Consider the following 70,823-nt stretch of genomic DNA (forward strand, 5'->3'; position numbering starts at 1 on the left):
TGCAGGCGCAGAGAAAGCCTTCATGGGGTGGCTTAACCCCGTGCTGCGTTTGCCCTGACAATCATTTGGACCCTTAATCTTAGCAACAAGGATGATGGGCTGGAAATTCAATAAACCCACTCAGAAACGCAGTCCTTTGGGCTGGCTAGCTAATAAAAACTGGTTTAGCCATTCCAATGCACCTGAATGATATAAATGGATAGTGACGTGAGCTCTGGAAACATATCCCGGGGTCTGCCTCCGCTGCTGCTCTTAACCCTTTGGTGCTAAGGGTGGGCAATTTGGGCTTCTACCCACACACACTTTAACCAATATTTCAATCCAGTCTCCTGTAACCTCACAGCAGTCCATCAGGCTGAAGGAGCAGCTTGTTAAAGAGCTGCTAAAGCAGGGCTGCAGCACTAGTCTGGCTCACGGGTCCTAGCTGTGATAAGAAATATTTGGTGATGTTTATTCTGTGTACCTAACCCGATATGATTCAGGCTCGTGTGACCACGTTTCGCTGTAATTCTGGTCAATCTCACCCAGCATATTAAAACTTGTAGCAAAGCTCAGCCTTCTTCTTTGCTCTGCCTTCAGTATTAATGCAGGAACTGTTTCCTGCAGCATGCCCTCAGCACGCTCATGCCATCCCAACCCACATCATCCCGTGCTCTCATCCAGCAACGTCACCAAAGGTGACTCATGAGGAGCCCTGGCGCCAAAGGCTTTTGGACAGGCATCTCACAGCCTGTCCCATCCCCACCTTCTGGACGGAGAGGCAGAAGGGACTGCTCACAGCACTCACACCTGCAGTCGATTTTGCTGACAGCAGCCTGCATTTAACTTGTTTTGAGACCATCAACGGGTCGCACTTTCGGAGGGATTAGCAGCCTCCTTCTGGGCAGGGCTCTGGAAAGGCACAAAGAGGGGTTTTAGCCCTGTTTGTGCCCTCAGAGCCTGCAAAGCTCCCCAAGCCCCTTCCCAAGAGAGCCACCTTGGTGGGATCTGGGCAGGCGGAGGCGATGGTGATCAGCTCAGACACCGAGAGCATCACTGATCACATCGTATTTCAGCTGCTCGCTTGGAAGAGAGCAGCCGCTCGCCATCCCTGAGCTGCTGAAAGGGGGTTGATTTTCATCACTGACAGCTCTGGATATTAAGAGGCTAACCGAATATAAAGTTCTGGGCAGGGAAAGCTTATAAAGGGTAAAAGGAGAACAAACATCAGCAGTGAGAGTACCCCAGCATGCAGGGGAGTACACGCTCCTAGCTTGAGGTGGAAGGAAAACGCTGGGGCTAAATATATGGCTTATAGCGTAGTAGTCCTAAAAAAATGCAATTGTGTTGTGCAGGATTTACTAGTACATGGGATTTTTTATAGTAAGAAAGTGGCTGAGATGCAGTCCAGAGCCGTCGTTTCCAGCGCACGGCACTGCAGCCCGGGCTCCGCTGCGGTGGCCACACAGTGACAAAGCAACACCAGGAAATCTGCGCTTAATCGGGTCTGCGCGTGCTGCCCCGGAGGTTACCCAACGGGAAACCTAAAAATATCCCACTCTGGGGAAAACTGTGAACCTTGAAGTCCTTCATGCAGGACTATCCCAATCCCTCTTTGATTTCCTGTTGTAAAGGGCTTCCAAATGTTATAAGCCTTTAGTTTTCCTCCAAATGAAAAACAGTTCAAAACCATTAAAGGACTTGATCTGAGATGCGGACCTTCATCTCCCCGCAACATTAAGACTTGCCTGGTTGGGATCGGCCGTTTCCATCCTATTACCCCGCTCTAGGACAATCATGAATGCCTTTGGCTTCACCTGATGTAGTGGCACGGTCACAGCACATAAAAACCACCCCAAATTATCGCATTTTGGCTTTAGCTGTGGGCTTAGGAAGCTCCTGATCCTCTTTGCAGCTCTGCTCTTGGAGAACGGGGCTCATATTAGTCACAGTAACGGGTGTCGCTCTTCCCCTGCTGACTTCACACGAGATCAGAATCTGGCCCTGCTTTTCCAAAAAGTCATCTTCAAAACAATGACGGCAATGACGGCGCGGTGTTGTCCCCACTATAATTACGCCGCTGCCGCTGTTTTTATTTTTATCGATTTTCTGGCACCTCCAGCGCAGCAGTTGCGAGAGCAAACATCGTGCAGCTTGACACGCTGCCAAGGCATCTCTGTGACGGTGAAACCACCGCACTCTCCTTTCTCCGTCTGCTTTTCCCTCCATTGTTTTCATTTGAACTGCCGGTGTCACCGGCGAGGGTCTCCGCTGACATGTAGGATTTCCTCGCGGCGGCCCCGTCTCAATGCCTCCCCACACAATGCGGCAGTATTGAGATGTCAGAGTCTCCCTGCCCCTGATAAAGGTGTCAGGACGGATCCCGGTCTCGGCAACAACAGCGCCAACCCCAAACCTCTCCACGGCGCTGGGAGCGAAACCTCCCCGCTCCCCTGGATTTCAGCACAGCGCTGGGACCCAAAAAACCCTGGCTCAGCTCTAACATGAGCTCTCAGTCTTTTTGGGCCCCTGATGCCAAGCGTTTTCAGCTCTGATAATATTTGCATCTATTTTTGGTGAACGAGCTGCTACTTCAAGGGGATTAAAGCAGAGCTGTGACTTCTCGGCGCGAAGCAGCTCGGGTGGCTCGCTGGCAGTGGCTGGTGCGCGTCGCTGTGGCTGGGGGTGCCTGAGATGACCGCAGCACCCGAAATCACAGCTGCTCAGATACAGGAGACATTGAACCAGGTTTTACTGGAGTAGCTGGTTGGGTTAGCGACAGCAGGCACGCAGAGCCCAAGGGGGATGCGATTACTCCCATCCACACGAAACCAGCGATGCTGGGTGTTTGGAGGGAGTCCCTGGGAGCGTGGGCAGCACACCGGGGGCTTCGCCATGGGGCGCAGCAGGACAGCCCTGTGGGCACGGTGCCTTTCCCCAGCACCCATCCCGGGGCTGAACCAAAGCCCCGTCCCACCTGGACCCCCCCCCCCCCGCTACCACCACCCCCGTTCACCCAAACTGCAGCAGCTCCCAAAACGCCACTCTTGCCTCTCCAGGAGAAAATCCCCAAATAATAAAAATTTAAAATAAATAAATAAATAAGCGTGCCGCGACACAGCGCCGGGTCCCACACGCACCCCACTGCCCTCCCCACGTTAACAAATCCCCCTTCCCTAAGAGACGACCTCCCCCAGCCTCACATCCCAGAGCGGTGGGGGACGGGGAAGGGGGGGTGGAGAGGGGGGAAGCATCGTTTTGGGGCCGGACTCCCTTCTTTTTGGGGCCGGGCTCCCTTTTGGGGCCGGGCTGCTTTCTGGGGCAGGGCTCCTTTTTGGGGCCGGGCTCCCTTCTGGGGCCGGGCTCCCTTTTGGGGCTGGGCCCCCCCCTCTCTCTCCCTCTCCCTCTCCCTCTCCCTTTTTGGGGCCGGGCTCGGAGGGAGGGGAGCGCGGGCGGCGGGCGCGGCCCCCCGCGGCTGCGGGGCGGAGCGGGGGCGGCCGGGGGCGGGCGGCGGGGCCCGGCGGGCGGGGACAGCGCGGCCGCCCCGCTCCGCGCCCGAGCAGCGGCGGGCAGACGCCGGAGCGCCGCGGCGGAGGAGGGAGGGAGGGAGGGCGGCCGGCACCGCGGCCGGGACCCGGAGGACGAGAAGGAGGAGGAGGAGGAAGGGGGAGGAAGAGGAGGAGAAGGCAGCAGCGGCTCCATGCGCGGTGCGCGGCCGGCCGCGGGGCTTGCGCAGGTAGGCGCCGCTCCGTGCTGCCCAACGCCGCTGCGGGAGCGGTGCTTCGCGATCCCCCGATGCTTTGTCTTAGGGTCCCGCATTTTGTCACTATTCGTCTTTCTTATCGCTTATTCTGGCGTTATTTCTTTTACTGTTTATTGCATCCTTACTTTGTTATTCTTACATACTTCGTTAGTTATTTTCTTACTCTTATTTCATTATTCTCACTTTATCACTTATTTATTTCATTATTCTTATTTATTTTCTTGCGCTTAGTTCATTATTCTTATTTATTTACTCTTGTATACTTCATATACTCTTAGTTACTCTCACTCTGACATACTTCATATACTCTTACATACTTCATATGCTCTTGCACGCTTCATATACTCTTACACACTTTATATACTCTTATTTATTTCATCATCCTTATTTATTTCATTACTTATTCCATTATTATTTATTTCATTATTATTTATTCCATTATTATTTATTTCATTACTTACTTCATTTTTACTTACTTCATTACTCTCGTTCCACTCTCCTCCTTTATTTCATTGCTCTTATTTCATCATTCTCATTTATTTCATTACCCAAACTATCCCATTACTCTCATTACTTTTACTTACCCCATTCCCCCTACTTATTCCATTCCTACTTATTTCACTATTTTACCTCCCCCCACCCCTTTTCTCCCCTAGGGGGGTGGCGTGTCGGGGTGTGCATGCCCGGAGGGGGTTATGCATCGGGGTGTGCGTGCACTGGGGTGCGTGTGCCCGGGGCTGGGGCTGTTGGGGTGTGCATATTGGGGTGCGTGTGCCGGGGGGGGTCCCGTGCCCCCCCTGAGCTCCCTCCCTGCCTGTCCCCGCAGCGCGGCGGCGGAGCGGAGCGCTGAGCGGCGCCCAGCATGCGGCCGGGGGATGTCTGAGACGGGAGGCGGCCGAGGGGAGGCAGCGGCGGCCCCGCTCCCCCGGCGCCGTGCCGGAGGCATGGGGGCGGCCTGGGGCTCCGTCTGGTGCCTCTGCCTGGCGGCGGCCGTCGGAGGGCTGCCATCGGCTCGGCGGAGAGGCGGAGGAGCGGCGGAGAGGAGCGGCGGGCAGCCGGCAGGTAAGGGCTTCGCCTCCTTTGGTCGGTGGGCAGGGGTTGGATAAGGGGGCTGAGGGAGGCGAGGAGGTGGCTCAAGGGGTGGTTGTCCCCCCCCCACCCCGTCGAGTGGCCTAAAAGGAGGGAAAAAAAGTCACCGAGTCTTAAAAAAAATGTATACGCATCACCCCCGGTTTGAAACGCCGCCTCTCGCTGATCCGCCTCAGCTGCTACCTGAGTCGCTGTTTATTTTTCGAAGCTGTTTAATGGACGGGAGCCCCCTCGCAGCCCCCCGTCTTCCAGCTTGCATGTACCCGGCAGAAAAGTTTCCATTGTTCACGAAAGGGTCTGAAGCCTGGTTGCCAAAAAAGTGACAGGGGAATAAATGGGCTTCGTGGAGGCTGGGGGTGGGGGCATTACTTTCATACCCCTTTTGGTTAAAGCTATAAATCACACCGGGGGTTGGTTTTGTTTTCAAGAAAGTCCTAATAAAACACCAGATTCTTAGTGTAACTCGTTTGGCTCATTTTTCACAGCCAAAAGAACTGATTTACGGGGCAAACATCGCCGCCGCCGTGTCAGGGCGGCTGAGGTGGGTGCGGGCAGCCAGCAGCAGCCCCGTGTCAGCACCCAGGTGTCACAGCCTGCTGCGGGACTCAGCACTGGGGCTGTACCAGGGGACCAGGGGGATGACATCCCATTTGGGACAGCGGGGAGCTCGGCCATGCATTGGGATTTCCCGCGGAAATCCTTCTGATGAGGCTCGCTCGCTGCAGAGTCGCTGGCAAAGCCCCCCCAGGAGCCAGGATCGGGCCCCCGAGCGGAGGGCTCCAGGGTCCCCATGCCACCTAGCGATGTCCCAAGGCTGTCCCATCAACCTGAAGCACTGGGGGCTTGCAACGGGGGCTGTGAGGGCAGGCACTGCGATGCCACGTGCGCGGGGAAGCAGCAGCCGAGCATCGCCCGGCGCCTCAGCCGGGCAGCGGCACCCGACCCGGGGTGGGAGAGAGGTTGTGCAAAAGCAACTGTAAAGGATATAAACCTTCCGCGCCGAGCAAAAACACGTTTTGCTTTTCAGCCTTTGAACGGCATGGTAAAAAAGCAAATTCTTTCTCCTGGTCAAATGGGCCATGGGGTATTGGCTCATTACTGAGGGTTGTTGTTCGCTGGGCTTTGCATTTACAGTCTAAGGCCTTATTTTCCATAAAGGGGCTTGGAAGGATTTTTCCCCAGTGATCTAATTCTCCACACGGGGCTGTGAAGGCTATAACAGCTACTGCTTTGTGCCTATACTCAGCTACATAAAACACACATTGAAGGGAGGCATTCTGGAGGTATGTGTATGTTTGCTAATATGAATACTCGCTATTAGCGGAGGTGGAGGGGGTGCAGGTTTTAACATCTCCGCAGGGAGGTGTTCGGCTGTTGGCAGGAAGGAGGCAGATGGCGGGGCTGTTGCTGAATAGAAGCTAAACTAAAAACACCAGGGGCCTCATCTGGGCCGAGTTTCTCTTCTCTCCCTTTCTCGGGGCTGCTGCAGGAAGAACAATGTCAATTTTTTTCCACCCCCCCCTTCTTTTTTTATGAATGAAAGTAGAGAGGCGAGGCAGGATTGAATGTGTATGTCATTCAGGGGCTATGACAGAGATGATTAGGGAGGTCAGTGAACTCCTTTGCAGCCTTGAGCATGCGGTCACTCTATTCAGCAGCCACAGAATAGACATCAATATAAAAAAGCCCGTCCAATTTGCATTAGTATTCAGATAAAGATATTACTCCGTACGATTTGTGAATGTCAAGTAACGCTGGCTGTTTTCTTAGAGAGCAGACCGACTGAAACGGCAGCGTTTCGCTTTTAAAAGCTCCTGATAACTGGCCTGTCTCCTGTAGCTGGTTTGTAAGTGTCTGTCTGCCTACAATATACGTGAAAAAAGGGGAATTTCGGGGCTCCTTAGCATTCGGGAGTTAGCAACCGGAGATGTGTACGCGCATTGAAAGAGTTGTACAGAGAGCCAAAAGGGTGGAAAAGGTGCCAATACGGGGTTTAGCCGAGCTGGGGCACGTATGGATTCCTGTCACTTCTCTGCTTGGAAATGGCAGGAGATGCTCTGGGTTTGGACAGTTTGCTTTATGCAGCCAGCTTGTGCCCGGCAGTGGGTGCGAGGTGCACGCTGCAGACGGCCTGGCTCTGTGTACCTAAATGTTCCAAAGGTCACCCTGAAATTGCCCTCGCCACACGGCACTGGAGCAGGGCTCGGGGTTCACGTGGTCCCTTCAGGGAAGTGTTTTTAAACCCTCTAAAAGGAGCCCCTTATAAATTGGTGGTGCTTCTGACTTTGTGTCCGAGACCTGAAACCCTTTAGATTCAGTGGGCAGCTATGAGATAAAAAGTTGTCCTCTAATAATAGCAGCTAAAAAAGGCAATTAAGCCTTTAAAGTTGAGAGTAGCATGTTTTATTGAGTAATAAACTAAGAGGACACGAGTGAAGGATGATGAAATATGGCTTTTTTTGGTTGTCTATCCCTTACCTAGCAAAAAAAAGTCTGTTCCAGGGCAGAGGCTGACTCACCAACGTGCTCGCCAGTGGCTGTGTAACCCCACATCTTCTACACGTATTGGCAAGGGTCACTCCAATTAAATCCGAGGGTGTTTTTTTTCTTTTAATTAAGGCTTCATTAACAACCAAGGGGTAGGGAACGTGATGAAAGTAAATCTGAAGATTGTGTTAGCGAAGTGTTGATCTGCTAATTAAATCATGCAATTAAACTAAGCCACTCTGACCAGCACGTTAACTTTTATGACTCTCTCCAACAAATCTTCAGGGCTGTTGGGGAAAGCGTACCTGTCCAGCAGCCTGCTCCAGCGTGGGTTTTGAAGTTTTGGTGCATCATGACCACTGCACCAGGACCGTTCCCATCCAGAGGGACCCAGTCCTGCAGCCTGGACAAAGCGAAATTTCACGTTAAATTTTGGGGAGGGCTTTTTCCGCCTCTGTAAGGCTGGGAAACATTTTTTTGCCCTTTGTGTATAGTCAGTAAAAGTGAACTTTGATTCTGGACTGTGTGCTCAGAGAGCTGTCCTCAGCACGCTCACTGCGTGTGTCTGCTCTTTCAGTCAGGGACCCAAAAAGGCAGGGGGGTGACGCTGGTTTCTGACCAGTTAACAAATTTTCCAGTTCACAGCAGCGTTAGACCAACACCTTCCTGACAGTGCCCTGTCAGCTGGCAGGCAGAGCCATGGCAGGGCTGTAGCTTGGTGTCCGTGCTGGCCGGGACGTTTTTGGAGGGGGCAGGATGCGGTGCCGGAGCTTGGGCATGAGCCCTGAGGCTTCAGAAGAGGTGAAGAAGTGGTCATGTTGTCCCCAAGAGTTTAGCTTTTGGCAGTTTTTAGTGTACGTGGATGCTAATTGGGAATGCTGCGAGTTCAGATATTTCTAGAAGGAAGGCAGGTGAAATTCCCTTCCTAGCTGGGCGACTTTTTCCCAGCTGGGCTGGACCTGATGCACAGGGATCGATTAAACCGATGTTAATTTCATTCTGTTTCCTCATCTGAAAGGACTTACCTCTTGTTTGTAGCATTCTACATGCTTGTAACTTTCCCTGTGCCCCAGGAGTCGGTTTGTCTGGCTCTGCATACCTTTTTCTGCTTTTTTCAGAAAAGAAAAGCAGCCTGAAACAGCCTGCTGACTCAGCACCCTGCGAGCCGTTCGGCAGCGCGGTTTGGTGGATGGCTTTCAGCGTTTGCTGTTTCATCCCTCTGAACACTGTTTGGTTTATAAACTTAATTCCCCTCCACGTACCAGGCCGGGTGCCAGGGGACAGTGGCTCGTTACAAATTCTCCATACACCCACCTTTTTTCTTTTTTTTTTTTCAGCAAACGGGGCTGGAGCTGGGCAAAGCTATGCCTGGTCCCTGCAAGCGGGCAGCCTGGGCTGCTGGAAGAGTAAATCCCATAGCACCCCCTGGGCAAAATGCAGGCTAAAACCGTGTCTGAAGACACATTCGATGCTGAAAGCACCTTAAATTACCTTGTGATACCTGGGCTTTTTTACCTAGGCCTCCTACGTAGCTTATCATAGCTAAACATAGTTTGCTGTCTGCCCCTCTTTGGCATGTTTATCTGGTGACCTCGTAAAAAAATGTGCTTTTTCCCTGAATTGGAGCTGACAGCCCCAGCGCCCCCTTCCCGATAGCTCGCAGCTCAGGTTGCCAAGTGCCGTAGATATGATTTAAAGCTCTGGATGTGTGAAGAAGGGCTTTTATTCCTGTGGCAAATGCGGTATTCCTGATGTTGCTTCCCCCTAAAGTATCAGCTCCTTGGCTTGAATGACCAGGAAGTTTCTGTAATATCAAAAGCAAACAAGAACTGTGAGATACGAGCAGAGTAAAACCTTTGGTAAACTTCGTAGTTAAAATGTGAAAGGTAATCAGACGTAAACCTGCCCTATCATTCTGATAGGCTATCTGGGGGGGGTTGCAGCGTTCAGGTGGATAGGGACAAGCCCAGCAGTTAAATTGTTTTTTTTTCCTTGTTTCTTTTTTTTTTTTTTTTTTTTTTTTGCTGTGACGCTCAGGTTACACAACTTAGCGAAGCTTTTATTTTTGAAGAATTGCAGCGCAGCAAAGCGAGAAAGCACTTCTCCAGTAACCGCTTCAGTTTCAGATGTATTCATCTAAAAAAGGTGTGGTATTTGTAGCAGAGGGGGAGCTAGCTTCACTGAGCTGGCCTTGCTTCCTCAAAGCCCAGAGAGGAGGGGAAGATAAAGACTCGGTTCAATAGGAAGGTTATATTAAACCTTGGAAGCGCGCTGTAGTCTCTTTATCGCGCCGAGCCGTATGCAAAACAATTACCATGTGCTTACACGTCGAGCATCTGTGGGATTTTGGGGCCGTGCCATCTCTGCAGGTTGCGAGGGGTTAAAAGTATTAATGACTCAGAAGGGAGAAGCCTTCCAAGTTCTCGGGTGAGGGAAGGACGCAGTCTGGGGCTGCGATCTGCAGCTGGAAAACCGCGCAGGCTGCCCTGCGTGCCCGAGGCAGCGTGCCCTGAGAGCACCACGCCACCAGGACCAGCGGTGGTCATCCCACGAGCTGCTGGAGTGCCTTAAAACATCAGGCTGCTCCGTGGCAATGTGCTGATTTGTGTGGGTTTTGGAGGGAGATGGGTGTTTTCCCAGGGGAAAGTAAAATAGACACCTATCCAGGCTTTTCTTTTGAGGGCAAGGGGGTACGGGAGATGCTCCTGGGTCCAGATGATGCGACCAGCCCTCGTCAACCTCCTGCTCTTCCTGTCAAACAACTGAAATTTCCCGAGAATTGGGATTTTTCACTTTATCTGGATGCTTGGCAGAGTTTGTAAAGGCCCTTCAGGGGTGACTTTGGCTCCCGGTTCAGAGGGTTTGTTGCTTTGTTTCGGGGGTTTCACCGTTCGCTGCTGCTTGTAGTCCTGTAAAAATCATAATGAGGTCCTGATCCTGCGCCTATTGAATCCTGAGCAAAAAAGCCCCCATTGATTTCCAAGGGAGCAGGCTGGAGCCCTGAACAGATCGTGGTGGGAGCGACTGTTTAGCATAAGCGGGGATTGTTCGCAAAGTTTTCTAATGACCCAAACATTTTAACAAGCAGAGGAAACTTTAGGGAGGTGGGGAGGTGCCTGCCTCTGCTGCTTTAGGGCCATCCCCAGACCTCCCGTCCCCCTGGGAACAAGCTGTTCCGGGATCTTATTTTTCCATCTCACTTTTGGCCAGCAGCTGCCTTTGCACCGAGCCATTGCAGGTTTTTATGCCCCCTATCCAGCCTGGATGCAAATTGGTGGCATCTGAGCGACCAACACTGCCCGGACCCCTCTGCATGGTGCTCTGGGGTGTCACCGTGCTGTCCCCACCAAGAGTTGGCATGATGTGGGTTACAGCAGCAGCACTCGGCGAGGAACCACCATGGCACAGCACAGAAACCCTGGAGGAGCTTCCCCAGCACTTTGCAAGCATGGAAAAATGGTTTTCTCAGAGAACTGCGTTGTATTTTTTTCCTATTCCCTGCTTTCATGTGCAAGACTCAAATGCAAGAAATTCCCTCCCAGCAAAATATTTCAGCAGCTTATTAGGAGACTGTAGGTCTTGAAGTAAACAGTGATTTGATTTTTTTTTTTCCCTCCTAAATTTTTTAACTTCTCTGTATAGATCCCCAGGGCAAGCGTTTTATTTGTGGCCGATAGCAGGGTCTGTGCAAGATTAGCACACTGGTTCCCCGAGATGTGCTCAGGGTATCGGAGCTAAAAAAGAGGGGGGGGGGAACATTTGCAGTGGGAAGATTAGGGAGTTTGGAGTGTGCACTGACGACTAGCATGTGCAACCAAAGATAAATCCTCCATAAGCCAATCTTTAATTAAAAGAATGATCGGAATTAAACATAGCGTTATCTCTGCTGATCTGTATCACGTGGAGCCCACACGAATAAAGCATTTTTGGGGAGGGAGAAGAGAAAAACACCAGATTTTAATCTTCTTTTGGTAGCCGATATGTCTGCCTTTTGAAAGGGCATATTTCTCCCTGTCTTGGAGTACCCAGGCTTGTTGACAGTAAACAACTGTCACTTGGCAGTTTATGAAAGAGGAGGAATGTTTAAGAAAACATGTCCAGTTTAAATAGTTATGTTAATAGCTGGGGATTCGTGCAGAAGTAGGGGGGGGGGCAGTAAATGGAGGTGCATAAATTAGCTGGTATTTCCTGCGCAAGGCACGAACGAGTGCATTTGGAACAGGGGGGAACACTTGCAAAATAAAATAAAAAGTATATTCATTTTACAGCCAGCGTGTTACGCACGCTCCTGCAGCTTTACATGAAAGAGTTTTTTTGTTGTTGTTTTTTCAGGGAAAACTCAGAGAGCCTCTTTCTTGCAGCGTGCGGTGGGTTGGGTGCCTGGTGAGCGGGCAGCCCAGAGCTCCCCCTGCCCATCGCGCCCCTCGTCCTTGCCTCTCCTTTGCAGGGATGGGGGAAGAGGAGCCTCAGCCTCCCAGTCCGCGAACTGATAAATTGCAGAAAGGAAGGCAAAAAAAGTAAGAAAGAGCAGATGGTGTCCTCTCTGCATCCTTTCCTGAAATTGCTACAAATCCATCAGCCACCTTCTTCTGCGTTAAACGCTTGCAAATGTAGTGAGTGATGGCCGAGCGTGAAGCGTTCCTTCCCCGTGAGCCCAAAGGCATCAGTGTCAAAAGCGTAATGAGTGAGTGCCTGGTGTCAAGCACTCAAGAACTGTAATTAAGCATAAAAATAAGTTTCAGGCTTTCCAGGCTCCTGATTTCCCTGCCTAGGGAGCAAGAGTATAAAATGCTATTGGGGCGTGCTGATGTTTGCTTTGGAGATCCCCAGTAAAACCATGTTCTTGTCCTCACACAGCTGCATCCTCAGCTCCCAGCCTAGCTGAAATACCGTATAAATACAGTAAATACCATAGAATTTCAGTGTAGATACTACGTTACAAATCCTAGATCTTTCATTCAGCCTTGGGTATCTCAGAGAGAGGCACCTTGACTGTGGCACCTTCTCTTGCCATCATTTCTTCTACCCCTTGTTAGAGGAGAGCAAGAGGCTCCAGCAAATGGGAGCCCCCAGAGTGTGGGCGAAAGGGTCGCATCTCAATTTCTTTTGGCCAGTGGTTCGATTAGTGTTGCTGTCATTTAGACACAGAGGCAAAGAAAACCCAAATCTGAAGCATCCTGCCCCAGAAATGCTTTGGGATCTGCCCCTGATTTAACCACCTGCTTGCAGCCCAGAAAAAAAAGAAAAAAAAAAAAAGGGAAAACCAGTCTTTGCACGTGTTTGTTGAGTTGTACAGGGACTCCAACCTGTGTGATATTTAGTGGAGAAATGAGATTTCTCCCTCATTGCTGGCAGTGGGGGATTTGAGAAAGCAGTGGGCATCTTCCTTGGGATGTATTCATGGAGGGAGAGGAACCACACAGGCAGCTGGGGGGCACAATTCCCCTGTACCCTTCTCTCCCTTGGTGCAGGAAAAAGGGACAGCTTTGTCCCCGCTGCTCCAATTTCTTTGGTGGGTTGCAGCCCTGCAAACTGGTCTGCCAGCCTGATTCTGGTTATCACAACCCCACACACAAGGCAAATGCTTCCTGCCAGGAGCCCTCTGGATAAGGTAATCGTGTCGGTGGAATGTGCTAGTCCTGGCAGAAGGCGCCTGAAGCCTTCTCAGGTGCTTTCAAAATATGCGTAAATGTTTGAAGTGGAGGTTTTCGTCCCCTCCGCCCCCCTGCTCCCAGTGCATAGCAAATGAGGCACGGACAAGCAGTGCAGTCTTTGCAGGAATGACACCCGCCGCTGCTTGAGCCTGACTGGTTTTGGGGTGAGGAGGAGCTGTAGGAGCAGCACACGGTGTCTCGGGGTCGGGAGGAAGAGGAGATGATGATGAGTTAGATGCCGGTCCTCCGAGAGGGAGTGAAGGGACCAGAGCCCAGGTTTTGGGTCACTTGTGGGTCTGAACTGCTCAATGGTCTCACTGCTATGAGCAACTCTCACTCTTTGTATGGATACATACATCTTCGTGAAGAAATAGGTATAAATATGTGGGGAGGGTCCGACTTCATGTCTTGGCTTGTGTTGCTGGGTTGTGGTAGTTCGTCCACCCATCCCACCCAAGGGAGCCCCACTGGAGCTTGCCATCAGTGCCTGACTTTCAGACAAATCCAGCCCGTGTGTGGCCACTGGCCTCAGATTTATGTCCCACGATGTCTGTCTGCAGAAGAGAAATGGCTCTTTGCTTCCTCCTTCCTCTTTCCCATTGCAATGACCAACCCTGCTGTCGCAATGGCATCTGTCGCACAGGGATGTTTGGGAGCTCTCTTGCAGAAAGAAGAGATTTTAGACATGTTTTTTTGCGGGGGAAGGAAGGGAAAAGCTGAGAAGCTCAGACCACAGAGGATGGGGCAGGTGCCTGAGAGAGCCTGTGGAAGGTCCCAGGCTCCTGCAGGCAGGACCAGCTGTGTCCTGCTGCAGGATGCTCTGCAGAGAGTGCCTTTCCGTATGGATGCATTAAAATAGCTGCGCGTGGAGCTGTCTAACCTGCTGCTGGCATTTCTGGAGCCTACCGTGGTTCAGTTCCTAGCGGATGATTATTTGGGAGCATTAAAGCAGTTTGTAGGGAGTGGGAACTGAGACACGCATGACTTCCTTGAACTCTCTCTTAATTTATTACGTGCAGTCAGAAACCCGCTGTAATAGATACGGTTGCACGAGACCATTAAAAGGTCCGTGCTGCTGAACCCGATGCCCTGCTGTTGCTGCTGGAAATGATAAAACGCCGCGTTCGGGTAGGATGGTATGCGGCGCTCCGTGTGTGTGCGCCTAGGCATGTATGCCGGTAAGTCCTGCTAATTTAGGGATTGTTTTCCAAGTCTGTTTTCTATAACTCCGTAGACTTAATACAAATAAAGAGCTGACCAAGTTTCCTGTGAGAAGCCCAGAACAAACGCTAGCATGGGATTTGAATGCAGAAAGGTGAAAACACAAAATGTATACAGAAACAGCAAGTCAAACAAGCTGAAAAAATACTGTAAGGTTGATTTAACAGAGCAGTGAACTCCAAGCTGTCTAATCCCTTCAGCAGCCTTCTTTAAAGAGGAGAAATAAAAGAATTCTCTACAACCGCTTTTCTTTTGCCATCTCTCAAAACTCTTTCTCGTAACGCTGAAGGCAGTAAGTGTTGAGTTTAGCAGAAGGGCAAAGTGTTGCAGATTTAGTGAGATGTGCTTTCTAACTAATAAAATCTTGGTTTGTCATTCGCGACTTTAGATTACAACGGCTCAGCCTTCACGAAAAGGAGATTAGACTTCTGCAATTTGGGTACCTGGCACCTCCATCTCGCTTGAGGCATTGAAATAACAGGCTTGGTTTTGAAAGATGCTGAGCCAGGTCAGGCTCTGCATTTAAAGCACTTAAGCACTCTTAAAATCTGGCTATTCATTTTGATGCCTAGATATGGATTTCTGGGCTTAATCACTGACCTTTGCATTTCAAATGTTTGGCCTTTGTTTTCTTTGCTAAGAATGCAGACAGAGTGGCCCCCAAATTATTTTTTTTTCCCTTTTACACAGCTGAAAACAGCGAGCAGAGAGGCCTTGAAGTTCTGTGTCTTATTACTGAGAAATAGGGATCTTTGAAAAATGCCATTTTATGTAGCTCAAGGGAAGCTTGCAAAGAGGGGAATATTTACTTATTTTCATTCATTGTAAACGTGATCAGTAATATATCTAAAACCCACAATCAGTTGAAAAAAAAAAAAAAGAAACTACCCTAAACCTTTGCCCTCTCTTAATCCGTGTGTACCAGAGGTTTTTTTTTTTTCAGATGTGCTTTTTCCCCCCCTGAAATAGAGGCAATTGATAGGCTCATAAACAAATACCAAACATTAAGCCCTAATCTCCATATAGAGGGGCCTGACCCTTTTTATGGAGAGAGAGGGTAGAGGGAGGAAACAGGGCCAGGAGTTTGAGGTTTAATGCTTATTAAAGTTTTAGTGGGTGGGAAAATGCAATCAATAAATTTTGTTTAATGCCTTGAAACTGGTGTTGGTTTTCACTAGCTATGCTGGAGAGTAGTTTTCATTTTGAAACTAGGACACTCGTAGTTGGAATGACAATTAATGTGGAGTGAATATGGTCCCAGTTGGAAGCCGGGTTTTGAATAGCATGAAAACTCCCCCCACCTCCCATCGCTGGCTCCAGAGTATGGTCGCTTCCGTTTTTAATTAGCGGGCCAGGCAAAATTTAGCTCATTGTGCCTTTCTGCTCTTTTGGCCCAGTGGCTAGCCTGGATTTCTCCATCTTGCTGTCATGAGGCTGTTCTTTTTATTTTTTGTCAGTTTTGGCGCAGGGAGGAAGGGGGGCTCCAGGATACTTAGGATTAAAGTCATTGTTCTGGGGTATTTACAGCCAGCTGCCTGCATTAAATGAAGATTAGAGGAGCGCACATGAGAAGTGCAAGGGAAACGCAGAGGCGCTGGGATTTGGTGGCTGCATAGCTGTGAACCGAAGGGGAAAGGTTGGGGCCTTATGGCAAATTTTTTCTAGCACCGTGTGATCTCAAAACCCACTTCAGGAAGGCATCACAGGCACCCGCCTGGACCAGCCTGGGAATTGTATTCCCACTATTCCAGGTCTGCATCTCATAGAAACTTCCTCTGAGGTGAACCTCAACTGTTGGGCCTGGTGACTACGTCTTGTAAAAAAAACGTCTGCAAGGGCACTGAAAAGGTGCTGCATGTTCTGCTAGCATGCACCAGATCGCTGAAAACCTGCCCTGAGGTCGAGAACTCTCAACATGATGAGTTTTTGAAGGATTTTAGGAAGGAAATGAGTGTAGAGGAGGACCCAGACGAGCGGTCTGGTCCAGGAAGGCCAACATGGTGTGCTGATGCCTGAAGAGCTTGGGTTTGCTCAGGACCTCTCTGTGTTGGGTTTTGTGCATTTTGGCATGGTTCTGGGACCCAGTCCTCCTTGAGTGGAGGCTGGGGATGAGCTTTGCTCAGGCCTTTGGGAAGCTGGGAAGCCTCAGTCTAAGCCTCAGTTTCCATAACTGCCTCCACTGGTTTCAGCCAGTTGTGGTTGTCATTTACACACTACAGTGATGATTTTTTTTTTTAATTTCCTTGGGCACGAGGAGCACAAATATAAAACCTCAACCATTTTGTGACAGGATCGGCCTATTGACACCAAGCCAGGACACTGCTGCTACTCTGTGCAGCCAGTGATTTTGGTCTCACTTCTCCCAAACCAGCTTGTCACCCTATGGATCCGAAAGTTGGGGCTGAGTTGGCCACCACTCTTGAGGCAACAGGAGGCAGACACCAAACGGACAACCCATGGTTGTGCTTCCCCTAGGATCAGCCCATCAAGTGTCCCATCCCTCTGCCATGTGTAGGAAGAGGTCCAAGTTGACCGTGTTTGGCCACCACGGTTGGGTGAGGTGGGCTGGGTATGACTGAGTGTGGGCTGCCGAGAGCTCATTGCTGGCCTCCTCTTGAGTAAAGCAGGACCAACACGAAGCCTTTGGCACCCGGGAGAACAGGAACCATCTGTGTAGGCATCCTTGAGGTGCTTCAGCACAATCAAGGAGCTCCCACAGGATGTCTGGGGACATCAGCATCCCCACTCCCCGTCTTCAGGAACCACTGATGTTGAAGTGGAGGACATTTCATTAGGTTGTTTTTCTCTACTTCAGAAAAAAAAAAAAAAAAAAAAAAAAAAGCAGAACTGTGAGACAGATATGGATGGTAGTTGCTTTTTGTTCTTCTTTTTTTTTTTTTTTTCATTAGAGGAACAAATGAAAATCTGGCCAAACTTTAAGGAAAATACCCATCAGTGTCTGTTCCTTTAAGCCAGCAAACTCCCAGCTGAAGGCTGTCCTTGGGACAGGCACTCTGCTCTCAGCAGCAACCAAAGCTTTGTGTTCCTGGGGTTTTGCATTCCCATTTTTCCTGGGTGTAGCCAGGAGACCTCTTTGATTTGTTCCCCTTTTTTTTTTTTTTTTTACTCCTTAGGGCTTTCCAAGTGCCACAGGGAAATCCTCCCAGCCAAAGTGTTTTTGTAACTATTTTAGCTTTGTGACGATTTATTTCTTCTTCTAACTCTCAGCATCTGAATTGGGTGATTTGAGAAAACAGTCCATTAAAAGGAGGATACTGTAGAGTCCTGACGAATCCTGTTTTCTACTTGGCCGGTGGAACAGAAAGCTAATTGCCAGTAGTAAATCCATTCAAAGGAGGGCTGGAGGGAGGGAGAAAAGCTAATATTCCTTCTTGAATGCCATTTAATCTCTGAAACCTTTCATGCAGATGTAAATTAGGATTTGCACAACAGAGTCAACAGTTGCTCCGTAGATAAGGCAGATTTGCAACATCTGCTTTTCCATTTGAGAAGCCCTTCCAAAGTCGCTGTTGGGGATAGCCAAGCTAAACACTAGAGGTTTTTTTTCCCATAATCTCTTGTTTATGAAAAAAATGCATATGACTTGAGAATTAAACCTGGTTATCATTCTGGAGATTCTCTAGGAAGAAAGTTTGCTTTCCTCCTAATACACAAATCTAAAAAAAATAATAAAAAAATAAAAAATAAATCCCTGGGTGGTAGTAGAACATAGCACACTTGTTAAGGCTGTCTGGTAGCAGTCACACAGGCACTGCAGTGGTAATACTGTATAAACAGTTTACCTTTCTTTATTATTAGGAAAGCTATTTTAAGCTTTTCCAGAACCCCCCCACACACACCCTGGAGCAAAGACAGCAGGTGAAAGATAAAGCAGCCCCTTGAAATGGCTGAAGCAAACTGCTTTCAGGCATCGTTTCCTAAAGGCAAATATCTAAGTAACAGGTTAGGCTTCTACGGAAGTGACCAAGTCATTTCGCGTAGAGAAGTGAACAGGGTTTGGGGTTTTGCAGAGGTGTGAACACTCAGGAGCCTTGTTGAGTGGAGGAGATAACTTGGCTGTGCCTCACTGCTGGATATGATGTTGTTTCAGCCAGGCATCCCTTGGGGATGTGCTCACTGGTGCCCCTTCTGCTCAGGTTGGTGGGGCTGTGGCAGGGAAGGGATTCTCCACTGACACCGCCACACGTGCTGCAGAAAAAGGGAAAGCTTTACCTTGCATAAAACGTTGCCAAAAACAATAATATATTATTAAATATAAATATATAACAATTGATATATACTGCGGTGCTGTAAGGGTGACCAGAGATGGGCTCAGTTTCCTACCGCTCCACCAATCTTTTCTGCCTGTATGAGGCAGGGATGGGGTGAGCAGGCAGCCCCACCATCTTACCATGCCCCTGCTCCTTGTTGCTCCCTGTGGTCTCACTCTGAGGACTAGTCTTTGGGGGCTGCTTGGTGGCAGGTTTGGGGCTTTTTGGGTGGGTTTCAATGTTCCCTGGGGCCTGTGTGCCTCTCTGGGAAGGGGGTGGCACATCCTGGTTTGGGAACATTGCAGGATGCTGGCACAGGGGTTGGCACAGTGGCTGCTTGTCACTGCTTGCCAGCCCTCCTGGCTGCCCTTATAAATGATGGCACATCCCAAAGGAACAACATGCAGCCAGAAAAGAGAGGTTTATTCCCGTTTTCATCCATGGGGCTTGCTCTTTCCGTGACAGAAGCCCCTAACGAGAGGATATACATATATTGGGGGACACAGCGTAGCTAGCAACCTGGAGCCCTATTCAGAGGGATCAGGCTGCTGAAGCTTCATACTAGGACTTACTGGGCTGCAGCCGGAGGAAACTGGGCTCAACACAGCTGGCTTCTTGCCGTGGTGCAGACTGGCCAGCCTGCGTGGAGGGAAAGGGAAAAACATGGTGTAGGTTTTGGGAAAAAAGAAAAAATAAAGGATTCTTTGCTCAGATTTTACTGTGGGACAGTTGAAAGCAGAAAGTGCTTTATTTTATTCCTGCATTTTTCCATCAGACAGTTGGGGGGGATGATAATAATACCATGGCCTCCAGTAACAGCACAGGACAGTTTAGTAGAGACCAGGACTGACCCCACAAGGAGGAGACAGCAGTGGTCTGAGCCTGGGGATAACCGGTGTCCTCTCTGGCACTGTGGCCTCATTCATCCCAGCGATGCAGGGCATGGGGAGGTTTCTGTGTCCCTACAGCAGTGAGCCACAGGCTTGGTGGCTGCAATCAGTTTTCCCTGGGAACAGGACACCAGCCTCTGCAGGAGAAAGCTCGGTGTGGTTGTTACCCCGTGATCCTATAATATATCCTGTCACGGTGGATTTAGAGCAATAAAATACATAGAACAAGAAAAGAGTTTTGAATTAACCAACAGGGGAAACAAGTGGAGTGCTGCTATCTTTCTGCTTGTTAACATGGCAAATATGGCTTGAACAGAGGAAAATGCTCTCCACTTACACGTGAGCCACTGGAGCCGCTTGGTTGATGTCACTGCTGAGCTGTGAAACGATCACGGAAGAACCTCCCTGGGATTTTCAGGGCTCTGGATTGGGGTGAGGAATATTTGGCCTCAAGCCTGTCCAAGGTCCCGGGGCTATCCCACCCCACTGAGCATCCCCCAGGCACCATCGTCCAGAGCAGCCGTGGTGCCTTGTGTCACAGCACCTGGAAATAGTCCCCAAAACCAGGGAGGGCACCAGCCAGGATGCAGGATGGCTTGAAGATTTTGGGGAGCTATAGGCAGTCCAGGAATATCAATCAGCCCAGGAGAAGTAAATCCCCATATACCCTCCTGCAGCTCTTGAGAGCTGCCTGCATTCAAACCCAAATAAAACACTTCCAGACTCAGCCCGAAACAAGTATTGATGTCTAAGAGGAGCAGACATCTGATGGAAATACTGACACGCTTAAGTACGCGGAGCTCTGAACCACACAGAAAGTGAATTATCGCTGGGATGAGCCAAGCAGCTACAGAGATGAAGTATCTTATCCTTATAAGTGAATCCACACAAAAGCATTTTGGTACAGCTGGGCCAGCTGCTTCTCGTTGTGGAAGATGGTTGTGGAAGGTGCTTCCCAGCGAGTCACTCACTGCCTTTTTGCTCTGCTGAAAGGTCCAAAAATTGCCTCTTCCTCTGCAGCCTGCATGCTACGGGCAGCAGCAGTAACGCTGCAAGTGCAGATCTTCCTCGGAAGTGTCTCTTGGTAATTCTCGACTCATTACAGCTTCAGCTAAACTAATAAATGGTTGAATTTGAATCATATCTTGGGAGCCCACAGCCTAAATTGCCTCCTTCTCACTACGAACCCATTAAAGCTGCAAACTCATTAAACCTGGCACTGCTAGCAAGAGGCAGAGCAGCCTCCCGTAGTCCTCACATGAGCTGATCCCGTCGTTCCTACCTGGGGAAGCCCGTGCTTACAGCTCTCTGCTGCAGGGTTTGAAAAGATGCTCTTAAGGTTGGCTTAATCCCAGTAGGAGTTTGCTTTGGGAGGGTGGCGTGGGGGGACCTTCATAACCTGACTGGCAGCAGAAACGCTTTGGGTTCAAAGGGGATAGCTGTTTGCCAGCAGTGAGGATGGTTTTCTTAGGATGCAGGACTGATACTCGGGTGATGGGAGTTGTAACCCCATCTGAAGTCTGAAAGCTTCTTCCCAGCAGCGCTGCTTTGCAGCGGGACGTTTTGTGAGTGCCTACGTCAGGTGCGTGTTCAGATGCAAGAAGCAGCTGTGTCGGGAGAGCTCGGTGCCCGTTCCCCCTGCTGGTTTCTTTATCAGCTAGCAGTGGGAGATGGAGCGTGAAGAAGGAAGCCAAACCCTCCCCAGGTCCCCAGGAGGACTCTGTGTTAAACCCTGTACCAAGATGTGGTTGGAGATGCAGACTTTTGCACTCATGGCCAGTTGAGGAATAATAACAGTAAAACATCACTGTCCAAGATCCCAGTTGGGCAAAGGGCTCAGGCACTTCAGTGCATGTTGGAGTACTTTGTAGAGGTCCTCAGTTTAGGTCCTGTTTATTGTTTAGCCATGGGTATATAAATTGAAACTTGAAAAGCTGTTTAAAGAATCAAGATTGAAACCATCAGTAACGTTCTCCTTTTAAGTCGCCACTCCTTCGAATTTCCAGCTATTGCACGCAGTCGATGGGAATAAAGTCAGGAGGACTGAAGTGTGTATTTAACAGGCATCAGATATCTGCTGGAGACCAGCTGGGGAGATTGAGGGCAGAGATGTCAAAATGAAGGTGTCAGGAACAAGAGATGAGGCTCCTTTCCACAGGAAGCTACCTTGTCACTTTGTCATTAACACGGGTTCGTTATGGTTTTAAGAAAAGAATGACTTCCTTTTAAATGGCTGAATGGTACAGTTTGGTTTGGGCTTGTTCCTGTTTGATAGGTTTACAATACAAAAGCCAAAATATACAAGTCTTGATCATTTGGCAAACAGCTCAGGTAAAACTGTGTGTTTTGTATGGAGGAATGGTGCAGCTGCATGGGGTTTGTTTTCCAGTAGATTAAATTAGCAACAGCTTCCATCCGAGTCAACAAAGAAAGATCAGTAGCCAGCCATGCAAGTGCAGAGCTGTATACGGGGCTTTTTTATCAGAAGCCAAAGTTGATACCAATGAAAAAGTCCAGAGAAGGGAGGCAAAACCCTGAAATGAACATTTAAAATAGGACATTCCTGTTTACCTGATGATGAACGTTTCTTTTTCTCAACCGTATTTCCCCAAGGATCTTCCCCCAGCCGGGAAGAGACCACGGGCAAGCACTTGGCATCATAGCAGGAGTGATGGGGATGCTGGTGCTTCTTCGTCTTTCTCTTTTTACTAAAAGTGTATATTTCCAAGGGAAAATTTTCTCATTAAAAATAATATATATTAAAAAGAAACCCTTAACTGTATGAAGACCACAGCATTCTGGCCAAAACCAAAAATATTTGAGTTGGAATTGCTGCCAGGGAATTAGGGAAAGGTGCTTTGTGACCCCAATGTGTGTGGGCTTTGCCTACTGCGGGATCACAGAATGATACCTCCCATGAAATACTACATTTTTAGGCCCCTAGAATTCATCGATTTTACCATGTAAGACTATCAACTGAAGCATTTTTGTATATTTAAATTTCAACAAGTACGAAAACTTGCATGACAAGAGGAGAAAAGTAATATATTTTTATTGTATAATCTGTTCCAATTCTTTCACTTAATAGCAAAGAGCAAGTTGAAGACAGTGCCCCATAATCAGGTGTGCTGAGCTGCTGAAATGGTGGTTTCACAGTTAAATTCTAATTATGCACGTGCTTGAGCTGCAGAATTAGGATCTCTATCCATATCTGATTACTATCAGAGGTAAAGTTGGGCCACCTGTGGGCTGCCTGGATTTAGATCATGGGAGTAGGTTCAGACTGGTCTGTTTTGCATTACTTCTTATTTGTTAATTGTGTAATCTTAGCACCAATCTTAGCACTAATCTTAGCAGTCTTCTCTGCGGATTAGGATCCTGTGCAATACATCGTGTACAAAACCAAGAAGACTTGTGTGTGGTGGAACACATCTCAGAGCTGGTAGAAGCCAGAAAGAAACAGATGGAGCACTGCAAAGTGAAATGTTGGTTAGCATAGACAAGGCAGGGAAACTATGCTCATGCTGTTCATATAGGGGGGTTGAGGGCAGCTGGGGAGGGATGAGTCTTCTTTTTCTAAGTGGTGTAAAAGAGGAAGAAATTATTACATGTCTAAAGTGAGTTTACATGTCACTGCAAAATGAGTCAGAGGACCATGAGACCAAGGAATCACACTTCTAGCATGTCTCGTGTTCCTTCTTGGAAAGACTTCTGAGTCTGAACCTTTCCTTTTGTTGTAACCCTAAAAAACTCCCCAGCCCACAGCAGGATTCCCTGTCTTCACTGGTGTAACAGGCCTCTGCAGCTGGTAGGTGGACTGATCTGAGGAATTTCACCTTTCATGTTTGGTCTTTGGTTCTGCACACCTTCGTTGCACAGAGCAGAGAGCTAGTAAGTGGGAACATTTTAGCTATTCCAGCCTGTCTGCTGTCCAGCCTTCTTCCTTGTTTCCTTCAGCCCGTAGAGGCTGCCTTTGGGCCACCCAGAGTCACTTGAAAAATTGGGTTAATCCCTATTCCTGCTCCTTGCTGAGTCCTACAGCACTTGTGGACAGCCTCGTAGGAATAAAGAAGTCGAGATCCAGAGACCCAACTATTCTTCTCGCACACTTACTTCTGCCAGACCACCACCCACATGCAACGTTGTGTGTTGCAATGACCCTGCAAAGAGATCTGTGCTGTATTTTGTGATGCACCTGGTGGCTTGTTCATGTTCTGGTCCCTCCAGCATTGAAGCAATCTCTACAGATCAGCCAGAGACCTGGCTGTTCTGTGCAGAGCTGCATTTCTGCATTAGTGCCTACCTGGGGGGTGCACAAGTCTCACCCCTGTCAAGAAGGTCTGGGTACATAGAAGCATCTGTAGGGCAAATAGAAGATACGTTTTGTTTTGGCTTGCTATTCTGTTCTCTTATACCTGCTCTTACTCATTCCCATGTCTTTTTGCTTTTGCAGAATACTTGAGGAGTGAGACCGCCTTTCTGGAAGAGTTGGTGTTTGGAAGTGGAGATACCATTGAACTTTCTTGCAACACCCAAGGCTCTTCTGTGTCAGTTTTCTGGTTTAAAGATGGTATTGGGATTGCACCTACCAACAGAACTCATATTGGACAAAAACTGTTGAAGATAATCAATGTGTCTTATGATGACTCGGGGCTCTACAGTTGCAAGCCAAGGCATTCCAACGAGGTCCTGGGAAACTTTACAGTCAGAGTTACAGGTATGTGCAGAAACACGGCTGCTTCACTGATTTTTTTTTTGTATTTTTGCCCCTTCACATGCTCAGCATAGCTGGTGCTTTGCAGTGTTTTTCCATACTTGGTAGGTCTTTACCTCCCCAGCAACTCCTGGCAGTAATTAGTCTAGCAAAACAAAAAAACAATCAAAGAATGCTTGCATGTCTGTACCAAATGTTAAAACTTGATGTTAAGATAGAGACTTGGAAACAGTGCTGGTCAGATTAAACCTCAAATTCTGCTTAACACTCAAATAGATGCAGTGCTACATGGGCCTTTGAAGTCTTTAGTGAGTGAACTGTGGCTCAGGGAGGTTCAGTGACTTTTTCTACCTTATGTGGCAAATCAGTGGCAAAATTGGATGTCAAAGCTGGAGGTTCCTGAACACTGTATCCCTATTTTAGCTGATAAATATCTCTTCCCTCCACCCCAGTTATTGCAAATGACTAGTTCGTTTCAGAAGTAGCTTATCTGCAGACTGCATATCTAGAATATGTGGTTCATGAGAGGTACTTACTGCAAACCATATATTGCAAACAAGTGGTACGTTAGCAAAGCACATGCTGTCATTTGCTTGGCCATATTTTCCATGATGGGGACAGTGGGACAGAACAGCTACAAGCTCTCTAAGCTTGGATCACTCAACAGAGGGTGCCAGAAAAAAATGTTGTTCCCAGATAGCTAACAAATAACGTTAAGCTCATCTTCATGATTTCACATTGCTGCAGTGGTAGGAGAATATCTGTCACTGAGAGCTGATAAAAAGCCTCCTAATCACATAGACTAGAGGCCTGAATTTTCAGAAGAATTAACCCCTTGTAGATCTAAGGTTTTGAAAACTTTTCTTCCCCTATGTGCTGTTGGAGCCTTCTCAAGTATTCCCAACACAGTAGGTCCTTGCCTCCAAAGGTTGAGTTCCCTCAAAAAGCAAGGGGCTCCATTTGAAAACCAAACACAGAGAAGTCTGTGATAGCAAATCACATCCACTCCATAAAGGTCTTTCTCTTGCCAGAAACAGGATTTTGTGTAAGTGAGAGAATCAAACCATCGTGAGAATAAAAGCTCGTTTCAGCAAGCCTTCACCAACATCTGCTTTTCATTGAACATTACTGGAGATTGCTGTGAATGCTTCAAGGTCATATCAATTAAATGGTTAAAGAAGTATTTGGCCCTTGAAAGGCTTTCTTTAACTAGGTACGATTATTGGGACTACCCAAGGAACTGCAGGTTGTTAGAAACGTTACTCTCTCTTTTTTTAAGTGACATTAAAATGCTTTTGAGTTCAAGGGGCAGCAGGGAAGCAGAAGAGGGCAGCTGGTTACACATTCAAATGAAACAGCTGCCAGCCCCAAAAGTTTGTAAAGTGAGAAATTGTTTTAATAGTGGAAGGGCTGATAATCCTCTGCTTTTAGAAAGTTTAAGCCCCTGTGTTTTTCCTCTTCACTAATAATAGCTAATAACAGCTTAAGAACAAGCGAGTAACCTGAACCTGCTTTCTGACAGCATTACAAGTCTTTGATTCTATTAGCCCACTGTCATTACCACCAAAGTGCTAGTAATGTGGGAGTCTCCATTTTAGTTGTCAGCAGCACTTGTTCCAAACTTTGAAGCCCTGCTCAGTGTGGCAATAGTGGCGCCTCTCATACGCTCAGATATTTCTTCATAATTGTTATTGATTGCTCAGTGTTCCGCTGCGGAGAGGAGATTGTTATCTGAGATCTGTGGTTTGCGTTCCCACTTCTTAAAGGTAACACCAGCGATTAGCTCAGATGTCTCGCTGGGTGTTTATGTGGATATCTGATGTACGGGGCTGGAGTTGTTCTCTTTGTTAAACAGTTTTAAATCCGTACTAATGAACTGGAACTGCTCTGATCTGTACCCGTAAGTGAGCAAAGGAGGCTGGCTTGACAAGATGTAATACTCAAAGCAGCTGATAGGCACCTAAGTCCCTTCTTGAGAGCAGCTTCCAGATCGTATCAGGATTTTCCAGTTTGGGACCATGAGTTCTGAGTTCGCAGCAAACCAGCTCTTCTGCTGCAACTTTGTGTGCCCAGTGAGATGGCTGATGCTGAAGGTAGAGCAAGGAGATGCTGGAGCTGGCATTTCAGGGCTTTTCCAGGTGGGCACTGTGTGGCCATGCTGGCAAGACACACTTCTGTCCCTGCAGACCCTTCTGGGGTTTGGAGGGCACTCAGGTGATGGGTACAAACCAGGATAGTTATGGACTGCACAAAGCTGGTGTCAGCATTAGGAAGCATCAGGTACCTGAAAAGGGAGAAGCTGCTACTCTAAACTGAAAACCAGTCTGATTAGTAAGAGGCTTTGATTTATTTAAAATGCCTCCAGTGACAGACATGGGCTTGATTGCTTTACTAAGTTCACAAGAAGAAATGTACTGCCCTCTTAAAACACAAACACTTGATGTGAATCACAACTGAAGACTGCATGCCCAAACTGATCTCCAGGCCTGTTGGCAGAAGCTCTGCTTCTGCAGCCATTTCATGCACGCCCTCTGGATTTAGTGGCCGAGCAGCACCCCTGGGATGAGCAGCATGGGCTGCAGGCTGGTATCAGCGAAAAGAGCTTTCAAAGTACCCAAGACCAAGCTCCTCAAGCCGAGTGACTAAAATTATTAAGCCCTTCTTGCTCATAAAGAAAGCCCTTTCAGAGTAGCATCTAGCCGTTTTTGCTGATGTCAATAGGTGTTGTCTTGTGGAAAGGATTACAGGTTCAGTGAATGGTGAACAAATAGCTGACACATTTTGGTCATTTTTTGAAGGTGGTTTTTCAGTAACCTGAATAGGAGCGTAGCTTTGAGCATGGGATAGTTCGTCTTAACTCACGCTGAAGCTTCCCTGCAGAGCTCCCGTATGAAACATAAGCAAGGTCAAAAACTCTCCTCATTCTTATGCAAACATTTTGAATTGGTTTTAAAATTGATTCTGCTGCTCTGGTCACGATTGGTTCATTTGAAACCAGAAGTAAACTGCAATCACGTGTTAATATACGGGTAACTGAAGCTCAGAGTGCAGGGCTGAGAACGTACTCGTTCATCTGTCGATGCTGGTGGGTATTTGGCAAGGTTTCTGCCTTCACCAGGACTTGAGTAAACCTGCTGGTTCTGCTGAAACACCTAAAGAGGCACTTGACTTTCAGCAAGCCCCGTGGCATTTCCCTGGATCTGCTGCCAGCAGGACCCTAGCTGTGGATCTGCAGTGAGATATGTGCTTCACGTCTGCCCTGAGTCCGTGCCAAAGAGAGGTGCAAAGCACGATGCACGACTGCAAGCTGGTGCAGGGAGCTGGTTCCTGGGTTACTTGCTGCTGTGTGCAGCGAGTATCTTTGGAAGTTCCTTTCAAATTCTGCGGAGAAGTGACGTTTGTTATTACCTGTTCCATCCCTTTTGATTTTTACCTCCAAGCTTTTTGTCACTGGGCAGGTTAGAGAATGGCAGAAAACTCGAGTGCATCTTCCTAGGAAGGAGTCTTGGTCTGAATCGGTGTTTTGCTTTTCTGGCCACATGTCATACGCTCATAAAGTTTCCTGTTTTCTTGTGCTTACTGCCAAGTGCTTTTACCTCTGTCTCAGAATATAAAGGCTGCTGCATTGTTAGCATTTTGCCTTTATTTTAAAAAGAAATTCCTGGAGATTATATAAAGTCAGAGACACTAAATCTTCCAGACACTGAATTGTACTAAATTGCGTAAAACTAAATCAAACACTAAGCTGCTATTTTATCATGAGATTTACATTTACAGTAGTTGTTCAGGGGCAGGGAGGGGGATGGAGGCTTCATTGTGGACAGCTTGGAGAAGGTGAGGTGTTAGACCACATCAAGAGAATGGGTACAGAAAGCTTCAGAGAGATACTGATGGAAAATTCCCACCTGTTAACCTGTATTCAGTTACAGCCTTGAGGTGCCTCCGTAGAAGGAATATAACTGAAGGCAGCTGGGTCAAGGAGTAGCCAGGAAAATGTCTATCTGGAGAGAGGTTTGATTACAAGGGGAAGTTTTAAAAGCCTTGGTCTGAGTAGTTTAGCAAGGAGTTAACACAGGGAGATGTAGCAGGGATATGCTGAGCTAAAAGAGCAGTACAGAGAAAGTGAATTAGAAATGCTGACCTGTCGTTCTGAGACTTGGTGGGATAAAAAGTCTTCAGTGTGAATGCAGGGGAAAAAAAAAAAAAAAGCAGGGATAGCTTGTTCTGCAAAAATAAATCTCCCCTTTTGGAATTGCTTTTGTGTTTAGGGGGAGAGCACTTTGCACATGGAGCAATAGTTGGCACTGGAGCCCTGCTCTCCAGTGGCAGAGCACTGGCAAGTTCATGCCCCCCTCTCCTAGTTCAGAAAGCTCCTGGCTGGTCATCCTGGGCTGGTGGAGGTACAGGGGAGGGAGACACATCACTCAGATGTCCTCCCTCGCTGGAGGACTGACACCAGCCGGCTCATCCAACACAGCATCCCCATGTGCCATCTTCTTTCTGCTTCATTTCTTTCCCCTTCTCTTCCTAGATTCGCCTTCGTCGGGTGATGATGAAGATGACGACGATGAGTCAGAAGATACAGGTAATTTGTTTTTATGTGATACAGAGATCTTTCCTTTACAAGAGATGTGGCTGCCATGTGGAGTAGCTCACCTGGATATATGCTTAGACTGACGGCAGCTCTTCGTCACGTTGAAATTGGTGTCCTTAGGACAGGAGTGCAAACTCTTTGGACCTGGCAGCAGAAATTTAGAAATAGATGCCAGAGTGGTACAGCTGCTCCGTTATCTTACTGATATTTGATTTTTTCAGCTGCTTGATTCTGTGAGTTTGACTTGACGAACTCGAGTTATAAATTCTCCTTGCACTTAAAATCCAGCCAAAGCCTCTCTGCCATTGCTTTTTTCACTGTGCTGAAGTTACACCTTGCAGTTACACATCACAAACCTTAGCCTACTTTATTTTTAGCGGGTTTAATTCTGGTCCTTACAAGCATCTTGGCTGGAGGCAGAGGCAGCTCAGAGAATAAAATTCATGCTAGCCAAGCGCCAAATTTACTGCTGCCGTAAGCAGGAGCAACCCCTTTGGCTTTCCTGGCTTTTTCTTTGACTCGCATGGGGAAGGGAGCCCCAGAACAGAGCCTCAGTGCTTTTTACACTGAATCTCTTTCAATCCCAGTGCTTGTTTCTTTAAGTGCAATATCATTAATCAGGATCATTACATGCTTCATAGGCGTTAGTGTTGTGTTTTATTATGCTCTTTATATTTCTGCAAAGCGAGCTGCCTGTGCATATGTGTTTTTAATAAATAAATGTCTTGCATTTGAACTCCAAATCAGCTATGTACGTTGGCAGAAGTTCAACATGACTGGAAAATTTCTCCTGCCCATAGCGTTGGAGGACTCTTTAAAACAGGTCTCCCACTGTAATAAATTTGTGCCGCTGTGTCGTGCAGTATGTGGACAGTAATTGTGAGCTACGGTGCCAGGCAACCCATCGGCAGCAGTTAGTGGTTTTCTGATAGCTTCTAATTACGGGCTGGATCCCGCACGTTGAAGAGCACCTTTGCAGAGGTGCTCAGCGCTCCCGGTGCCTGTTGAAGCCTGCTGGAGACATGGGAAGGGTCAGTTTTGGTCAGGGTTTGCTCTTGCTACAGAGCAACTTCTGATGAGCACAATTAATCGCTCTGTGCTTTTTTAAATGTGGTTTGTAGTAAACTTCATCTCTTAGCAACAGGTATCACAAAACACGGGCTGTTTTATGGTACAGAAAGACACATTTTTCTTCATGGTGAGGGAAAACACACATTTTGCCACATGTATTTATAGCTTGTATTCTGGGTCTTCTTGACTTCAAGGCTGTCTCTTTTTTTAGACCCGAAGGTAACCACTGGCTTTGCTTAAAGGTCTTGCTATAAAAAGTTGGATTCTCTTTTGCTTTAAAAACAGTTGATTAGCTTCAAGTGCCAGAGTGATGAAGCCTTGTGGTGTGCGGTGACATGAATGTACTTTATGTTGCTTTGTTTAATGTCAGACCCCCCAAGTTAACATTGGCAGATCTTCTGTTGAGTGTGGGGAGCTGTGTGTTAACCCCAGCAGCACCGCCACTGGGACATCTCACTAGGGACAGGGGCAGCTCAACCATCCCGAGCGGGATGCGTGGGTATAGCAGCTGCCATGTCCTATGGACTGCGCAAATACCTGTGTCCTCCATCCCTTGTGGCAAAAAGTACCCTAATGAGGTGTGTGAGCTACTGCCTGGCCATCAGACATGACCACGGTCAGGAGTTAGAGCACTGAGGGCAAGCCTCTCACGCAAAAGCAAAATATAACCAAGAGTTGTTCTTATGCAGAAGGAGATAATGTGTCCAGGACTGTCTTACTGCGTGTTGCCACGTTTTGCACATCACTGAGTAATAATTTCTCCAGGCCCCTTCTGATGCTATGTGCATTTTCTGGCTTGCTTGTGTTGTTCAAGAGTTTTTAAGCCTCGTATTTACAGAGAGGGGCTTGGAGAGACGACAGTAGTAGTGGTATGAGTTCGAAGCCAATCTCATTAATTTTGGAGATTTCACCCAAGACTGTTGAAATCCAAGCTGGAAATACCAAAGCTGGGGGATGAGAAGTTTCACCTAGCGGAAATGAAGTATCTGGCCCAGAAACCCTTGGAGAGTGTGGAGACAGCATCACTTAGAGATGGGTGGCCAAAGAGAAGAAAGAGGAACCTCAGCAACTTCAAATCATCATCCCGTTTGTTGCAGCCTTGTCACGAACTGCGATCCGCCTTTGCAAAAAGAGGCTTTCCAGTACCTCTGTTCTCTACAGCTGTTTTTCCTGGCCCCGGAACAAAAACCAAACTCCCTTTTCACACAGTGCTCTTCTGCCCCAGTGCTCCCTACTCCTCTGTATCTGTTTGTTTGGAGCCCCTGCTGCGTAGCCCCAGCACCTTCAAAGAGCCCCTATAATCTCCAATTAAATCAGGCTGTGTACTCGGAGGTGTCAGCTGGGGAAATTACACAATTAGAGTTGATTCTGTCTGCCGCAGAATTTTGTGGCAGCTCCTAATTGCTAAATGAGCGCTTGGCTGTATTAATTATTCCAAGTACCGCTCTCAGTTTTTTAATTGGTCATTCCAAGCGGATGGGTGGCCAGTGTCTTTGACAAACAAAACGGATGGTCGGGCTTAGTGCTTGATGATGGGAAAGGGACGGCGACAGTGTTTGTGGATCCCTTTTTTCACACCTGCACATGCAGAATCATTGCTCGTAATTAATTTAGAGTGGCTCTGAATTATTATTTTTTTTTTGCTGTCTTTCATCCTTCCTCACTCCCCAAATTCTCCAGAGCTTTGAAAGCTTTGTGTGAACAGAAGAGTTGAGCAAAAAATTTCACCCCCTTTAAAAAGGAGTAATGAAAGGACTCAGAGGGCACAGTAAACCAAAAGCACTGATGTTTTTGTTCGCCACTCCTGAGCGTGAGAACAAAGGCACCAGTTCCAGTTCGCCATGCGTGATGCCCTGGTTGTTGGAAGCTTGGCATGTTACCCCAGGGTGCCAAGCCCCAAATCGCATGGGAGAGCACCCAAACGGAGGGAATGCCCTCAGGGAAGAAGCCCCGTCTAACAGCAGGAGGGAGGAGCGCATCCTGCCTTTGCTCCATGTGGAGAATATCCCTGGATACTCAGAAGAACAACAAGCAGCAGGTTATAGAGCTGCCCTTCTCCGCAGCAGCACGTGGGGACTTTGCTGGCAGTGCCTGGCCTCTCCCTGAGCCCTCCCTGCAGCACCAAGAAAAGTGCATGAAAACCTTGGGAAGTCCGGGTGTGAGCCATGCAGTTCTTTGCTGTTTTTCTAAGATATTGGAAAGTGAATGGCTGCTCCCATCTAGCCCATGTTATCATGCAGCATTTGAGGCTCCCCCAGATGTGCTGTTTGTTCACAGCGAGTTTTGCTGCACAGGTATGCACACCACGGGTGAACACCACATTCCTCTGATTAAAATAGCTGACTGACAGGAGTCGAGGCGTGTTGTGCAAGGCAGTCTGAGGGCAGATGCAAGTCCTTAATACTGAATCTTGCCCCCTGGAAAGGCTGTGACACTACTGAGGCACCTGTGTCCAGCCATCCAGCTGCAGAGGTGTGAAAGCATGAGATGCAGGTGCTAAAATGGTGCCTGCCTTAGCTGAGCCCTGTGAGCCTGCAGAGTCTCTGGAGCTCAAATGCGATGAATTCAAGAGCCCTTGATCCCTTTGAGCTGTGGAGGTGGGTTGCACGGCAGTGAGCTTTACCACCAAACACCTATGAGATTTATCCCAGCAGAAGCAGCCCCCTCTGTGACCCCTCCCCAAGGACTGTCAAAAAAAACTCCCCTCTTTGTGCGGGTGGAGCCAAGGCAATATTTTTCTCTGTGTTTTTCTGTAATTGTCCTTGTAATACTTGCAGGGCAGGGGGGAATCTGCTGGAAGGGCCGGGTGTTGGTGCTTGCCAGCATCCTCTCAGCTCTTCTCTAAACCCATGCTTATGAGAAATGAGGGAAATCCTGGTTCTGCAGAAGCAAACAGGCAAACGCCCCCTTGGCTCCCTCCTGCCCGGGATGTGTCCAGTGAGGCTGACGTTAAAATTGAGTATTGAATTTCCAACTGGGAAGAGAGGAGGCCGCTCCAAATTAGAGGCAGACGATGTAAAACTCTTGTCAGGCCTACTTAGTTGTGCTAGGCCTGCTAGGTTGTGCTTATTGCATGCCTTCAAAACCCATAATCGTCGCGCACCCCTGGGAATGCAGAGTGCTGTGACGTGTTTCTGTCTGAGCAATGTTTGTGTTGCACTTTCGTGTCTGGTCTGTGGATTTTAAAGCAAGGTGGGGTCACCACTGCCCTACCTGGAGTAGGATGGGGCTCAGGGAATCTGACATGTCAGGGCTGACGGGAGCGCTGGGGAGCGCTGGAGAGAGGGAACAGCTTGGGTGCAGCTCAGAGAGGCTTGAAAGGAGAGGGAAAACCTTGTACACCCTTGTAATGAAGAGGAAGGGGCTACAGAGGCTTCACTGAGGTGGAGCTATGATCCTGGGTGGTGTCTGTGAGTGTATCATCCCTGGCAGTGCTCAAGGCCAGGCTGGATGGAGCTTTGGGCAACCTGGGCTGGTGAGAGGTGTCTGTGCCCGTGGAAAAGGGTTGGAACTGGATGTGCTTTAGGGTCGCTTCCAACCCAAACCATTCTGTGATTCTGTGATCTTCACCACTGCAGGAGAGGCTGGCAGTGATGCTCTCCCAGCAGCTTTGGTGGCCACCCTGTTTTCCAAGACAGGTCTTGCAGGACCAGCACCTTCGGTTTGTCTTGGCCAGAAGCACACAGGGCTCTGCAGCCAGTGGGTTTGGGTACTGTGTGCTGGTGGGTGCTTCCTTCCCATGCACTGGTTACACTCCTTGGCCTCCTCTTTGCTATTTTGGTAGGCACACAGAGTGTGCCCCCATTTGTCTCCCTTCAGCCTCAGAGCAGGGCATGGAGCTGGCAGGGCGAGCACCCCGAGTGCAGCTCTGCAGTGTTTCCTTAAGCAGAAACGAAAGCTTGGGAGGCTTGTTTTTAGAACTTTCTCTTTCTTTCTTTCCAGAATAATAAGTTTGCTGCCGCTGCTGCCTTAATTTGGAGTTAATATGTAATGTTTGTAACGATGCCAAGAAACATTGCTGTACTTAAGGCAGATTATAAAAAGTATCTCATGCTAACACTGGTATTTTAAAACTTATCCCTGTTCAAAGGTAACATGAATCTTTAAAACTAAAATCACTTGAACTTTAAGAACATAAACATGATAAACCAGTTTGGCACTGTCTTTTTTTCCTTTCCTTCCCTTAAGGAGGCTGCACTATGTTTGTGCTCACAGAGGAGCAAAATTTTCCAAAGCATTCAGCTAATACTTTTTCTCTGCTCCCTTGCTGGCCCATCAGCATTTTTTTACAGTTCCAACATCGTTCTGCTCTTCATGCTTCTTGACTACTATTGTCCCGAAGGTACATCTGTATCTTTTTACACACTGAGGCCAAACCCTCACCCTGATCTGGGATAGCTCTCCCTGTTGATTTAAAAGCAGCTACTCTAGACTTACACCGGCATTACCAAGACAAGAACCTGGTCATGAACTTTTCATCACAAACCTAAAATGCAAACACCCTGTCTACGTCTATAAGAGTCATTTAGCTGGAAAGCATTTCTGTGTCATTTATCTTAACTGCAGCAGGTAGCAATTTAACTGTCACTCCGCACATGCCAAAGCCTCCTCAAATGCATCTGCTCACCAGCTGATATCCTCTGCAGCAGAAACGGGCCTGTTCAGCTTGTCTTCTTTTTCTCAGGTGTCCCCTTCTGGACCCGGCCAGATAAGATGGAGAAGAAGCTGCTGGCAGTTCCCGCCGCCAACACCGTTCGCTTCCGATGTCCGGCGGGTGGCAACCCAACTCCCTCCATCTACTGGCTGAAGAACGGCAAAGAGTTCAAGGGAGAGCATAGGATTGGGGGCATCAAGGTAAGGCCTCGGTTTGGATCTCTGGTTTTGTCAAAATTTTTCTACTGACTGTAGGAAATTGTATTTCACTGTAATTAAGGTCGGTACATGTAAGAGCATGGTCCCAACTGCACAGGAATGGGGATGTTTCTGGCAGTCCTAGCAATTGTTTGACACCAAAGTGTTAGATAGGGCTGCTGTCCATCAGGATTCAAGGCTTAATCCCCTCTGAGTTTGTCTATACTGGCCATTCAGGGTTTAGATAGAAATGAGGCTGAGTTTATGGGTGTGTTGTAGACAGCAACAAGAAGGTAATAATACTCTTAATTTCTGGAGATCAGCCCAGTGCATTCAGATGTGCATGACCAAGCCATAGCTACTCATAGCTTTCAAGGAAAAATGACTCTGTGTTGTTTGAAGGTGTGGGAAGGTCCTCACCAAAGAGCTGGACTGCTGTGTTGGTGGTCATTAACATTCTTGTGGTATAAATCATTGACCCTTGGTCAAGTGTTGGATTACCCTATTTCAGAGTAATAGCATCTGCTCCTTGGCTTCTTCCTTCTCCCTCTTCCCTTTCTACCATAAGGTGTTCTGGAAAATGTTCTCGCTCAAGTGGACACCAAAAGTGCACTCAAATGACCAAATTATCTAGAAGTTTCTGTGCTACTGTACATAACAAATGAGAGGACTTTAACTAAAGAAAATCTGCTGCTCTGATTTTGTTGTTGTTGTTCCTTTGTCCCCTTGAGGTCACGATCAAACATATCTGGGGAGCATAAAGCTGGCAGTAGCTGGTTAGGACAATACCAGAGCAGAAGGAAGGACTCCTGAGCAATCATTTTCAGCCTGTACCCTGCCAGGCCTGGCGTCTCCCTGGGCTGCTGGTGAGGAAGGAAGGTGGTTTTTCAAAAGGCACCTTCATCAGTACCTTAAATAGCTCTGTGCTGATGCCTACCACATCTGTAACGCCGTGAAAGGGGGCTAGGCATGCGGAGTGTGCAGGGCTCCAGAAACCAGAAAAGGATTCGAAAAAGTCTTCCCTTCCCACTGCTTTTGGGCTGTTGCTTTCCTGTTAGCTCAGGCCCGTTCCTGAAAGAGCCTATTGTGGTTGTTCAGAGAAGCCTTTGAAGGTCCCTCCTCAGCCCTGTCCCCGTTCCAGCCTGGATGAGGCTGAGGACACGCTTGCTTTTAGATCTGAAAATTTAAGGAGAGAAAAGACTCCTGTCTGTAAACAGTCTTACAGCAGATAGCAGTTACAAAGCACAAGCATCTTTTACTAATTGCACGCTGTAAGGATCATCATGAAATGTTTTCAGGCTTGCGTGCGCTGTTTGAACTGCTTTTTACAAGACTATGTGACATCAGCTGCACTAAATTATGCTTGCAGAATAAAATCTAAAGCTGAAAGCAATTCCCCTACCCACTTCCCGGTGGTTTTAATCTATCCTTAAGTTTAAATTGACACATTTCATCCTCTGCAACACAGTAGTGAGTCTTTGGCATCGCTGTGCTTTGTTTCTCTAGGGGCACCTTCCAGCAACAAGCCAATGCTTAAAGTGCTGTTGAAGGCAACGTCAGGCCAATTACAGCAAGATTGGTTTAAACTCTCTATCTGTCTAGGTATAGCTCTTTGTCCCTTTCCTGATATAAAGACATCTTTCTCGCTCTGTAATTTTCCTTCTCTTATTTGCTTGCTTTTGCTCTTGAGCCACGGTTAGATATAAGTAGTCTAATGTAAATCTCATCCAATATAAATAATACTGATAGACATCAACCAAGATTTGAACCAGAAAAAGAAAGTGAAAACCTCTTCAGTATTTCATGTATTTAAGATTTAAATTCCCAGTTACAACTTAGCTTCATAACAGGATTAGGCAGCTTGAAAAGAATGGGCAAGATCCAGATCTGGCAGAGTTTGGCTGGCTTGCTTCATCTCAAGATATGGTCTTAACCCAGAAATCTTTGAGCTGGGAATTTTCTCATTTGTTCTCAGTGTACGGAAGAGTTTAAACATTGATTGTGAAAGGAGTGTGGTCAGCAGATGAAAGCTGACCACTGTTCCACTTCTGCCTCTCGCAAATGGCATTTAGATCCTGTGTGATTGTCAGAGCCCTTTGTAAAGTCTGCAAGAGAGAAGGGGAGGCTAAAGAGAAGGCCCGGGCTAAACTGATCTTCTTACAGTTCATCCTTAACTGGTAGAGAGAAGAAATTCATATGACTTATCATATGAAATTTCCCAAAGAGCATTAATGGTTAAATCCGTGTTGGAATCCCTAATATTGTAAGCCTGTGTGTGTTAAATGACCCTAGAAGGGAAGATCGAGGGGGAGGGGAGATAGGGGATTATCCCTTCCCCAGACCATTGCACATACCAGTCTGGCAAACACCGACTGAGTTTCCAAGTGTGTCTGCAAATGTTTGTTTCACAAGAAGCCAAGAATGACAACACCAAATAAACCAGAGGGACTTCCAGTATCTCACCGACTTGATTAATGTCTGCACTAAGCCACTTCTTGTTTCTAGTGTTTTATCAAGTACAGCAATTATCCTAACTTGGGAACATCCCTTTTTATTATCCTTTAAGTCTAGACCCAGTGTCAACCTAAAAAAAGAGCCCTGTTCCTTCTAGAAAAGTTCCCAAACAAGTTTTCCCCAAGTTTATGCCCGCGGTTCCACAGTATCATGTCTTTGTTCAGGGTCCAAAGTCCCTGCCACAAGCCCAATGATGAGACATTCCTTGAAAGTAAATACAGGACATGATAAGTAAAATACCTAATTTGGAGCTGATTTTATAATACAGTTCAGACTAGGGAGTTGATCGGGTGTCTGGAGTCCCATTTCCTTGGAGTAGCTCCTTGGGGTTCTACAGGAAAATGCTTTGCAATGCTGAAGAGTGGATTAAAAGAAGCCTTTAAACAAAACTATGAGACAAGCCAGTATGGAAATGAGCCACTGAGCAGCCACAAATTTGCATTCAAACTTCCTTGACAGTCTGGTATGTTCAGATGTGAACCCAGGGGTTCAGGCCCTCAGCTCTCACCGTTCCTGTTACCCTGTAATTGCAGCGCTGTTGAAGAGCTGCACCAAGTGGGATGTTGCGTTACAAAAGGTGAAATGTTGGCTCTGCACTGAGCTCCATCTGTGCCCTGGGTGGGCAATGAGCACAGTCAGACCCGACCAGACACCTGAAGCAACCGGGACTGCTTTGCAGGCTGTTTAAAACAGCCACGGCCTCCTGAAATGAAAGGAAAAGTGGGGTACTCAGCACTGCTATCCCAGGGATGTACAAAGCAGGGGGCTTTGTCCGATGGCTTTTGCTTGCTTGGGTTGAAACTAAGCAAGTTGTTTAAGCTGTCTGGTCCTATGACTTCAAACCTTCTCTTTCCAAAATTCTGGCTTTAATTGCAACTTGGCCCTTTAAAGGGAACCATGTGGATGCAATTTATGTGTAGCAAAAGAGGTTAAATGACTTCATATTGGAGTTCACCTGCTGCAGCAAGAAACCTCCAGGAGCAATTACACCCTTGTTTTTTTCCATCAGCCCTTGACATTCCATAGCACAGCATTATTGTAATCTCCTGCTTCTGTGTCCTTGGAGTCACCTTCACCATGTTTAATAAAGTTAAATGTGCTGCTCTGGGCAGCAGAAGGCATCAAACAAATATCCAGAGATCTGCAGAGCTTTTGTACACTATGCATCCTGAAGTCATCTTTGTTTGGGTTGGTTGCTTTCTGTATTAATTCAAGATTTACTTCCCATATCCGTTATTTCCTCTGCACTCATTAGAAGTAAACGTTCCAGCAGGGAGCGCAGGGCAGTGGGTCAGGCTGGATGCCTCTAGATATAAGCCCTATCCAGAAAAGTAAGTAGCATGAGGCTTAGTGCAGAACAAGAAAGGCTGACCAAGCATCCTAGGGACCGGACTTGAGGCTGGGCATGTTTTCTCATCTGTTCTTGACAGACAATTTAGGGGGTTCACTCAGTTGTAGATAACCATTTCTGTTCAGACAGATGCCATGCCATGTTGTCCCCATAGCACAGTTGTTTATAGATAGGGTAAGAAGTATAATCTTTATTGTTTCTAGTAATCTTTACGTGTTATATGTAGCAGTTGGTAAAGATCTGCAGACAAGAGTCCAATATTTTGGTCTGACAGTCTGTGGACCAGAGTGGTCTCACAAAGAGGACAAGTGGATTGGGGCTACCTTAGCTGATGTCTTCTAAACTCATTATTCTAATGAGAGGTGCCGTAATCAGTGCAACTGTCAGCTGATTTTATTCGTGTTATTATTGTGGAAGCATCTACAGGTCCCCGTTACAATCTCAGCGTGGCACTGTTTATGCACTGGTCTTAATTTCACTTCAAATTAAGCCTTTAATGACCCTTGAAATGGGTGCTTGTGATGTTCAGGCTAGCTCTGGGGTCCGTTCCTGCTGTCTGTGCATGTAGAAGGTCCCTGACTGTTCACTGATTTGAAGGCTCTGGTGATGACCGTGCTCGACCATGGGCCTGATGGTTTGATTTCTTCTTCTAGTTGCGACACCAGCAGTGGAGCTTGGTGATGGAGAGTGTTGTGCCGTCAGATCGAGGAAACTACACTTGCGTTGTGGAGAACAAATACGGCAATATTAGGCACACGTACCAGCTTGATGTATTAGGTGAGATTTCCCTGTTTTCCCTCAACAACTGATCCGTGGTGATGTTGAACAGGCGCATGACGGGATAAAGGAAGCAGGAACTTGGTTTCTTTCCCAAATGGCTGAATCATGCATCTTCTGAAGCCAACAGGAAGCCTCCTTTTGACCAGCACTTCAGCCTCGAATCTGCAATCAATAAATTACCTAGCTGGTCTAGAGAGGAGCCAGAGAAGGAATGGCACGAGTGGGGCTGAGATCCTCTGCTCTCGGGTGGTTCTCCCTCTTTAGGCTTGAGAAGCGTTGGCTGGCAAGGTGGCTGGGACACCTGGAAGGGATGACAATCCCAGTTTGCACCCTTTTTGCTGAAAAGCAAGGAGATTCCCCATCTGAAACAGCTCCTGCCAGGTCGCTGTGAGCTGACACCACTGAGCAGTGTTGTCCCTTCCCATCGAGAGCACTGAAGGGTGCAGAGGGGAGACCTTGCTGGAAGAAGGACGGGTAAATTAAGATTTCCTTCTCCTCTGTGTTTCAGAACGGTCACCCCACCGACCGATCCTGCAAGCAGGGCTCCCTGCCAACCAGACTGTGGTGGTTGGGAGCAATGTGGAGTTTCACTGCAAGGTCTACAGCGATGCCCAGCCTCACATTCAGTGGCTGAAACACGTGGAAGTCAACGGCAGCAAATACGGGCCCGATGGGACACCCTATGTCACGGTGCTGAAGGTTGGTACTCGCTCCTTCTTTTCACCCTCCGGGCAGTCTTTCCTCTGCCTTGGTCTCAGTGTTACAGAGACAGCAGCTACATTGTGGGGATGCTTCTCAAAGAAACCCACTGTCTTGTGGCAAAAGAGATCAGCACTGAATAGAGGTGCTCGCCGTCAATGGAAGCCATAAACTTTTATTTTGATGTTCGTTAACGAGCCCTAGACTAGCCCTGCCATGCAAACCAGAAACTCCCATCAAAATATGCTAAATGCCCTGGAAGGGTGCTTCCAGCTCTTGGAAGGGTGATTATTATTTAAATCAGATTTTTGGGGAGCTCCAGGTTTCATTTTATGTAATTGTTTCACATCTATAAGAAAAAAACAGTGAGAGTAAGCCCCTGTTGGGATTGTTCTTTCCTTTAAAGCCTGCACAGTAGAATATTCTACTTTTGGAGGGGGTACAGCAAAAATGTCCTGAAGTTGATGTTCCAGACTCTTCTGCTTGCCAGAGATAACACAACTACTGTAGTGGCACAGATAAGCAAAGTAGTTGTAAGGGCTGAGGCAACTGTGAGAAAAGCAGCATAATAAAAGAGAAGCTGTCAGATTGAATTTGACCTAAAATTGTAAAAATAACTCTCTTTTACAGCTTCAAAAGAGGTATTTTCAAGGCTTACTAAAATAAAAGGCTCCCAACTAAAACACATTCTTTCCCTTTCCAAGTAAACATACTGCAGCGCACATGTGCTAAATAATGCTCAACGACCAGCACCTGAGAGCCAAGACAGTCTTGTTGTTCCAGCCACTAACATTTGTGAGCATTGCTATTATCCATGCTCAGGAAAGCTTATTTTTTATTGAGCAAAAGCTCACTTAGTAAAACTCCACTTGGTTAAAATGCTTTCTAGAAAGGGATCTTCCAGCTTGCAGACAGAGCAGAGCCAGCAGGTCTGGTTTCTCCTGAACCAGTGCAGATAATAAAAGTTAGGAACAGAGAATGAAAAACAAATTGAACTTTCAAGCCCCCCCTCCCCCCCCTTTTTAAATAATTAAAGGCATCCTGTGTTTGTATTGTATTCATTAAAATATGTAGTGCCAAATCCAGTTTTTCTGTCTCTGAAACCAGATTTTGTCCCTGCAGTTTTGAGCAGAGGTTGTCCTCTGCATGGGCATTCGCTGTGCACATCCTGCTGCACACACCCTTTTATCTCTTTGTATGAAATTTAAAAAAACACCAAACTTATCAGACAGCATCTACAAAACTGTAACTCAGCCAGATACATGATAATAAAAGCCAGAGACCCTGGAAATAATTACATAGATTGAAATAACAGATCAGTTGGAAGAAATGGCTGGAGACAGTTCTCCAGGATTGGCAGCAGGCGCTCCTCGCGAGTTGATAAAACTTTTATTTTCTGTCTGTGTCTCCGAATATGTTTGAATTATGCATATTTGAATTTCCCCCTGGTTTCACAGCCCAGTACCACGCTCTGAATAGCTGGCTGTGTCACATGCCATCTCGCATAGTCTCCGAGCTCCGTGTGTGGTCCCCATGGGATAAAGTGCTACCTTTGGGAAGTTTGCAGAGCCGCTGCGAACAGTGGCTTGTGTCACAAGCACAAGCTCCCATTTTGCTGTGGCAAAGAACATATAAATAGTCCGTATAAATAGTGTTTTAAAATTACGTTTGAGCGGCACCGGGGTGGCTAGGTAATTAGAATTGCCAAATACCTTCTCTTCTGTGGACGGCAAAGGCTCCGCATTCCTCGAAGGGGAGCACAGGCAGGCATTTGAAAGCAGAAGTTTTGTTTGGTTTTATTTTTGCTGAATAGGACCAGCACACGTCTATTTACTACTTCTGGTTAATCAGGAATGCTTTGAATTGTATTAATGCCGGCATCAGCACTGGGGCACGGAGCATTTCCATTTTGGGATGCATCTTTTGTGCACCAGTACTGGGCCTCCGCAGAGCTGTATCAGGCCCAGCTTTGCAGGGATTTTTTTTCTTTTTTTTTTTTTTCCTTTTTTTTTGGTGTACGTGCTTGTTTGCTTTTTCAAAAATAAAGATGATCTCGCTGTCATCTCGGGGCCAGTCCTTTGGCTGTATGGACTCGTTGCCCTCCTGGCCATGCTGCCAGAGCAGGGTCCTGCTAGCAGCCCTTTTGACCTCTGCTGCTTTAGAAGGGGCTCCCTACTGCCTGGTAGTTTGGTGTCTGCAGGGAGATAAGGCTTTTTTATCAGCCTGTCCTTCCCTCCTGCCTTCAGGAGATTTTGTGGAGCCAAGGACCTGCTGCAGGGCAGTTTGTATATGGGGAGCAGACCAGTCTCCATCAGAGCAAGGGGGAAGGAGAGGTGCCCAGCATGTGAAATTCCCCCTCACATCTAAATCACGGGGACAAAACCCACCCCAGGCCAGATGGATAAACTGAATGCTGTACTTTCAACCTATTTTTTAAGCAGCCTGACAAAACCAAGCCATCACCTGCGTCAGCTCCTGAAAGCCGGGCTCATTTGTGATCAAAGGAAAGCCCTTGTTCTTTGCAGAGGAGCACTAAATGCATTCCAGTTTTGGAGGGGGGCTGGCAGCACGGTGCCCGAGCTTTGTCAAAGGCTAAATTGTACGTTCGGCATTGAAACATGCCCGCTTTAATTATAAACAAGGCGGCAGCAGCAGGCAGGCACATTTCCCCCCCGGTCAGGACAGACAGACCTTGCAGCGTGTGAGCCTCAGAGACGAGATCAGGTCAAAGCCAGCAGGGTTTGCCATCAGATGTGGACACCAGGGCTCCTTGCTGATGCCACCTCTGGGTTTGGCTTCCAATAACCTATGAGATCTGGCAGCCCTGCTGATTTTCATGGGCTGAGAGTCACATTGGCAGGCTCAGGCCCTGAAATCAAAAGCATTGAGATGGAGCTGGAGGACATAAGAACAAAACTGAGAAATGCGATCATTTTATTTTCATTTCCAGGACTGAAGCTGATATTTTTATGGACCTTCCCTAGGCTACTTCTGAGGCCACCCAAAACAGTTGTGATTTTTTTTTGTGTGTGTGCATTTTCAACCAAAATAAAAACAACTGTTTAGGAACAAACTGATACGCAGTTGTGGCAGCTTGGAAGAAGAGAAATAAACCCCTGCTTAACAGCCTCAAGTTTGTTTGATTTATATATGCCACTTTATTTAGTAAAGAAGAGGCTCCTATAAGCAGTGGAAAAAATTACAGCTAATTTCTGAAAGGCAAAGTCAGCAGCAAGTTTCAGACCGCCGCTGCTTATATTTTGTTTCCAAATTCTATTTTGGAATCTGATAATTGAAACAGTATTTGCCGAGCCGGGTTGCAAACACAAATCTCTGCCGAAGCCCTTTCTCTGGTGCTCCTGTCTGCAGAGTTATTAGGGAACTGTAGGGCCATTGACTGCTGTCAGATGGAAAAGTGGGAAATTGTTCTAAGAAAGAAATGGCACGCGTGCCTCCAGCAGCAGGAACACCAGCGAAGGGGTGGGAGGTCACCTACGTGTGGTTTGGGGACTTCTCTTCTTCGCCCAGGTCCTGGGTAGGTCTCTCACCACAGGGCGAGCTGGGGATGGTGCTACAGCCAGAAAGAAAATAGGCAATAAACAGTCAATCCTAGCTGATATAGGTTCGATGGAGGTATTGTTTGGTTTACTGAAGTTCAGGTTTCTGTCTATTCCTGCAGTCTTGGATCAGTAAAAACGCTGAAGCCGATGCTAACCTAAATCTGTTCAATGTGACAGAACAAGATGAAGGAGAATATCTGTGTAGAGCCAACAATTTCGTAGGCATAGCCGAAAAACCATTTTGGCTCCACATTCGCAAACCAAAACCAGGTAAACCACAGACTCTGTCCCAAGGCCCTGGCAACTGCAAGAATGAGCTATAACATTTTAAGAAGCTAGTGATTAAAATTACTATTCATTTTGTATTACACCCTGTCAACTGATGCTGAATGGCTTTATCTTATTTTCTTGCTAATTTTTTTTTACAAGAATGTAACGCCTATACAGCAATTGCCATGGAAAAATTCCCACAATAAAATGACTGTCAAATTTTGCTATCAACTCTTCACGCTTTTATTCCTTTCCCTTCCTTACAATTGAGTGCTGATAACAGAATTGCATGCTAATGACCTGTGACGTTCGGTGCTATGGAAAACCAAGATTTTTGCCCCTAAAACTGATACAGTCGTTACGGACTGACTTCTGTCCGTTTGAGGCATAATTGGGAAATAAATATCAACGTTGACTTGTATGAGCAAGCACGTTAAGCAGAGAGCAGTGCAGAGTTGTGAGCTCTCTGGTGTGACTCCAGCTGTTTGACCCCTGGAGGGTTCAGCACCTTCTTGGGATCAGCCAGAGTCACGCTGCAGTATCAAGGGCTGTATGATAAATATTTGGCTTAGAAATGGCCATTCTGCAAATAAGTCTAAAAAAATTTGACAATTCTGAATATTCTTCAATGAACTCAATTTGTATGTTCATCTGATCAGCACTTGAGTCTTTCCCCACTACCTCTCACCTCCTTTCTCGTTTCTTTCCTTCTTTCCTCTTTCCTTTCACTTTCTCTCTCTCTCCCCCCTGTACTCACCCTACTAACTGAAGGTCAGTCATATTGTGGGGGCAATTTTTCGTTTGGATGCTTTTGCTTGCATGCTTCTTTAGTGGGACAGAGTAAGAACCTGGTGAAGGGAACTTTTTTGCTTTTGACTACAGGTTGCAGAGGGGAATGAATGAATAAATGTGGAAGATGGGCCGTTGGAAAAAAAAAAAAAAAAAAGAAAAACTTTAATCTGCTTTTGAAATTTGCCTGTGGTGTCCTCACACTTGCTGGGAATGTGGCTTATTCTCTGTTTTCCCTCTTTCTATATGTGTGTGTTTTTTTTCCCCGTAGACGGCAGGTGTTAACACAACGGATAAGGAGCTAGAGATTCTGTACTTGCGAAATGTTACTTTTGAGGATGCTGGGGAATATACTTGTCTCGCAGGGAATTCTATTGGTTTCTCACATCACTCTGCTTGGCTGACGGTGCTACCAGGTATTTCCTTCTGTGCTGGCCTCTCCTTTCTTCTCCAGGGTGCTTTGATGTTTGCTGTAGAAATGCCAGGTTCCTGCTGACACATTCCCCAGGGAGGTTTCCCCTCTGGGATTTGCCATGCTGGTGACAAACCGGTGCAGCAGAAGACCCCTGTTGCATACTCACAGCTGGCAGATTTTGCATTTTGTCTCGGGATTTAAATTACTATTGCAGCAGTGATACAAATTGCCCAGGATCCTTTTAAACGTGGATAACTCAGAGGTGCTCACAGCCTCTGCATTAGGAGACTGTCTCTAGGTGCCAAAATTTGTCACTTTGTCTCCTTATGCTGCAAGCATACCCAGTGGGAGAAAGAAACTCCCCATCAGATGATCCAGGACACCTACACTGGTCGTGTACAGTGGATCATCAAGGAGAAACCTTTCTGTCCAACCTCATCTCTCAACCAAAAATGAGATGCACAAGTAGTCGGTGTGAGTACCCCCGTCCCTGCCTGTAGCATTATTTCCACTTCACGGATGAACAGGCAGAGAGAGCGATCTCGGACGGGAGGTCGACTGGAGTCATCTGTGGACAGAGCCCAGGAGTGCTGGCTCCCAGGGGCACTCAATGCTGCTTTGCTCCAGCTGAAACCGATGAAAGCTGCCACGGGTTTCAAACCCAAGGCCAGAGTGACCTCAATTTTGTGGTCCTTTCATGTGCAAAGCTCTTGCTGACAATGAAGCCAGCACAGAATATGCAACAGGAGGGGTCTGCCCTCCAAAAGAACGGGCTGAGGCTGTGCTGTGCCTTCACCTGCAAAATCTGCCTCCAGCTATGGAGACAGCATGAGCACAGCCCAGAAAAGCACCAGCAATGTTTTACATGAAATCTAAATGGGTGTTGTGCCTTGTAGAGGGTGTAGGAACAGACCTGGAGTGTGTTCAGTAGGCCCTTGTAAGCATCCCATACCCACAGCTCTGGCTCACCGAGTCATAGACCACATTTGTTTCTATCCCACAAATGTCTTGGGATATGTTTAGGAACCAGGAACTTTGGCATTTCTAAGCTTGACTTTATCTGTGTGGGTGATTTGGTCGTAAACACTTCTCCTGGGGCTCAAGAGGGTTTCCTCCACGCCTGACCCTGCTGCCGGTGGGATCTGCTGGTCTTTTCTCTGTTTATTTGCCAGCTCTAAAATAGCTGATCCTATCCTGTTTCTGCTTCTGCCATCCACTGGATGACAAATCACTTCCTTTGGTTAGAGCACTAATATCCCTGTTATTTAAGAAGCTCCTGATCCTGTCTCATTCAACCGTTACACTGTTTTCATAACGTATGAACTCACACCTCCAATTTAAGCAAAGAACAAATGAGAAAAAAGAAAACCACCTGAACTGGAACTTTATATTGAAGTCAGACGCAGCAGAGGACAGCTGGCAGTGCAGCAGCAGGCTCCAAAGCGCTGCCCAAAGGGAGGGAGGTGCGGGATCCAACCCTGCTGGGGAACCCCACTTTGTGAACCTGTCCTTGTGGAGCAGAGAACGACATGCTGTGAGCTTTGGCACCGACCTAGCGCCTGATCCCAAAAGATCTGGTAACCTTTCCCTGCAGGAAAAGATCACCCCCTGGCAGGATCAGGCCCTGCACAGCTGGTACATAGGCCCACATGCTCTGGATCAGCCCCCATAGTCACCCATGACCATTTCTCCATGTGCATCCTGGAAACAGCCACCGAAGACCTGTTTTGGAGCCTGCTGCTGCCAGCAGAAAGGCTCCTGCTGCCTGCCAAAGCCGCTGATGGACATGGGATGTTAGCAAGCTGCCCACGCTGGCATGACTTCACTGTAAAGTTTCCTGCTGCTGACTGTTCCTCTGATGCAGAAAACCAGTACCACCATGGCTCCTTCCTCTGGTCCAAGTGCCTGTCGTGAAGGGAACAAGGGGAGAATTGCAACCGAGCCTTCTTGGCCCCAAAAACACCTTGCTCTCAGGTGGCCACTGCTGCTGGGCTCATGCTGTTGCCTTCCTGGCTCAGCCACCTCTCCAGGCCAGTCCTTCCGGCCTCCTCCCAACAAAACTTAAATTTTCACAAAATAATTATGTAGGTTTCTATCGTGAGACATTTTCCCGTTGTGATGCCTTACCCCTGGGTGCCCTTCGAGCCCCTTTGTCCATCAGGGCAGGCACTGGTCCGGTGGAGATCTTCACTGGAGCTCTGGGCACACCCAGTTCCATGGTTTGGATGTGCAGAGAGAGCACGACGTGGTTCAGAGGAACAGCACAGAGACGTGGAGATGCCTTCAGTCTAGAGCAGTGGTTTTCAACCTGTGGCTGAAGACCCTCCAGCATCACATCGAAGGGCAGTAAAATCACCCCACCCCCCCAAAAAAAAATGCAAACCAAGCAAACATTTAAGCTACAGCCACAGGTGGAAAACCACTGGCCTAGGAGGGTCCCCTCGCTGAAGTCAGTCAGAAAATTGGTGTGGATGAGAGGTCCTTCCCAAATCCTTCATGCTGTGTGTGTGTGGTTGCGTGCGGGCAGCCGCTGGCCTCATCCTGACTGCTGTCTCTTGTCACCCTGCAGCAGAGGAGCTAATGGAAATGGACGATTCAGGCTCGGTGTATGCTGGCATTCTCAGTTACGGCACTGGCTTAGTTCTCTTCATCCTGGTGCTGGTCATTGTGATTATCTGCAGGATGAAGATGCCAAATAAAAAGGCCATGAACACCACCACTGTACAGAAAGTCTCCAAATTTCCACTTAAGAGACAGGTAACAGAAAGTAGATACAAGATTCCTATTCCCCCCTATGGTCATTCCTTTTTTTTTTTTTTTTTTCCCTTGAAATTTCCTTTCTAGGTGCAAAACTACCAGAAAGATGTTGCCCAAGGCATAAGTTGGCTGCAGTCTAAAAGTCTAATGCCCTTTTATTCATCTGTTTCTGTTCCAGTGGAGCAGTAGCTGGTGGCATCTGCCTTGGGTTCAAGCTCCCAGTGCTTGCACAGAAAGCAGGTCTTGCCGGGGAGCAGTATAAACCTGGCAGAGGGGTAACTTGGGGAGCAAGAGCACAGTAAATGTGCCTGTTCCTTCTGTTCTCATGGAGATGTAAGGGGGTCATCTTTCTCCATGCAGTTGGAGATGCTCTGCCATTGCAGAGGGGCAAAAGGCATCACATAGAGCCACATGGTGAAGTACGTGGATTTCACAGCTCGTGGTGGGCAGTTCCAGTGCCAGGATGGAACCACAGCCTGTACGTGCACATGTACACATGTGCAGAAGCATGCAGAGCAAAGGAAGGGCTTGTATCACTGCTGCCAGGACTCTTTCCTGCTGGAGAGCACTGGCTGACCCATCCCTCCTTCCCACCAGTGAAGACAGTGACCACGTGTGCCTAAATCAGCTCATTTCTGCAAGGATGGGGTGGATAAGAGATAGGGGGGTAGGAGGGATTTCCCATTTCAGAATTACCAGTGAGATGTCAGAGATAGCTCAAAACCCCTCAGTGACCCACCTAGGGCACGTTCCCACCCGCTTTCCCGCTGGGAATACAGTTGGCAATAACACTTCATTTGCTCTACCCAAGCAGGTGTCGTTGGAGTCCAACTCTTCCATGAATTCCAACACACCCCTGGTCCGGATCACGCGTCTCTCCTCCAGCGACGGGCCGATGCTGGCCAACGTCTCCGAGCTGGAACTGCCTCCAGATCCCAAGTGGGAATTGGCACGCTCTCGGTCAGTCAAACCCACAGGCAGGGTCCCCACATTTCCCAGATCACCATCCTGATCCCCACTAACACGCCTGTTATTCCTCCCTCCAGCCTGACCTTGGGGAAGCCGCTCGGTGAGGGGTGTTTTGGCCAAGTGGTGATGGCAGAAGCGATTGGGATTGATAAGGACAAGCCGAACAAGGCCATCACGGTGGCTGTCAAGATGCTGAAAGGTATGGGGAGCCCACAGAGGGCGGAGCGGCATCTTGTGCTGGGGTTTCCTCTCTTTCCTTCTCTTTTAAGTCTTTTGTACAAACAGATCCAATAGAAGAAAGCAACAGGGGCCTTCCTTCCGCTTCACCCACATAGCCTGGGGGCGAGGGCTGTCTCCTTGGAGAGGATGTTAAGGTGTAAGTCCCATCAGGAAAAGGCAATGGGAATTAACCCGGTTCTCTGCCAAGGGGTAATATGATCGCTGAGGAGAAGGGAAAGCACCTTCACTTCTAGCCAGCCCGGTGAAGCAGTCTGCTCTGTACTCCCCCCATAACCAATGGTGGCTATGTAACCAAAAGCTTGTGCAACAAATTCAGGTGGAGTTTGCAGAAATTCATCTGCCAAATTCCTGACCCTTCACTTAAAAAAATCAATCCAAAACTGATGAGAGATGGAAAGGAAGCCAAAGTGGGGGATGCACGGGGCACCTCCGGAGGAGTCCCTGTTTCCCATCCTGCTCCCACACAGTCTCCTGGTATCCAGAAGTGAAATCCCCCTGCAGAGTTCAGCTGGAACAGGCAGGGCAGATGCCCTGTCAGTGAGCAGCCCAGGTCTGAGGTTACACGGGGTGACATTTTTTAAACAAAACTATTTCTTATCAGAAAAGGATTCTTTAGATTTCCTTCAGTCCATTCTGGGGTTATTTTTGGAAGCAGGAACATTCCCATCTCTCCAAACCAAAGTATTCGTCTGGGGAGCTCTTCCCTCATTTTTCTACGGTTGTGGAAAAATTACAGGTTTCCATGCAAAAACTACAATCCTTCTTCTGTCCGGTATCCCAGATCTAACCTTTCCCCTTCCTTAACTTTACCCTTTTCCCCAGGAGATAAGAGAGAGAAACAATCAGTACAGGAAAATGATGCCAAGTACCCAAACTGTCTTTTTTTTACTTTAATGTTCATCAGGGTGAAAGAGAAGATGAAAGGTATTACTGATTTTCATAGGAATATTTATTTCCATTTATTCAATTTTTATTTTTGAACAAATACTCTCTTTTTTGGATAATAGTTTTTGTTTTTATTTTGATTCTTCTTCTCAAAGTAGAAGAAAAACAAATACTGACAGTTTTTGCATACTTTTTCCCCATTAAAACCCCACATGGTTGTGCAGCAATATTTTACAAAACACTTATTTTCATCCTGACATTTTCTTTCTCTTCCTCTCTTGCTTTCTCCAGATGATGCCACAGACAAGGACCTTTCAGACCTGGTCTCTGAGATGGAAATGATGAAGATGATTGGGAAACACAAAAACATCATTAACCTCCTTGGTGCCTGCACGCAGGACGGTACGAGCTCACAGGGCAACGGGAGGCTCAGGGTGGTGTGTTTCACACTCCTGCATCCACAGCATTGCTTTTAGTGCTCAGCAAGGGTTTGTGGAGCTAATCTCACCCCACACAGGACCTGCCTGATGTATTTGATCAGTACCAAGGCATTTTTCCTCCTTCCTCTGGCTCACTCACACATTGACTGTGTGAGACCTGGCCGGGCCCTGCTGACAGCCATATAGCTGGCATCAGCCGCAGACTCCTGCCTGTGTCTGATGTGGTTTGGCTTGGGTTGCACCTTTCCCTGAGGTCTTCCTGTACGTCTTTCTCCTTTTCTCATCAGTATAAAACGATGTCCTGGAGAGAGGCAAGGTTTGTGACTGGCCTCTGTATTAACTAACTGTCCAAAATGTCTCAAAAAATAAGATCTCAGGGGTCAGCCTGCACGTGCTTCTCTTTTTCTTCTGTATGCTGATGGTGTTCTTGCTTGCAGGACCACTCTACGTGCTGGTGGAATATGCATCGAAGGGGAACTTGCGGGAATACCTCAGGGCACGTCGCCCACCTGGCATGGACTATTCCTTCGACACCTGCAAGCTCCCTGAGGAGCAGCTGACATTTAAAGACCTGGTTTCCTGCGCCTACCAGGTGGCTCGGGGCATGGAGTACTTGGCATCTCAGAAAGTGAGTTTGAGAAGTCTCATTTGGTAAAAATGCTGGTCAGAGCAGTGTTCAGAGACGTGTGTGTGTGTAAGCAAATTCAGGCAAATTTGCCTATGCAGGTTTCTCCCTTTAGAGACCAGATTTTTCAGTACAAAGGACCTTAGTATTTTTGCAGAAGGCTGAAGCTGTAGTAGCCTGTTACCCATGTGCAGGCTGTGTTCGTGAGCTGTGCAGCTGAACAGCCCTGGCTGTCCCCTGCAGGCCTGTTAGCATCTCCAAAGGGCATGGAAAAACACAAGCAGCCCAGACCCTGGTGTGTGTCCTCAGCTGTTCAGCCTCTACCACTTGCAGAAGTAATTGGTTTCCAGATGTGTGATCATGGGGCTCGTCCTGCAGTAGTCTGGGTGGACAAAGCTGTGAGCTTCCACCCTGGGAGGCATTACCTTAAACGACAAAGTCAGGAGCTCTGTGTGCCCCTGTCTTTTCCCCCATCTCTCTTTTGAGATTGCTGAAGATAGAGGCAGCTAAAAGGAAGCTGAGATCCTGCTTTTGCAGTGCACGTGTTTGCAGCTGTCACCAGCACGTGGAGGCTCGTTTGGAGCAGAGCTGGCAGTGGATTTGGCATGGCCATGCCCAGGATGCTCCCTGGGGAGTACTTTGTTGGCGTTGAGCCGGCTGCTGTGTTTGCTTACATCACACCCCGGGGATTAGTCCTGATTTACCCTGACACCAGCAAGTGGACGATCAGGCCTTTGAGTTAGCTAAGCTATGCACCAGCTGGTGTGACCTCTTTCTGGGGGTAGGGAACATGAAGGCAAGAGCAAGTTCAGCTCCAGATTTCAGGTGTGTTGGCCCTGTGAGTGCAGTTCAGAGTGGATGCTTCGTGGTGGCTTTCAGCTCCCTCTCTGCACAGTGCAAGCTAGTTTAGCTTGTTCCTCTGCTGACAGCTATTAGATATTTGGGTGTGTTGGCAAAGTCTTAATTTGAGAATTTTTCTACTCCGGACATCAACTTTCACTCCTCTTTGTGGAGGAAGGGGGATAAGAACAGCTTCATGTCCCAGTAGGCACCCACAGAATAGGAAAGTTTGACTTCTCACCCATCCATGCATCCACTTTGGAGAAGGAAAAGCTGCACGGCCGTGTCAGTGCTGGGGCTGCCGATTAGGTGTTGCTAAGAGGTGGCTCCCACTGAGCATGCATGATGCAGCGATGACACAGAGAGCGAGGAATTAAGCGGTGCTCACAGCTTTATGAGCTTGGGAGTCAATGAAACAGCAGCTCGTAAACCACACGTTGCTGTTAGTTGCAGGCGCAAGCAGCTAACAAGCCCTTATTTATTGACTTGCTCACCTTTCACAGTGCATTCATCGCGACTTGGCAGCCAGGAACGTGTTAGTCACTGAAGACAATGTGATGAAAATAGCTGATTTTGGCCTTGCTAGAGACGTTCACAACATCGACTATTACAAGAAAACCACCAATGTAAGTACAGAACTGCCAAGAACTTGCAGCTTTCTTTCTGGCAGGGAACTGCTCTCCCTGCAACAAGCGGCCCTCGCTCCACATCTCCCTTTTTAGAGGGGCTTAGGAGGAAGAGATCTGCCATTGGCCTCACCTTGTGATGGACCATAGATAGGCTGATCCCAGGAGTCCATCCATCATCCATTTTCTTCCTGACAGATGCTGCTGGTGCTAGCAGCTGGTTGAGAGGTCTCGGTTCTGCCAAGAAGGCTCTAGACTAAGAAAATAAGTTTTTTACCAAAGGAGCATTTCTGAGCCTGTTGCAATACTGTTCATAAAGGTCCCAAGGAGCCAACCTCTGGCCCTACCAGAGCTCTTGAGCGAGGAATATCACCTTTTATATTCCTGGAGCTACCTGGCTTTCATGCACTTCTCTCTCTTTTTTACAACTGAGCTCCATGTGTCTGCTACCAAGGGTGAGAAAACAGCCCTAGCCAAGGGCTGAGTCCCAAAGCAGTTCAGATTTCTGCCATGCTGCAGGGCACACAGCACTTCCCAGTGCTCTGCAGCAGAAGAGAAAAAGCCACAACTACAGTGTGGTGCAGAGGACAGCAGTGGAAAAGCTGAGTGTATTGAAGAGCTCAACAGCTTTGCAACTGCAAGGGGTTTCAGTGCTCAGGCAGTCCTACAAAGCCCATCATGATCCCATGCAATATCAAAAGAATATATTTAAAAAAAAATATTGTGAATTTCAATTACAGCTCAGATGGATTTCCCATTTGAGCTGCGTTGGACAGCTGACAACCTAATCCCATTTGTGCATGTTTATGACCCTGATGTAGAATAGCCCCCTGGAAACCTGGGTTCAGGCCTCCTTCAGACTTCAGTGGGATTAGGGTTTGATTCTCAGAGGATCTGGCCCTTGATTTCACTCTAGGAAATTTCCCCTCTGGTTCAGCCTAAGCAGGATTTGGTCTGAGCATCAAACTGCTTCTTCCAACCGAAGAGATGGAACTGTTGTCCTATGTTCTCTGCCTCAAAGCTAGCTGCATTTATGAGCAATAGAAACTGTTCCCACACAAAGATTTAGATGCTCTGATATGTTAAACCTGCCTTGGCAGAGAAACACAGTTCACAGAGAGCATTTACTGCAAAGATTGTTAGCGAAGATCCAGGGATCAAATGCTGTAATCTGTTTATATGTGTCCACTACTGCTTTGCCCAGTGACCGGGAAGGCAGATGTGGTTGTTAATGAAAATGTTTCAAACTGGATTAGAAAAGAAGATTCAGATGGTGCCGTTGTGGCTGGGGGAATATGCTGATGGGATGTTCCCATTGTCTTCCTAATTACAGGGTCGGCTGCCTGTGAAATGGATGGCTCCAGAAGCATTGTTTGACCGGGTCTATACTCACCAGAGTGATGTGTAAGCATTACCCACACTTTTTAAAAAAAATAAAATAAAATAACAGTAAAATAAACACCCATATTATCCCCAAAACATATGTACTGCTAAACTCAAGCAGGGCTTGCTCAGTGCTGGGGCGCCTGGGGATGAAAACACAAATGATTCAATTCCAAGCTGCAGCTTTGCACACGTGGTTTTGCTTTTCTGTTATCTAGTTGCTTTTAACTAAGGATAAATCTCCAGTAGGCTGCTGAAAAATTACTGGCAGGCAGGCAGGTATTTCTTGTGCAGTTTATAGATGAGGAGATTCATCCTGCAGTCAAAAAAAATCATGAAGAGAAAAACCATTAAAGTTACCCTTGACTTCTTCCAGACTTTGACCCAGGCAGACTTCAGTTGAGTACATGGGATGAGCTTGAAATATTCTGCCCAGCATTAGTAGAGGTGATTGGAGAATATTCAACAGATATATTCTCAGATTAATTTTGCTGCTTCATTTATTTACCTTTATTTTTCCTTATCCCATCTTGTCGGTTTTAGTGTCGGTGTACTGTAAGCAAACAGCAGAGCCTATGTAAGATGTAAATCTATCAGGGTGCTGCCTTAAAGGTTGCTCTTTCTTTATTCCTGATTTGAATGGAAAGCAGAGCAGTCTGGGAAGCAGTTTCAGATCACATCTAAACTTTGCAACGACTGAAGTAGCTCAATATGCACACCGGCTTTTTTATTTCAATATTTGGATGATAATAGCTTTTTACAGTAATTTAGCAGACAGGCTGCCGGCTCCCCAAGGCTCGCTGCTTGCAGTTGGACAAATGAATCATTTCTATTTCTGTAAATTTCACATACTTTGGCTTTATTGATCTTAAATCATAGTTTCCATGCTTAGGTAATGCTGCATTGGGCATGACAGATAAATCAAAGCTAGAGAACAGGAGAGAGAGCATGCATGAAAGAGAAACAGAGACAGATAATCCCTGTTTTTAAAAAGAAAATGAAGAAGGCAAAAGATATTTTTGAAAAGAGGACTTTTAACCAAAGCACAGCTGCAGGACTAGAGTGTGTAACATTAGTGCTCTGCTGATTTTTGTTGGGGTATTTTTCTCCCAGCTTGGCCAGTGAAATGAGTGTTGTAACAAGCAAGTTTTGGTATCAGCTTGCACAATTAGTGGCCTGTGGTTCCAAGCCTGCAATTCAGTGAAGCTGTGCATGAATAATTTGATTTGTTCCATTCAGTGGAGCTGGTGGAAGACCTAACAAAGAGCTGGGGGTAATAGATGGGCTGTCACCTATCTGATTAAATGCTCATTTCAATTTCAGACTTGGTGCCTGGGATTTCTTTGCTATTGAGTTGGATCAGCAGAGATCTCCAAGTAACTAGTAAAAATGGCCTAGGCAATTAGTCATGCTATTGATGACTTTGTTAGCTATGCATGGCTGCACAGAAATAAAGCAGAGCAGGGGGGAGGGGATATGGGGGGTGGAAAAAAAAAAAAACAACTCATTGAATTTTAAAGATCTTTCTTTGGTTTCCAGCTGGTCCTTTGGAGTGCTACTATGGGAGATCTTCACTTTGGGAGGGTCTCCGTACCCGGGAATTCCTGTCGAGGAACTCTTCAAACTCTTGAAAGAAGGCCATCGGATGGATAAACCTGCCAACTGCACCCATGACCTGTGAGTGGAAGGAGGGTGACCCAGCAGCTTTCCCCTCTCCTCTCCCTTTCCCCATTCCCTCTGTGGCCACAACCACAAACGGCCTGCTTCGGGCTGCTGGGGCATCACGTACCTGCCTCATTCGATGGGTGGCAATTCGGGGCACAGCTCGTCTTTAGCACAGGTCCTCAACCTGCTTTGAGAGTGCGTATAGGTGTGAGGTGATCAGTAATGAGGGCTTAGCTCCACAAAACCCTCTTCCTCCCTTCCACTGAGGCGACACCACAGCCTCACACCCTCCTCACCCCGCGCCTAAGGGACAGTGTGCAAGGAGCTGGGGCTGCAGCCTGCTTTGCCTCACAGAAAATGACACAATTACACTCGGTTCCTCCTCATTACTTATCTCCAGTGCCTCCCCAAGCAAATATGAGCAAAGGAGGCTTCTCCTGCCCACACTCAGCAGGGATCTGCCACCATCCCCTCAGCATTGGGCTTCGTCCCCGCTGCTTTATGACATGGTGGCTGGGGCTGAGCATTGCTGCTCCCCTCTCCCGTAGCTTTTCTCTCAGGCATACAGGGTTTTGGGGCGAGCTTTACCACAGGTGACGATCTCCCTTTCCCTGTCATGCCCCACAGGTACATGATCATGCGTGAGTGCTGGCACGCCGTCCCCTCGCAGCGACCCACCTTCAAGCAGCTGGTGGAAGACTTGGACAGGGTCCTCACCGTGACGTCCACCGACGTGAGTTTGGTGTTGGTGGGGGGACATGGGGAGGGCTGGTTCATCCCCAAGGGTGCTGACGGGTCTGTCACCCCCTCAGGAGTACCTGGACCTCTCGGTGCCCTTCGAGCAGTACTCGCCGGCTGGCCAGGACACCCACAGCACCTGCTCCTCGGGGGACGACTCAGTTTTTGCACATGACCTGCTGCCCGATGAGCCCTGCCTGCCCAAGCACCCCCCCTGTAACGGCGTCATCCGGACGTGACGGCCCCCCCACCCCAGTCAGACGGATGGACAGACGGATGGACGGACGGACGGACAGGCAGCGCGCCCACCCCGGCGCGAGCGTGGGGCGCCGAGGACAAACCCGTAGTGAAGGATGTTTCCGTGAAACTGCTCGGCGACGCTGGAGGATTTGTGTTGTTGAGCTGTTCAGGGTAAAAAAAAAAAAAAAAAAAAAAAAGAGAGAGAAAGAAAAATCTTTATTTTTTATTTTCCCATTTGCTGTATAAAAAGTCAAGAAGCACTGTTTGGCCTGAAGGAACTAATCTCTTGCCAAGATGATCTATCTTGTATGATTTTTTTGGGGGTATTTTTTATTTTATTTTTTCCTAAGTAGAATGTTAAACCTGGGGGTGCTGACCTCCAGCCTCCGCGGTCACGTGCCGAGTGCCAGAGTAGCCGATCTGTGCCTGCAATACGAAGAAGAGAAAAAAAAATCTTCCTTTTTTTTATAAAAAAAAAAGCTAATGGAAAAAAAAAAAGTGTAAAGAATGTAGAAATTCTTTGCTTATGCAATCTGTACATGAACCTTTTTGGTGGAGCTGAAAAGCCACGTTGCCTGCAGGGATTCATATATTTATAAAAATATCTATATTTTTGTTGTCGTCGTTTTTATAGCTTCATGATCTTATTACCCAGCTACATAGAAGGAATCTTTTTTGGAAGAAGAAGAAGAAAAAAAAAAAGTAAAATGCAAATCGTCATGGAGAAAGGAAAAGAAAAAAAAAAAAGAGACAGTCAAGTCATCCTAATTGGAGGAGAGCATCACCCTGCCGCTGGCCAGGTCCCACGGGGACCGAGCACCCATGCTGCTTCTCAAGCCCTGTCCCAACCTGCAGGAGCAGCCGTTTTGGGGAAAACCTCACTTTCTGGAGATGGGGGTTTGCATACTTTTGCTTGCAAAGGGCGAGTTGGAGGGGAGCTGCTCCTCCGGCCCTTGGCGCCAGCGGTTTGGCTCCATCTACGTGCAGTGACTTGGAGAAAGAAGTTACGGGTACCTGTAGGCAAGAGCCTTTAACTTATATCAAAAAGGTTTATTCCAGAGAATCTGTGTATATATCTATAAATATATCCTGTGTATATATAAATAAATATATGGAAAAAAAAGAATGTATAATACTAATGCAACATAAAGCAGTACTGAGAGAGAGTCTCAAAATATGAGCATTGCAATCTAGGATATACTGATCTGGGTGAAAGAGAAGATTTGTTGTTTGTTTTATATCTTCACAGTTTTGTTTTAAAAATTGTACCTTAACATGTATATTTGTAAAGTTATTTATAGACATTAACATATCTGTTCATCGGTTTAAATAGCGTAGCGTTACTGTAAACTTTAAATTTCACTGAGTTTAAGGGTGTTTTTTTAACTTATTAAAAATGGAGAAAAAATATATTAATCAAGTTTTTCTTTTGTGTTCATGGGAAATATTGAAAGAATGTATAGATGTACAGTCCTTTAACAAATTACATTTAATGTTATAAATATATATATATATGTATTCGTTAAAAAAATATTAGTTTATCCTGGATTGCAGTGAGCAAAGGTAAGTTTATTTTTCAATACATCACCAGTGGTTAAAACCAAACAAATAGCAGCAGAGAGATGATTTTTACATATTTCAGAAAAACAGGGCCAAGAATTCTTCCATCAGTTTAACCACTGTGCATTAAGGGGGGTGTGGGTGTTTATTTTTCTATTTTCGAATGAAGGTATTCTTTGTGGTCGAGTTAATAACAAGTACGCAGCAAAGCGAAATGTTGACTTTGGATGACGCGCGTTAATTTTTTTTTCCCCCCTTTGCCAGTACCGTTGTATTTTGGGCTTAAGAAATACCCATGTGGGCAAAACAGCAAGAGAAGTGACACTGTTTGCAGGGGAGATGCAATGACTGCATATTTCTTTTGCATCTAACACACTGAAAAATGCCAGTGATGCCTAATTTTTTGTGTTCGGAGTGCTGTGCTATTTTGTTCCTGTACGTCAGATTGCAGTTTAAAAGCACGCAAGTGAACTAGAGAATCTTACTGGGGCTCAAGGTGACAAAGGGGGAGGTTTGGGTTGGCTTTTTTGTTGTTTGTTTGTTTGTTTTTGTCCAGAAGACTTTATCTACTACCACAAAGAGGCAAGGGTAATTGCATCCTGAATTTTCTTTACATTTTTCTCTGGTGCATATTACATATCAATGTTTCAGAATAGCAGGATGGCAGCATCTCATTTTAAGTTTTTTTTTGTTTGTTTGTTTGTTTTTTTCCTTCTTAGAGCCACAAAATCCTTATCCTAAAATAAATAATTTATAGTTTGAGGTTACTTCGATGGAAGTTTGAGAAGGTAGATTTCTATAGATTTTTGTTTTGTTTTGTTGGAATAAAAAAAAAAAAGAATTTTTTGGTATTTTCTTACAAATGTCTGCTAATTGTGTACATTCCAAGTACTCGAAGCGTTGAGTTTCATGTACTGAAAAAAGAAAATGTACAAAACTGTGCATGATTTCAAATGTTACTAGATATTATAAATATATATATAATTTATTGAGTTTTTACAAGATGTATCTGTTGTAGACTTGTTGACTTAACATTTCTTATTCAATGCTTATATAGTTTTATAGCCTGGACTATTATCTTTAAAAGCTTAAAAAATTAAAAAATTCCAATTTTGTTACATTTTATACTGTTGATGTTACAATCCACAGGTTTGCATAGCGTGATTTTTCAATGAGCAACTCTGTTCAGTTTATTTTAATACTGTATTTCTGTGCCTGACAGCTGCAGCTGTCGAAGGTGTGAGATGAACACTAAATAAAACTATTCTGCTTTTGTTAACATGGCAAACTTACTTTTACCAACAGAAAAATAATAATAATAAAGATAAACAAGTTGTTAAATTTGGGGGTTTATTCCCAGTTGTGAGGGTCCTTTGAAAAAAAAAAAAAATATATATATATATATATTAATAATAGTCTGTGGGGTCTGTAGTGACCAAACCTACACCAGGAGGGTGTATTTTACAGTGCTTCACGAATCCTGGCCAGCACAGGTTTTATATTTGTAACTTTAAAGCAGTCATGGATTAGCAGGGCAGGATTTCTTTAGTAGTGGGTGTATTTATGTCCACACAGGCCATTGTGTGCATGCAGGATCAGGGATGTTTTGCTCCTTCTCCCATACAGGACCAAGTATATGCCCCTAGCACAAGGGCAGGATTTTCTGATGAAACCTCAGCCCTGGATTTTGTTCAGACCTGGAAGCCTCCCAGCATGATGTGGTGCAAACACTGTGTTCAATCCTGTTGTGCGCAAGGGGAGCCCCTGAGAGGAGAGAGAATGGGGATTTATCCAGAGCAGGCACCCAGAGCCTCGCAGGATGGGTACAAGGGACCTCATCCTGCCCAGCATCCAAGGAGCAGACCCACATTTGGTTCCTTTGGCTCTGGAGGAGCATGCAAGGGAGCTCCCCAAATCCTTGCTTTGCCAGCAGCAGATGGGGTGTTGCAACCTGGGGAGCACTGGGCCAATCCTACCAGAATGGCCATATAAAATTAACATACTCCTACGAGTGATCCTGTTGAACTGCTTCCCAGAAACCTCAATTTTTGGATGCAAGTTTATTCAACTGCGTGTAGCCTGCCTAATTTTAAGAAAGTGGCGTGGGGGGGATTCATGCATCTCTGTAGGTTACATCTGCAGCACTGGAAGCATTTTGCTCCTGTTGCTTCCTAGAATTTACATTTTATTTATTTATTTGTTTATTTATTTATTTCCTGAAGATAGATTGTATGGCATTTAGGTCGTTTCCTTGCCGTTGTAGGAAAAACCTTTTTTTTTTTTTTTAGCACTGCGCTGTGGGAGGAGAAGCCTTGCTCCTTGCCATGGATCATTTCCATGCTTCCCGGACACACGTTGACGATGGTCAGCCCCGAGCCCTGCAGGAGCACCACGGGCTGAGGGATGCTCTCTGCTCATTCATCGTGGCACGGTGCTGAGTGTATTGTGCACCGCTGGCCACCAGGATGGGAGAAGCAGGATCGGGGCAGGCTGCAGTGTGCAGCACGCCCGTGCTTTATAGCTGCCGAGAAAAGTCCTCGGAGCACACAGCAGAGACAAAGTCCGTCTGTGGCTGCCCTGCGCACGGAGCTGGCGGGATGTTTGCTTTCCCTCTTGGGTTTCATGATGTCATTCTTCCTCTGCCGGCCTCTGTGCGCAGCGCTATTTGCTTGTGGGTTAGGGAGGGGGGTAATATTTTACTTCAACTGCCCTGCAATGCAGCCAACCCTTAGCCGAGGATGAATTTTTGGCTGGCAGCAGCGGGCGAGGTGCAGTTAGCCATGGGCAAAACAAGCTGAAGGACCGTTTGTGAAGCTGCCCCGGCTGCGTGGCTGAGCCATTGTGGCTCATCCTCCCCGTCGGTGGCCGCAGCTTTCCACCCAAGCCATACTCCCCTTCCACATGAAAGAGGTATTTTTCAAAACAGAACAAATGTCTTTTTTTTCCCCCTGCGGGTGACTACACAAACAGGGCCTCACGCTGGCCCCTGTGACCTGTTTCATAGCAACGTTCAAACAAATGACTAATATTGTCATATTTTACGTGTTCTCGTTGGTCACGGTTCCATGGTGAGCCAGGCAGGGTTTGGCAAAAGGACGAAAAAGTCCGAAGCCCTGCAGGTGTCAGTAGGAGATGGAGGCAGCTAGAACTAAAATAGCAAAGTTTCCTGGTGCCACCTAAAACCCTTGCAGGCGGTGTCTCCTGCTGGTGGACTCCAAGTTAGTTCCTTCCAGAGGGTACCCAACCCGCAGAAAGGGAAGATGGAGACATGGGTTGTGTTGATATGAAAAGGGAATAGAAAAAGTGAGTGCTGGATCTGGACCCAGGACCATGAAGAGAGGGAGGGGATTTGTCACATTTGCCTGTACCTTTCTGATCACAGTTTCACCTTCTCATACCTCTGATTTCATTTCTCTGTTTCATCACCATCATGTTGGTTTTCACAAGCAGCATCTTGGGTGTAGGCCAACACATCAAGCAGAAGCAGCACCGTGCCCTGCCCCAAGATCGCTATCTAAAACCAGGAGAAAAGTCCGTGTCCAGCAGACAGCAATCCCATCAGCTCTGAGCCCTGTAGGAATATTCGTACCCACACACACTGCTCACTGTGGGATCAGCTCAACTTTCTGGTGCCCACCAAGGAGCAGACCATAATCACTGTGCCTGTCCCAGGTCTTTTTTTGAGGCCAGCATCACACAGGAGCACGGGATGGGAAAAGAAGGCATGCAAGGAGAAGAAAGATATCTTACTGAATGTGTGAGTGGAACTGCTCCAGGAATGATTTTGCTAAAGGCCACAATCTGCCTGCTTCCCCCACCTTGGCATAGGCAAAGCAGGCAGGAAAATCAGATAATTTGGCAGTCTCTGCGGCAGTTCTCTGCCTGTGAGAAGTGCCACTGCTTGGCCTCTGTTTTGGGCATGACTAGGGAACTGATTAAAGTGAAGTTACGTTTTTTCGGGGTCCCTTCCTAAATACAAGCCCAACACAAGGCAGAAGAATCAAATGCCATTGCTCTGAAGATGGAGAACCACCAGGCTGGCAGAGCCACTGACACTCTGCTTTCTGCTGAGCCCATCCCCAGCTCTGGCAGCAATGCCAAGATCTGGAAGAAGCCCCTTGGGTGAGGGTGGTCCAGCTCCTGCCCCACCAATGAGGGAATATAAGCAAGTGCATCTGCCCCAAGGAAAATGAAAACACCAGGAGAAGGGTGATTGCTGCTTTCAGACGGGGCTGGGCTGACGTGTAGCTTCACATTTCCAACCAAGGGCTTCATTCAAGCAGGCACTGGGCACCAGAGTCAAGCAGTGAAAGCAGGGGGAAGTTTGGCAGCAGCAGAGGAATGTGTGCCTCCTATGGCCCTATGTGTCGGGTCAGAAAAGCAGGCAGCACAAATTAAAACTGATGCTGAGCAGCACAAGATAGGCCATGGATAAACCCTCTCTGGTGATAACGCACCCTGACTAGCTGTTATTACAGACATTTAGCCAAATGCCATGCACATTTTGCCCCTGGTGCTCCCTCACCACCCTCTGCATCCCCCTGGGGCATGGCAGCACTGCCTAACATCAAACCCAGCTCAGGCAGGGGCACCGTGTTTGGGCTCAGTCTGCCCTGCTAAAGTCAGCGTGGATGCTAATCAGAGCCTTCCAGACAGCAGAGGGGGATTGCAGGTTGCAAGCAGGGGTGGTGAGTGTTAGCTTTTGACTCATTCTCCTTAATATTAGAGGAGAAGAACTGGACGTACTGATGAGAGAAAATCCAGGCTGAGCAAGGCAATATAAAACATAGCACATGCCCTGAAGCCTCTTCCAGACTTGTGGAGCTGGGCAAAAATAACAAATGTCTTCCTATGAGCCCTCACTGAGGCTGCCTCAGGGAAGCATCCAGATCTGAGAGTAACAGCCCCAGAGTGATCACAGCCTGCTCAGATCTGAGCATGAAGCTCTGTGGAGAATCACAATCGTGCCCCAAGCGGTACATTCAGGCACATCCAGAAAGGCTGCCCTGATAGCCAGCAGCTTGTGCTTTCCTGGGAGCCAACATTTGCTCTATCAGATAGTTCTGGTCCTACCAAAAGATCCTGAACCCAATCCAAGAGAAATCACTCCATGTCTTTCCTGGGTAGCACCATGGATATGTGTATATTTTTTTCCTAATATAGACAATAACTGTTCAGGAAATTATTCTTTGTGCTGACCTTCCATCAGCACTTAGCTAGTCTGCTCAGTAAAGCAGAAAATCTACTTATTGGTTCCAATCAGTCAATGTCAATTTTCTCCCTTCCACACCATCAATATGGAGGAGGCAGGAAAATGCAATATTCTCCAAAAGCAAAATATGGCTAATCTTTTTTTTCAAGCAGCCCCTGGTATTAAATCTGCTGTAGTTGTACCAGCATGTAATCCCTTGTTATTAATCGTCAGAGGAGAGAGAGACCTGTTTGAGAGACCAGCATTTGGCTCCTTCAGCCATTTCTGTCCTGAAGAAGATCACAGAACCACACATTTTGGTGCTTGAGGCCCTTGTGGAGGAGCAGACTCAACAAGCTGTGGTAGGCAGTCACTCCTGTTCGTTGCACACCTCCGTCACAGGGTCCAAAAACAACCCTTTGCCTTCCTGTCCCAGTGCAACCTGTATGCACCTTCCCCATGGGAAGACACTCTCAGGTACTGATGTCGTGGGGAAGATGCTCACATCTTCCCTGGGAGGGCTGGGCAGCTGGACAGGACCAGCTCTTGAAGTGTGTAGGTAGCTCACTGTGGCCAGTGGCTTCAGAGGATTGCCAGTTCTCTTTTACTCTTTTTTGCCTAACACTGTCTTTTAGGGACTTTTTCTCTCATTTGAGGTCAGTAGGGAGTTTGCCTTGTCTTTTCAGACAGCAATGTGGCCTCTGCTACACACTTTGAAGGGAAGCAGAGCAGAGCATTGACTATGTGACCATGCACCACAAGAAAGGCACGGGGATGTTTGGCTGGTGAGGGCAGCAAGAAACCAAAGGAGAAGAGCGGAGATGGGCACAGGGATGGTGAAAGCTGAGTCACTTTCTTACAGGGAGGGAAAGGACCAGGTGGTTTTCCAAGGCGGATACAATCCCTTTCCAGGTGCTTACAAGTTCACACACTGGGAATGTGCTACTGGGTCCCTTCCAGCTCAGGATATTCTCTGCTGCTATGATCCTACTGTCAGAAAGGGGAAATCGTATATAACATGCATGTGAAGTGTCCAAAATTGTGGCAGTCCGTGTCTCAGCATTCTTGTTATATAAGAAATGCAGAGCTCTGGTGTTTATTCTCCCTTGGACAGAAACCATGCAGCCAACTCTACCCCACAAAGGAGATGGAGGAGGATTTTAGGGCTGATTGATCTGGGCATTATAAAATGCATTTGTGGAAGCACCCTTGTCAGTATGTACATTCCTATCTAATGCTTCTGTTGGAGGTTTATGGCTTGCACATGAAAAACTTCTGCGAATACCTCCCAAAGGCATTTATGGTCAAAATCTCGGCGAACACCTGGAAAATCCAGAATTGGACCGTCTTAATGAGACCCTGCAGTCTCCCTCTTCAAAAAGGCCGTCCCATTCAGAACAGCCCTCACTGCTTCAGCCTGGGGTGTATAAACACCCAACTAATAAAAGTCATCTGTCAAACAGCCCTTCAAACTACCCAATGAAACGTTTCTGCCCCGACTGGAGAAGTGGCAGAAACTCCTGAAAATTTAGATCATGCTTTTGCAAGCGTTATCGCCTTCCAAATAGCCCAGGAGAGAAAAGGAGAGGCCATGCTATACACCCTTAATGACCGGGGAATTTTGTCTGGCAAAGCAAACACCGAGGTCTGAAACCATCAGACTTGGCTCCCGAACAGCACAGTGACTGCTAGATAAAAAATGCAGATAAACACAACACAGGTTGTGAGGCTGACGGTGAGCACAGAGATCCAGACAGGGGTGCAGGTCCCTGGCTGTAAGCGAGGGATGAGAAGGAGCTCCCAGCTCTTTGCACGGGCTGAGCAGAGATGTTCATGGTGTGAGCGAAGCTGACCAAGCTCTGGACTTCCTCCAGTCCAAGAATGGCAAAAAATGGTTTTTCAGCTAAGATCAAAGCCTGTGGAGAGGCCAATGTACCTAGGGCTATGCCAGGTGGGCATCCCTCCCATTTTATTATTAATATACCATTATAACCATATGCTTGCAATTTACAATTTCAGCACATGAAGAGTTTTGCTGGTAAAATGGAGGTTTTTAAAACTGCCTACCACTTTTACTGACTTTCACTACTAAGGTCAGACCTCTGCCTTAAACTGAGGGAAGTCTCAGGTGGGCTGAAATATGCTAGATACATCCCTTCCACCTCCATTTAAGCCTCTTCTAATTAAATTGTGATAAGATTTTTTTCTCACAAAGGTCTCAGAGCACAGGAGATACGTGCACATTTGCACCACATCTTACTTTTATTAGGAATTACTATTTATTTGTGAGGTTCATGTTTGTTTTTTCTCTTTTTGAAAAATAAACAGGAGGTAAGTAACCTGAGCCGGTGGCAGCCCTCAGATACCACTGATGATAGCCACTTCACACGATGCCCCGCTATCGACTTTCAGTCTTTGAGAGTGATTTTAATGACATTTTCAGGAATTAGGTTTCCAAAAGCAAGGCTGTTACTGGATATCCAGAAAACAGAAAGGTAAGCGCTGTATTCATTACAGCACTACAATGTTATGTTGGCAGAGAAATGCTCTTGACTTTTCCATCAGACTTGTGCTTAAATATAGAATTTAAGAAATTTTTACAAGGTTGAGGAAGGGCAAAAAATTATTGGCAAAAGGTTTTGAGGTTACAGAATCCAAAGTAATTTTGGTTGGCTGGCCCAAAGCTGGTTAATTTTCCTGAATGCGACGCAGTCCTCATGTAGGTGGTACCAGCTCAAATTTGCTTTGCCTGGATCAGTACATTGCATAGATTTTGTTAACGGGGAAGAATTTAAGTGCAGTATGAGCCCAAGGAGAGCGGGCAGTTCTCCAAAACGGGTACACTCATCCTCCTCATCAAAGTCAATCTGAAGAAACCATGTAAAAGGTGACATTTTAATTATTAGGCAAAATTTCCAGCAAAGCCAAAGGAGGTTTGCTTGTGTGGGAGGGACCTGAGAAGCAGGGCCTCCGTGCATGCATGAGCATGTAGAAGAGGGCAGAAAAACAGTTGTTTATGCAACATTAAAATTGAGAAATGAAGCAGTCAAGAAATGCAGCGTTAGGCTTGAATGCTCAGCTGTAACGTTGCCTCCCAGTACAAAGGGCTGAGCAGCGGTGCTCGTACGTCGTTATGGATAAATGCAACAGGCAGGCTTCCCGTGGCAGGGCAGCATCTGTGAAAGATGCCAGGGTTGTTCAGTGACAAGACAACCTTTGATTATCCTGCCAAAAAAATAAAAATAAAACACAAGGTTTTAAAATGAGACCTCACCACCCTCACGGCCCCACACTTTGAGCTCAATCCCTGCGAGCTGTGCCTTGGTGCAGGGGTCACTTCGCACTCTCTGCAGCAGAGAATTATATCTGAAATAAGACTATCACTTAGCTGACCACAGAGCATCTCAGTCTGGATGCCCAGCAGCCCAGTAAGACTCTGAAACCATCACCATAGATTTTAGCTCCTGCAGATGCATGTTGGGGAGCTGGGTGTCCCTGATGGGGGCTCTGAGATGCCGCAGCACGGGCAGCCCCTGCACACACAGCCCTGCACACAGCAGGTTATGGGATGAACCCTTCCCATGCAGCATCTCCTCTGGAAGCTGTGTCCCACACTGTGGTACTTATTTCTTCATTATTCCCAGTAATTAGCTGATTTCTGGCTCTTGATCTAGAATGTTGCTTGTGGTTGACACATACCAAGCCAACTGACTTGCAGGGAGTCCCTTACAAAGCCCACATCATCCTTTAGGATTTGGCTGTGCAATACAGCCAAGGCAAGCACAGCACCATTGCTTACAGTGAGAGCTTTTTGAGCAATTGAAAGAGAATGCATGGCTACAAAGAGAAAGGTCTTCCACATCCAGGTGCCTTTCAAATTTCCCAGTGCATTTTGTGCATTGTTGCAAGTGATCCTATCTACTGCTGATCTGACCTTTGTTTATTTTTCTTTCCTCAATGTCTGAGTGATTCATTTGGCTCCAAAAATGGATTTCACTATCATTTCAAGCAACTGTTAATTAGAGTGCTTAATTCCAGCCTCAAAGAAGCCAATGGCTCACATTAAATATCAGATAAGGCAAAACATCTCAGTTTGGTCTGGCTATTTATGCATTTGTCTGATTTCTCTGCAGAATTCAAGTAGGAGCAAGATACAGCCGAGGCACAGGAAATCAGATATCACCAAGCTCTCAGTGACACTCAAGGAGCATAACCTGCTCCATTTGTCTTAGGTACCTTGAAGTTCAGGCACCAATGAAGCAGATTTGGGGTGGGAAACCTAATGCACAGAAGTAATGAAATAAAGCACTAAAGATCAGCCTCTCTGTTTTCACATCTTAACACCCCAAGCTGCTGAAGTGAGAAAGATTTTTGAAAAGCCATTTGACAAGATCAATGCAAGCCTGAGGAACTGGGTGAGTTGGTGGCATGTCCCCAGGTAGGCAGAGACAGAGAGGGTCAAGTGACAAGGGGGGTTAAAAAAAAAAAAAAAAAAAGGCTTTTCAGATCTCTGCAAATTCTTTTAGACTGGTGCCAAAGCTGCCAAGCTTGACAGCTGAGCTTCTACAGCTAATTAACGTAGTTTACAGACACTGAAATAAAGGTGGGCATTTTCAGAAGGGCTGAGAGCTCAGCTCCCCAGTATGGTGTGAATTAAAGCAATGGCTTCATTAACTATTAGGTCATATAACACATTGCAGCAGTAACCCTGGAAGCTGAGGACCACTGGCCTCCAGAGGAGGATTAACTTCTGGGATCCTCGGCCTTACCCTTGCCTGGATCAGACAGCAGAGGTATTTAATTTCTCTCACCCCTCCCTTAAAAAAATATAAGACAAGAAAAGACAAAAAAAAAAAAATTGTCATTTGACATTTGGCTATTGCCAACTAACATGTGGTTTTAGCTGCCTCATCTTCAGATGCTCAGGATTTTTATTAAACATCCCATTATTCAGCATTTGCCCCAGAAAGCCAAGCACTATTGTTTGAGGGAGGCTAAAATCTGGACATAGATTATCCCAGTTATCCCATGCACAAGCATCCCCATCAGCTCCTGCAGCAGGAAACCCCCAAACACAGCATCTCAAGGCTCTGGGCACATCCCAGCAGTTATTTTTTCTGCAGTCCTGCTGCTTCTGTGACTCTTACTCCGGAGCACACCGAACACATCCAGCTGCCCTGGAGCCAGGGCTTTACCTGTGCTCATTCACCATAAAACCCTGTTGTTCTGTGGGAACATCTGCTCGTTTGTGCTCCACCCAAACACCCCACACATTCTTCAGAAATTTCTCTTTCTACAGATCTGGTTGCTTCTTGCCAGCAGCAATACACACACTTGACATGCTAAGAAAAAATATTTAACGGGGGGTGGGCGGGAGGATGCGTTCCTCATAAATTATTCTTGCTGCAGGATGAAGAGTCACAAGCTAACAGCCCTGTACTTTAGGAAACCTGTTTGCAAAAGGAAAGGATCCTGACTGAGTCAGTTAAGGTGAAATACCTGCCATTTCCTCTCCATAATAACTTCAAAAAACATTTATGACAAGGCACCCAAGTCCTATATTGAACGCTGGTCACTACTGGGTTAAGCATCATGGGGGGCTACACAACACCCCAGGAACCATACCTCCCATTTGAATTAAATCCGTACTTGGTAAATTTTGAAAATCTAGATAATGGTTCAGTTCTGACTGCACTTGTCCCCCCTTTCCTCCACTCCGATGATGCTGGTGTTACTGGGAGTAGAACGACCTTTTAAACACATGGTGGTGGCTGGCCTTTAAAACCCTCTGTGAAAGCTCATATTGCAGTCTTTCCTGTGCTTCACACTTGATCTTCAGCCATATGAAAGCAAGTGAGTAATACTTTAATATTTTGTGGCTAGTCGTGCTGGATTTGTTGCTAAAACGTCTTCTCCCCGATGACCCAGCGCTCTTCTTTGGAGCTTCATTTTGGGCTTGCAGTGTCTGTGTGTTTTTCTCATCAGAATGCAAACAACACTCTCCGTCTGACTAGACACAGGCAGAAAGCCTTTCCTGAGCTTCTTGTTTTCAGTCTCACTACTTCAGTAAAGTTTCACAAGACTGAGATATGGCACTGAGCATTGCACAAAAGCCTGGCACCCGACCCCTGCCCTCCAAATGACTGCTCTGGCAGGGGGCTGAGATAGAAAACCAGGCTGTAGACAAGGCAGGAGAAAAGTACAGGTCCTCCAGCACCTAAAAAGCCCAGCTGTGACTCCAGAACCATCCAGTATGGTCTCCACAAACCCAGTGCAAAAGAAACATCCCTTTACTTAGTACTTCAGAGAGTTATGTGGCTGGTCTGAATGTTAAGCAAAACGGGCCATTTGTAGGAGCTACCTTCAAAGAGCTGGTTACTCAAGAGCTGCCTCTGGTTGGATGCTCGGTGCCAGGGAAGTTGGTGGACAAAGTTTCTGAAAAACCTGTTCAAATTGCAGCGCCGTGTTTCTTCCCTCTGCTCCTGAAGTTTCAATTAATCCGGTTTGATTTAATCTTTCATAATTGTGCAGTGCGTTTTTATTCAAATTTGCCTCCAGTCTTCCACCAATTAGCACATCCATGCATAAGTGATGGCAGTGCCTCAGATCTCACCAGACTGCCTTGCTCACTTGTTTCACCATCTTCAGCTCCTAAAACGCTTTGGGTGGCTGCCAGAAGCTGAGCATTTTTTCCCTCAAATTCCAGACCAGCTTGTGAAAAGCCCTTTGCGATCACACGGCTACTGCCCTGAAACGTCTCCACATGCAGGCAAACGCTGTTAAATCATCCGTGTGCCTTATCAGCCATCCTTTTCCCCTGTGACTCCTAGAAGTGACTCCCGTAGGAAGCCGTGTGCTGATCTTGGCCTGCAGGAGAAAAGTAAGGCTGAACAACTGCTATCGAGTTGTTTGAACTGGGTTCCAGCTCCGTCTCTGCCACGTTTAATAGCCTCCATAAATTGCTTAATTCCTCTATAAGATTGAATAGATGGTTATGCACAGTGCTCTCTGGCTTCCCTGTTATCAGTGATAAGACTGGGATCTCAGCCATGAACTGGGCCGACTGACTGATAAATGCTATCCAGGTACAGGCTGTAGATGCATCTAGGGGCTATCACACCCTGTTGGCTTTGGATAGGGAAAGAGTTTGTCAGAACAGCCTTCAAAGCCCACTCTCCTGACTCCAGATAGAAGATTTACCTAGTCCTTTAAATATCTATGAATTGCAGAGTCAGGCCAACAAAAGTAAGAGGGCCAGCAATTCCCAGCTCTTCACAAGAGATGCTCAGGATGGCCTTTGCCACCTTCTCGCCATCTGCATCCAACCTGCACTGATGTTGGAGGAGAAATTGAGGGATCAGTAAGTTTTTCTTAGGGTTCCCCAGTGTTCCCATTAAAAACATTGTTGTAATAAATGGGTTAATGCTCTCCTCTCTAACAAAAATCTTCATAAAAGTGGATGGTAATTACAACTGTAACGAGCAGACACCAACCAGAGATGAATCAGTTATGTACCTTTTACTTGTCTGGAACCCCACATTATGTCTACGGTGGAAAAGTTCGTCTTACAGTATATATTCGTTAGCATGATTAGATCAACACCACCACAATATTCAATATTACTTTGCCTTTGGCAGCAGCAAGGACATCTGGGCAAAACAGCGTTTAACATCGTGCTAGTTAAGGCATGTCAGATAATACA

The 70,823-nt window shown here is 47.0% G+C and overlaps 1 protein-coding gene across 6 annotated transcripts; it reads left to right on the forward strand.

The window, feature by feature from the left end:
* The first annotated feature begins 3,558 nt into the window (after positions 1–3,558).
* Positions 3,559–59,209, forward strand: FGFR3 (fibroblast growth factor receptor 3). 6 transcript variants are annotated; one of them, XM_068679677.1, is made up of 18 exons: positions 3,559–3,715; positions 4,569–4,804; positions 23,808–24,071; positions 28,600–28,653; positions 34,418–34,587; positions 39,103–39,226; positions 39,738–39,928; positions 43,608–43,758; positions 47,532–47,725; positions 48,534–48,679; positions 48,766–48,887; positions 50,105–50,215; positions 50,691–50,881; positions 52,222–52,344; positions 53,678–53,748; positions 55,267–55,404; positions 56,020–56,125; positions 56,205–59,209. In XM_068679677.1, exons 2-18 carry the CDS (start codon positions 4,618–4,620, stop codon positions 56,367–56,369), a joined length of 2,508 nt encoding a protein of 835 aa, XP_068535778.1. In that variant the 5' UTR covers positions 3,559–3,715; positions 4,569–4,617; the 3' UTR covers positions 56,370–59,209. The 6 variants fall into 6 exon arrangements, with proteins under 6 accessions (XP_068535778.1, XP_068535779.1, XP_068535781.1 ...); XM_068679678.1 differs by having other exon boundaries at positions 47,532–47,719; positions 48,531–48,679; XM_068679680.1 differs by having other exon boundaries at positions 47,532–47,719.
* Positions 59,210–70,823: the final 11,614 nt, after the last annotated feature.

The sequence above is a fragment of the Anas acuta genome, chromosome 4 (assembly GCF_963932015.1).
Source record: "Anas acuta chromosome 4, bAnaAcu1.1, whole genome shotgun sequence".
Taxonomy (NCBI): domain Eukaryota; kingdom Metazoa; phylum Chordata; class Aves; order Anseriformes; family Anatidae; genus Anas; species Anas acuta.

Coding starts and splice junctions, on each gene's coding strand:
- FGFR3 (XM_068679677.1), top strand. CDS start 4,618: ATGTCTGAGACGGGAGGCGGCCGAGGGGAGGCAGCGGCGGCCCCGCTC. Junction 34,588..39,102: donor ATAGGATTGGGGGCATCAAG/GTAAGGCCTCGG, acceptor TTCTTCTTCTAG/TTGCGACACCAGCAGTGGAG. Junction 55,405..56,019: donor GCCAACTGCACCCATGACCT/GTGAGTGGAAGG, acceptor CATGCCCCACAG/GTACATGATCATGCGTGAGT.